Source organism: Strix aluco, chromosome Z (genome assembly GCF_031877795.1).
Source record: "Strix aluco isolate bStrAlu1 chromosome Z, bStrAlu1.hap1, whole genome shotgun sequence".
NCBI classification, from domain to species: Eukaryota; Metazoa; Chordata; class Aves; order Strigiformes; family Strigidae; genus Strix; species Strix aluco.
In genome coordinates this window covers 23297239-23369327 of record NC_133971.1, presented here as the reverse complement: position 1 = coordinate 23369327, position 72089 = coordinate 23297239, and the positions used below count along the sequence as shown (strand labels likewise).

At 41.1% G+C, this 72089-nt stretch overlaps 1 protein-coding gene across 1 annotated transcript; it reads left to right on the top strand.

Annotated features, from left to right (window-relative positions):
* The first annotated feature begins 26286 nt into the window (after positions 1-26286).
* PTBP3 (polypyrimidine tract binding protein 3) lies at positions 26287-54179 on the top strand. The gene is made up of 13 exons (XM_074812174.1): positions 26287-26326; positions 29793-29953; positions 31952-32098; positions 36658-36822; positions 39633-39743; positions 43063-43228; positions 46373-46450; positions 47031-47125; positions 50714-50747; positions 51383-51475; positions 52010-52226; positions 53292-53369; positions 54047-54179. Exons 1-13 carry the CDS (start codon positions 26302-26304, stop codon positions 54177-54179), a joined length of 1503 nt encoding a protein of 500 aa, XP_074668275.1. The 5' UTR covers positions 26287-26301.
* Positions 54180-72089: the final 17910 nt, after the last annotated feature.

Sequence of the window (72089 nt, the reverse complement as noted above, 5' to 3'; positions counted from 1 at the left end):
AAAAATACAGTAGGTATTAGTTTATTTAAACCTGATATGAACAACCTCGAAGACAAGTAATTTTCAATAAAATGTTGTGTTGCTGAAAACAGATAAACGTCATCTGTTTAGAATAGATCACACTGACTGACTCTGTCTGTCTAATCATATTTGTACGCCGAGTAGGCTAATTATTGTGCACCCAGGCCCTGATGCTATAATTGGATCTGTGCATACAGACCTCTGTTCTTGCTTGAAGTTCTACTGAATTAAATTACACCATATACCTCTTTGAGGTAAGTAAAACTATCACTCAGTTTATGTGTCCTTATAAAAGAGGCAGCTGAAACACAACACATCTGTTCAACACAATCACTCACACCTAGTTTATAGACAGCACAACTGCACTGACTTCCCTAAAGTTACAGGAATCATGGATTTGACATGGACCAAGAAGAATGCAATTTAAAAAAACTGGAAAAGGAGAAAAAGAGACATAACCAACCAGGGAAGAAAGCAGAAAAGAAAAAAAATGAGTAAAATCAGTGGTCCAATTAAAAAAAAAACCCCAAACAAGACACTAAAACAGCCACAGGGTAAGTAGGAATATAACTCCTAAACACCAAGTTTGCTTTCTAGAAGTGTTTTCTCTCACATTATCTTTATAACTTTCTCTCCCTTTCACTCCTTCCCTCCCAGGAAGGCAATGTTTAAATTTTTCTTCCTTTCCACAGTTTCCTGCATGTGTTAACAACCAACTCGCAGGTCCTATCACAAAGGACTTATTTTCTTTTTCTATCATAACAATCTATCAAAATTTCTATTGGCTTTGTGAATTGCAGTTGGAAATGAATTTAAAAGCATTCTTCAAGAGAAGCACGGTCTAGATTATTGGTGAAACACACTTATTCCTGTTTTTATAGTGGACAGACCAACTACAGGAGAACCCTCATAGTATTTTTAAATTATATCGTATATTTAACTTCTAGCAAGAAACATGTGTCAAGGGATGAAACTGTAATTTATTTTTTTTCTACAATCTGACCTCTAAAGAAAAGATCTTTCAAAGGATTAAAAAATTCTTCATTTTATATTTATATTAAAATATATATAAATTCACTAACATATATAATATATTTTAATACATTGAAAATATTGAATATATTAGTATATTCTCATAGGTGTGTGTATATTAGAATATATTAGCCTATATGTTAGAATATATATAATATAAAGTTTTATATACATATATATATATAAAACATATTCTCCCTTCCTTTTATCCTCAAAAATGATTCAAATAACATTGATTTTGAGTGTGGTATTATGACTAAAACTCATTTTTTTCAAATGAATACTCATCAGAGTACTTCTAATCTTACCTCAGCTGTCAATATGCTGGCTGGGGTTTTTTGACCATGGTAATTTGTCTTGCTCCTGATTTTCATGGGGGAACAGAAAAGCAAACTTTTAAACACTTCTATATGCTTAACAGAATCTACAGTTTTCAGGAACTTACTCTTGGAAATTGACTGATTAAATCAAGCAACACACTCATAACCTCATTTCTTTCACGAGTGATGATAACCTTTAAACCAAAACCTGGTCTAAGCTGAAAACCTTATGAAACCACAACTTTCTCACATTTCCACTTGAGACTGCAACTTTTCTCAGTTTAGAAAATTCAGGCTGAGTTTAAAGGACATACGAGATTATGCTATCAAACCACAAAAACTTGGAGTACACAGGGAAAATGAAATTCCCTCTCTATAAGATGATTTTCTTACCTTCGCCCTAACAGTCTTAAACTAGAAACACACACACTGACACACTTTTTGACTTGGATTAAGTGACCAGCCTGACTGACAAATTACCTAGTTTAAGATAAGGTTAATTCCCCAATACGGTGTATGGGCTGGCCACATCGGCAGCTGTGATAGCAAAGACAGATTGGCATGCAACCATGTTTGGGAGAAAAAAAAGGAGAAAAAGGATGAGAAACAGGAGTGTCTTACCATCGTAGACTTCACAACCTTCAGCTGAAAAAGTTTAATTTCATTTTTAGATAACAGGACTCTCAACCTACAGCCTTTGATCAAACCCAGTCCCCCATTTTGGTGTGTATGTTCTATGAACTCCAAAGCACTCATTTTACTAGGCACTCCTTGATGCAGGCAGGGATTGGGCCAAGTACCTGGTGAACTTGCTACCTACCAGCTTCTTCTCCAGTCATTCCACTTACTCTCCCTATGGCAGGACTCAGAAGATGTTCTGTCACATTCAATGCAAATACCCTTTGGCAGGTAATAAGACACAGGTGATAGGAAATCTGTTAGGAAGTGCCTGCAGTTCACTCGCCAAACATATTTTCATTACCTGAAGAGGGAGAGGATTGGGAATTTTAATCATCAAAAGCCTGTGTGCCAGGCTAAGTCTTGCACCAGGTGAACTCCAGGAGATGCAAATATATAACAGATCCTGTTGTTTCTTGTAAAGGGCACTGTCATGTACTGTGACTGTGTTAGGTACCGAACAAATAAAAATGAAAGCCTTTTCCCACTTTGTGTCAAAGATTTCACATTATAAGGGCATCAGCCTACAAATGACTGCATATGTGAAATGAAAGCATATGTATTTGTCCCTCTTCTAATATTATCATGCTTTACTACCTTTTACTTTTTATTTTCAGGTGATTTTGTGCATCAGTCAAATAAGCAACTGTCACAATCTGCCACACTTAAAATGAAGACACCTCTTGTGCATGTTAATTCTTCCTGTTCCAGTCAGGGGTTTAGCAGAGAGACCAATGGCACCTCTCTCTATCCACTGTCCTCTAACCCTCACACGTACATATTTCCTATCATTATCATACTTGTAACTTCCACATCATGTGAAGCACTGGCATCTCACACAGAATTTTCAACCCTTCTGCACTGAAGCTGCCTCTTCTCCCATATTCTTACATGACTTATCTCAAGAGTGATAAGAGAAATGTCCATACCTCATATTTCTACAGAGACACAACACAAAAAGAGCTTTATCCCAAACACTGTGTCAGGTCTGTATTTCTCACTGAAGCCTATCAGAGTCACAGGACTTAGATAATGCCAAGAATTGTCTTGTGATTCTCACTCATTTCATTAAGGCTACACATTTCTTTAATGCCACAGCCCAGAAAAGGAGTCAGTTCAGGGAAGTCCTTGAAATCTGCACTACACGGGACACAAACTAGAGTAACACATTTCCTCCCAGTTTCTTGACACGCAGGTGCCTCATCTGGTAGCTGCCTGGTCTCTCCACAGTACCTCCCATCCCTTGAGCTCCTACTCTGAGGAAACAGGATGCAGAAGCAACTCATTTGACCCTGCATGCAGCCACCTCAGATACATGTCTCTCATCTGAGAGCAAAGGCTGCAGCTTCAGCTGGGGGGTCTGCACCATTTACCCAGCAGTGGACGATGCCTCCACCCAGCTGGAGCTGCTGAAAGGAGAGGTTGCAGCGCAGACCTCGTGCCACAGGAAGTGTCCAGACCTTTGTCTTGGGCCAGGGACAGGCAGCAGACCTGCCTGAAAAAGCTGTGCCTGGGTGGAGAAACTCCTGCAGCAGGTGGCTGAGCTGCAGGGGGCAGTGAGAAGGCTGCCGAGCATCAGGGAGGCTGAGGCGGAGTTAGATAGCTGGTTCCAAGCAGCCTGCAGAGGACCCACAGCCCATGGTCATGCAGCCAAAAACTCCCTCACCAGCACACATGGAAGGGAGAGGGGCCAATATTGCAGAAGAATGGAAGCTTGCAATGGCAAAGACCTGCAGGAGGAAGAGACTTCTCCCAAAACCCGAGGTGCCCTGGCAGAACCGCTTCACCGTGCTGCAGACTGAAGAGCAGCGGCCCGTCACGTCGGGAGAGACGCTGGAGCTGAGGGAGGCACCCGGCCTGCTCCCCTGCAACAACCAGCGCCGCTACCAACAGGCGACGGGCCGGTGGTGGGCGACTGTCTTCTGAGAGGGGCGGAGGCACCGTCTGCTGACCTGACGCACCCTCTAGAGAGGTGTGCTATGTACCGGGGGCTTGTATCAGGGGTGTCACCGAGAGACTGCCGAGCCTTGTACCTCCACTGGCTGTTACCCACTGCTGTTGTTTCACGTGGGCACCAAGGACACAGCCCGGAGCAGAGTGAGGAGGATCAAGAAGGACTCCGGAGCCCTGGGAGCGGCAGGAAGGGACTCTGGAGCACAGGGAGTTTCTTCATCGATCCTCCCGGTCGAAGGGAAGGGGTTTGAAAGGGCCACTAGAATCTGGCGAATCAACAGTTGGTTACGGGACTGGTGCCACAGCCAGGGGTTCGGCTGCTTAGACCGTGGGACTTGCTGTGAGAAACCTGGTCTGCTGGGGGCTGATGGGGTCCACCTGTCACAGAAGGGGAAGAGCATCTTCGGTCATAGGCTTGCCCAGCTGGTGAAGGGAGATTTAAACTAAAGCTGCCAGGGAAGGGGAACATCAATCCATCCCACTCCTACCAGTCTGATGCCAGTGCCAGCAGTAGATGCCCAGAGCCTGGAGAGGGGTCACAGGTCAGCAGGAGAGCACCTGAAGAGCAGCACAGAGGAGTTCCAGCCAGCAAGTCAGCTTCATTGGGGACACAACTTAAACACCTCCATGCAAACACACATAGCATGGCGAATAAACAAGAGCAGCTAGAGACGTGAACACACCTGAAGAGCTGTGATTTTATTGGTATCACAGAGTCTCCTGGGATGGATGGGATGACTCCTATGGAATGGGATGGTTCCTATCACTAGAGAGTTGGAATGGGAGGATACAGGCTCTTTAGGAAGGACAGGCAGGGAAGACAAGTAGGGGAGGTCACCCTCTATGTCAGTGACCATCTGGAGTGCCTGGAGCTCTGCCTGGGGATGGATGAGGAGCTGACCAAGAGCTTATGGGTCAGGATTAAAGGGAGGGCAGGGACAGGTGACTTTATAGTGGGGGTCTGCTACAGGCCACCCAACCAAGAAGACAGAGTGTATGAGGCCCTCAATAGGTAGATAGGAGCAGCCTCAAGTTCTGGTCCTCATGGGGGACTTCAACCACACGGATCCCTGTTGGAGGGAACACACAGCAGGCCATAAGCAACTCTGGAGGTTCCTGGAATGCATTGATGATAACCTCCTTCTCCAAGTGATAGAGGAGCCAACAAAGAGAGGTGCTCTGCTGGACCTTGATCTCGCCAACAAGGAGGGGCTGGTGGGGAATGTGAAGTTCAAGGGCAGCCTTGACTGCAGTGACCATGAGATGGTGGAGTTCAAGATCCTGAGGGCAGTGAGGAGGGCACACAGCAAGCTCATTACCCTGGACTTTAGGAGAGCAAACTTTGGCCTCTTCAGGGATGTGCTTGGCAGAGTAGCATGGGAGAAAGCCCTGGAGGGAAGAGGGGCCCAAGAAAGCTGGTTGATATCCAAGCATCACCTCCTCCAAGCTCAGGAGCGATGCATACTGACAAAGAGGAAGTCAGGTAAGAATGCCAGGAGTCCTGCATGGAAGAACAAGGAGTTCCTGGACAAGCTGAAACACAAAAAGGAAGCCTACAGAGGGTGGAAGCAATGACAGGTAGCCCAGGAGGAATACAGAGAAATTGTCTGAGCAGCCAGGGATCAGGTTAGGAAGGCCAAAGCCCTGATAGAATTAAATCTGGCCAGGGATATCAAAGGCAACAAAAAGGTTGCTTTTACAGATACGTTGGTAATAAAAGGAAGACTAGGGGAAATGTGGACCCTCTCTGGAAGGAAAAGGGAGACCTGGTCACCCAGGATATGGAGAAAGCTGAGGTACTCAACAACATTTTGCCTCAGTCTTCACCAGCAAGGGCTCCAGCCACACCGACCAGGTCACAGAAAGTTAAGGCACTGGGAGAATGAAGAACCGCATATTGTAGAAGATCAGGTTTGAGACCGTCTAAGGAACCTGAAGGTGCACAAGTCCATGAGACCTGATGAGATGCATCCCTGGGTCCTGAGGAAACTGGAGGATGAAGTGGCTAAGCCACCATCATCATATTTCAGAAGTTGTGGCTGCCGGATGAAGTTCCCACTGACTGGAAAAGAGGAAACATAACCCCGTTTCCAAAAAGGGAAAATAGGAAGACCTGGAGAACTACAGGCCAGTCAGACTCACCTCTGTGATCAGCAAGATCATGGAGCAGACCTTTTTGGAAACTATGTGAGGCCTTCTATGATGAGGCGACATCACTGGTGGATAAGGGAAGAGCAACTGACATCATACCTGGACTTGTGCAAAGCTTTTGGCACTGTCCTGCATGACATTGTTGTCTCTAAATTTAGAGAGACATGGATTTGATGGATCACTCAGTGGATAAGAAATTGGCTGGATGGTTGCACTCAAAGAGTTGCAGTCAATGGCTTGATGTCCAAGTGGAGAGCAGTGATGAGTGATGTTCCTCAGGGGTTGGTGTTGGGACAAGCGCTGTTTAACATATTTGTTGGCGACATAGACAGTGGGACAGAGGGCACCCTCAGCAGGTTTGCTGATGACACCAAGCTGTGTGTGTGTGATGTGGTTGACACATTGCAGGGAAGGGATGTGCCATCCAGAGGGACCTTGACAGGCTGGAGAGGCGGGCCTGTGGAAACCTCACTGAGTTCAACAAGGTCAAGTGCAAGGTCCTGCCCATGGGTCAGGCCAATCCCAAGCACAAATCCAGGCTGAGCAATGAGTGGATTGAGAGCAGCCCTGCGGAGAAGGACTTGGGGGTAGTAGTGGATGGAAAACTGACTATGAGCCAGCAATGTGTGCTCAGCACAGAAAGCCAACCGTGTCCTGGGCTGCATCAAGGGAACTGTGACCAGCAGGTCGAGGGAGGGGAATTCTTCCCCCTCTTGTGAGACCCCACCTGCAGTGGTGTCCAGCTCTGGGGCCCCCAACATAAGAAGACTATGGATCTGTTGCAGTAGGCCCAGAGGAGGCCACAAAGATGCTCAGGGGGCTGGAGCACCTCCCCTGTGAGGACAGGCTGAGAGAGTTGGGGTTGTTCAGCCTGGAGAAGAGAAAGCTCCGAGGAGACCTTATAGCAGCCTTCCAGTACTTAAAGGGGGCTACAGGAAAGATGGGGAGGGACTCTTTATCAGGGGCTGTAGGGATAGGATGAGGGGTAACATTTTTAAACTGAAAGAGGGTAAATTCAGACTAGATAAAAGGAATAATTTCTTCACTGTGAGGGTGGTGAGACACTGACACAGGTTGCCCAGAGAGACTGTGGCTGCCCCCTCCCTGGCAGTATTCAAGGCCAGGTTGGACGGGGCTTTGAGCAACCTGGGCTAGTGGAAGGTGTCCCTGCCCGTGGCAGGAGGGTGGAATTAGATGATCTTTAAGGTCCCTCCCAACCCAAACCTGGTTCTATGGTTCTATGCCAGTTTCCCGGCAGGGCTGTGCATTACTCCAGTCTTGCATCCCAGGCCTGTGGGGCCGGAGGGCACCGGGGCCCCCGAGGGCCGGCAGGTGCCGGGTCCCCGCCCTCAGCGCCGCCCCACCGGGACGGGCGGACGGGGCCGCCGCTCCCCGCAGCCTCGTGCGGCTCCGCGGGGCCGGGACGCGGCGCGGGGACGCGGATGGGGGAGCGCGCACCGCACCGCTCGCGCGCTCCCTCCCGGCGCGCGGACCCCTCCGCTCCTCACTGCGCCTGCGCCGCAGCCAGCGGAGGGAAAGCGCGGGGAGGCGCCGTGGAGGTGGGGCCGTGGCGGGGGACCCGCCCCACGGCCGCTCCCCGTTATCCGCGCCCGCTTCCCCGCCCCCGGCCCGCCCGCCGCCGCCCCTGGTTGGCCCATGGGCGGGTTAGTACCTGCCGCCGCGGCTCCCAACCTGGTGCTGGAGTCGCGCTGAGGGGTGGGCGGCGGCTGTTTGCCGGTAATCTCCTGACGGCTTCACCTGCTGCCGTGGAGGTGGGTAGAGGGGGGCCGGGGGAGGGATCCGCTGACCGGGACGGCGGGTGTCGGCGGGACGGCGCGTGTCGGCGGGACCGCGCTCGGACTGGGGATGTTGCCGCGGGCCGCTCCGCCAGGTACTCTTGGAAGGAGGAAACCGGCAGCCGTCGCTGCCTCGGACCTGAGGGACCCACCGGGCTCTTTCGCGGGAAACTTTGTGGTATCCGGGGCAGGCGCATCTCTTCTGCTCTCTTTTTATTTTATTTTCTTTTTCTCTTTTTCTGTCTTCCCCCCCTTATCATCTTATCTCTCTTCTCTCTCCTCCTCCTCCTCTCTCCTTCTCTCTTTTTCCCCCTCTCCTTCTCCTTTTTAAACTTTTCCTCCTCTTTTTCTTCGTGCCCCCCTCCTTCCTTCTCCTTTTTAAATTTTTTCTCTCTTTGACTTTTTCTCCTGCTCCCTCTTCTCCCTTCTCTTTCTCCTTCCCCCTTCTCCTCCTTCCCCTGCCTCTTGGTCCCCCCCTTCTCTTTCTCCTTCTCCTGCCTCTTGTTCACCCCTTCTGCTTCGTGTTCCCTTCTCCCTTTTCCACCTGCTTTGTGTTCACTTCTAATTCTCATGCTTCTTATTCCCCTCAATCACCTGCTTCTTGGTTCTCCCCCACCCCCACTTCTCCTTTGCTGCTTCTCCTGCTTCTTGGTCCCCCCCTCTCCCTTTTTATGCTTTCTCTTCTCCCCTTTCTCCTTTTTGTTCCCTTCTTCTCATTCTCCTGCTTCATGTTACCCCTTTCTTCTTCTCATTCTCCTCTTTCCGTACCTTCTCCTACTTCTTGTTCCCTTCTTCTTCACCTTCTTCTTATTCACCCCCGCTCCCTTCCTTCCCGCTCCCTTCCTTCCCGCTCCCTTCCTTCCCGCTCCCTTCCTTCCCGCTCCCTTCCTTCCCGCTCCCTTCCTTCCCGCTCCCTTCCTTCCCGCTCCCTTCCCCCCCTTCTTCTCCTGCTTTTGGTTGCCTTCTCCTTTTTTTCTCCTTCTTGATTCCTTCTTCTTCTCCTCCTGCTTCACGTTTTCCTCCCATGTTCCTACTTCTGTTCCCTTCTTCTCCTAATTCTCGTTCCCCACCTTCTCCTAATTCTGTTCCCTTCTTCTTCTCCTTCTTATTGACCCTGGTTCTCATGCTTCATGTTCCCCTCTTCTCCTCCTTTTTGTTCCCTTCTTTTTTCTCCTGCTTGTGTTATCCCCCTTCTCCTTCTCCATCTTCTTGTTCCTTTCTAGTTCTCATGTTTCTTGTTTCCCCCTATTTTCCTCATTCTCTTCTTGTTCCCCCCTTCTCCTTTTTTTCTCCTGCCTCGTGTTCTCCCACATTGTCCTGCTTCTGGTTCCCTTCTTTTTTTTCCTTCTGCTTCATGTTCCCCCCCAACCTCCTTCATGGTCCCTTCTCCTCCTTATTCATGCCCCACTCCTGATTCTTGGTTTCCCCCCCCCCACCCCTTCTCTTGCACCTTTCTTTGCCTGTTTCTTGGTCTGGCCCCTTTCTCTTTTGCCTGCTTTTCCTGCTTCTTGGTCACCCCCTCCTTCTCATGCTTCATGTTCCCCCCCCTTCTCCTCCTTTTTGTTCCCTTCTCCTTTTTTCTCCTGCTTCGTGTTACTCCCCTTCTTCTCGTTCTCCTGCTTCTTCTTATTCACCCCTGCTCTCCTGTTTCATGTTCTCTTGGCTCCTTCTCCTTTTTTCTTCTGCTTCATGTTAGCCCCTTCTCCAGCATCTTGTTCCTTCTCTTTTTTTCTCCTGCTTCTTCTTCCCTTATTTTTCTCCTGCTCTGGCTCCTTTGCTTGCTCCTTCACATTCCTCCAGTGCCTACTTCTCCTGCTTTTGGTTGTCTTCTCCTCTTGTTTTCTTTTTCTTGATCTCTTCTTCCTATTCCCCCGCTCCACATTCCCCCCTTCTTGTCCTTCTCCTGTGTCACATTCCCCACCCTTTTTTCTCTGCTTCACATTCCCCCCTAGCTGTCATGCTTCTTGTTTCCACGTTTCCCCCCCCCGCCCCCCACCTTCTCCTTCTCCTTTTTTCTCCTCCTTCTTATTCCTCCCCATTCTCCTGCTCCTGGTTCCCTTCTCCTTTTTTCTCCTCCTGCTCTTTTATTCTCCTGCTTCTCGGTTCTGCCCCCTTCTCCTTTCTTCATACTGCTTCGTGTTCCCTTGTAGTTCTTATGCTTCGTGTTTCCCTCTCAATCTCCTCCTTCGTGTTCCCTTCTTCTTAATCACTTCCCTTCCTGGTTTTTTGGTCCTTCCTTTCTTCCCCTTTTCTACTCCTGTGTGTTGTGCCCTATTTTCCACTCCTTTTTATCCTGCTCCTTCTCCTTTTTGTTCCCTTCTCCTTCTCCTGCTTGGTGTTCTCCACTTCTTCTCCTGCTTCGTGTTTCCCCCCTTCTTCTCGTTCCCTTCTCCTTCTCCTGCTTTTAGTTGCCTTCACCTTTTTTTTTTCCTTGATTCTCTTCTTCTTCTTCCCTTCTTGTTTTTTCCCCCCTTCTCATTCTCCTGCTTCACGTTCCCTGCTCCTTTTTCCTCCTGCTTTGCGTTCCCCCCACTTCTCGTTCTCTTGCTTCACGTTCCCCACCGTGTTCCTCTTGTTTATGTTCCATTCTTTTTCTCCTGCTCCTTCTTGTTCCCCACCTTCTCCTTTTTGCTCTTTTCCTTTTTTCCCCTGCTTCTTGTTCCCTTCTACTTCTCATGCTTCTTGTTCCCCCCCATTCGTTTCTCCTTTTTTCTCTTCCTTCTCATTCTCCCCCATTCTCCTGCTTCTGGTTCCCTTCTCCTTTTTGATCCCTCCTCCTTTGTCCTTCTGCTTCTCCCTTTCTCCCCCTTCTCCTTTTTTTCATGTTGCTTTGTGCTCTCCCCCAGTCTCCTACTTCGTGTTCCCTTCTAGTTCTCAAGTTTTGTGTTTTCCCCTCCAATCTCCTCTGTGTTATCTTCTCCTTCTTATTATTCACCCTCTCCTTCTCCTCCTCCTCCTCAGTCCCTTCTCCTTTGCCTGTTTCTTGGTTCCTGCTCCACGTTCCCTGCTCCGTGGTTCCCCCCCCACCCCTTTTCATGCTTCTCGTTCCCTTCTTCTCATTCTCCACCTTCTCTTCCTTTTTGTTCTCTTGGCTTCTCCTTTTTGTTCCCTTCTTTTTTCTCCTGCTTCATGTTACCCTCTTCTCCTCCTGCATCTTGTTCCATCTCTTTTTTTTTTTTCCTGCTTCACATTATCCCCTTCTCCTTCTCTTCCTCGTTCCCTGCTCCTCCTGCTCCTCCTGCTCCTGTTCCCTTCTTATTCACCCTGGCTGTCCTCCTTTGCCTTCCCCTGGCTTCTTCTTGTTATACACTTCTCCTTTTTTTCTCCTGCTTTGAGTTACCCTCTTCTTCTCCTGCTTCTTGTTCCCTTCTAGTTCTTATGCTCCTTGTTCCTCCCCCCCTCCCCTTTCTCCTCGTTCCCTTCTCCTTTTTTCTCCTCCTTCACATTACCCCCCCCATTCTTCTGTTTCTGGTTCTCTTCTTTTTTTTCTCCTCCTTCATGTTCTTTTCTCCTTCTTATTCATGCCCCGCTCCTGATTCTCGGTGTGTCCCCCCCACTTCTGCACCTTTCTTTGCCTGCTGCTTGGTACATCCCCTTTCTCCTTTGCCTGCTTCTCCTGCCTCTTGGTCCCCCCCTCCTTCTCATGCTTTGTGTTCCCCCCTTCTCCTCCTTTTTGTTCACTTCTTGTTCTCCTGCTTCATGTTACCCCCCCTTCTTGTTCTCTTGCTTCGTGTTACCCCCCCTTCTTCTCATTCTCCTGCTTCTCATTCCCCACCTTCTCCTGCTTTGTGTTCTCTTGGCTCCTCCTTCTTTTTGTTCCCTTCTCCTTTTTTCTCCTGCTTCATGTTACCCCCTTCTCCTGCATCATGTTCCCTTCTATTAGTGTCTTCTGCTTCTTGTTACACCCTTCTCCTGCTTCTTGTTCTCCCTCATTCTTCTCTTTCCCTTCCTCTGCCACCTACCCATGGTCCCTGTCTTCCCTGTCATCTCTTCCTCCGGCTCCGTGGCTCCCCTCTTCTTGCTCCTGGCTCCATGGTCCCCCTCTTCTCCTTTTTTCTCATCCATGTTCCCTTCTACTTCTGCTTCTTGTTTTACCCCCCCTATTCTTCTCCTTCTTAGTCCCTTCTCCCGCTTCTTGGTTTCCCCTCTCCCGCTTCTCCTGCATCTTATTCCCTTCTGCTTCGCCTTTTCCCTCCCCTCTGTTTCTTCACCTTCTCCCGCTACTTGGTCCCTTCTTCTGCTTCTTGTTCTCCTCCTGCTTCGTGTTCCCTTTGCGTTCTTCCCTGCTTCTTGTTCCTCCCTTTATTGTGCTCCTGTTGCAGCTATAACTTCATGTACACTGTCTTTTGTCACATATCTTGATAAAGTTTCTTAACTTGAAACTAAGTAATAAAACCAAGGTCATTATGTGTACTGCCAACTTCCCTCACTACTTTTAAAGTGCAGCTATGATTGCTGGTATTTTTTCTGTTGTCTATTGTTATTCCAGCATCCAAAGGCTGAGAAGCTTGCCCATGGTGGGAATTCAACTGTCTCAGGAAACTAACTACACCTAATGTCAGTAAAGTACTTAAGCATTTCTTTTATTTATCATAACAGTAGCATACATGAAAATGGAAATGATCACTAAAGACAGTGCTTCTAACTTCATGCAAAGATGCAGATATTAACATTAAATGCATCCTCTTAACTCCATGACCTGTAAAAACTTAGCTGTTCTTGAAATCCAGGAACTCTGAAACAGAAGTTAGGAAGACTTTTTTTGACTATGTTTTTTTTTCTTCCTGATGTCTCAAAGCAGTGCAGCCCAAACTTTTCTGACTTCCTAATACTATCTGCTTTTTGGTTAATCAGCATTTATACAAAAGTGTTCTTGTCCACCTGCCTCCCTATCGAGGCTTCTACTGCAACACTACTAAAAGTTGTTAGAAATTTATATTTGCAGGTTAAATTCAGCCCCACCAGTACCAGATTAAGTCTTCACATTTAACAAGGCTTCTAAACTTTGAAAGATGATGTTCAAGCTCTTAAAGAGACATCAACCACTTGGACATTATTATCCTTAAGTTTCTGGCTCACAACCTTTTTTCAGATTTATATTCTTCACAGAGTAGAATTACACAGCTTACTTTTTCCTGTAGTTCCTTCTTCAGTATCTGTTTCTAACCCACTTTAAGTTATGTGCTTGTGAAAAATATCTAATGTAGGCCCAGTATGATTGAAGTTATCCCTCTTTATGAGCTTACTGTTCATTGAACAAAGTTATTTACTGTTCATATCTGGTATAATCAGAAATGGGAATCATCTGCCACAATCAGAAACATGAAAATAGCAAAACATAAATCAATCTCATAGTTTCCTTATCAGTTGTCAAATTACTTTTATTTGATTTGGTTTGTAGTTAAGAAATCACTCTGCTTAGGTACCCTGTGGGGGTAGATAAGCAGAAAAGTATGCTGGGTCCTACCAGGGAGTATTTATGAAGTTTTCTGCTGAACTAATCCTGTACTAGCTGAAGCACCTCTGGAAGAGAGATAAGCACAAATGTGTTTACGTCGACTTTCTTTTAAAGCATATCCTGATGAAACACAGTATTGTGTCAAAACGTGAGGATGAGAGTTAGTTATGTAATAAAACTATGCTTACGGCTGCTCTTTCAAGGTGCAGTTCTTAATTCTTTTGCACTTATTAACTGTTGTACAGAATTGCACTCTTGCTTTTTGTTGTGTTTTTTTTTTTTTTATTCTTTTGACCATTGTATATCATTTGTACTTTTAATTTCATTTTGTGCTGCTTAATCTGTATGGAAGATTACATTTGAGTGGTCTTGGTATTTTTCTCCTCATTTCAGCATGTGGAAATAGAGCCTATCTTTTCAGGTCTGTGGATGTAGGAGGCAGCATTTCTGACACTGCTGCAGAGTGAGTAGATGAAAAAAAAGTATTTTGACTGTTCCTGTTGATATCACTCTTCCTTGCTCTTGCTATTTCCCTGTTAGCTGAAGTTGTTCGAACTCAGGCGTGTTGCCAAAAGTGCAGCACCATCTTCAGCAGCACAATTCTGCACCTCCCTCGTGGTGTAGCAATTGTGTGTGAATGGTTTAGTAAATTATTCTGGTACCATGCTGCCTTGCAGTTGTTAGTCACTGCAGGGGGAGCTGTGAAAACACAAGAGTGGGGAATGACATGATTGCCTCTGGTCACTGCAGCCTTTAGATCAATTTAAACTGACTAAGGAACCACACTCTAAATTTCCTGTGAAAGCTAATGGAATTAATGCTCATATGATTCAATAATCCATTATCTTTGCAATTAACTTTTAAAATCACACTGTACTACAAGAAATTTAACTTGCTGCCATTCCATTCATTAAAAGACATGGTGGTTTACAGGGGCATTTAAAGACAAGGAGAAGACAAATCATTCTTTCTCAATAGTGAATACCAGAAACAAAGGAATCAAAATAACGTTCGCATTCTTACACTCTGTGCAAGTGTGCATACTTCACAAAAGTGTAAAAGTGTATGGTGGGGTCAGTACTCCCTACTTGGATCTTACCATTTAAACAAAACATTGCTATCTCTTGGTAGGTAGGTTGCATTAGTCATGGGAATAAAGATGATCCAAAACCAGTTTGGTTATAGGTTGAAACCAAATTTTACCATGACTTCTGATTTGGGCTCAGATCATGTGGAGAAATCAGGGACTGCTAACCTTTTTCTTGTCTTTAGGTGGCATGGTAGCTGCATGTGCAGTGGTACATGAGAAGGATGTGAAATAACTTCCATATGTAATGAAGAGCAGGACACTGCAGATCGGTTCTACTGCACCTTGCAGTGATTCAGTTAAGAGTTATCACTCCAACTTTTTATTCTTTCTTACTAGGTAATTCCTGGACTGCAATACTTTGGGAACGGTTATAGACATTTCTAAAGGGAAGATTCAGAGCACGTTTTTGCACTTGTCCAGAGTGACAACATACTTGAAGGCCTGCATTTAAGTATGCAAACTGTGCTTCAACCTTTTATGAGATAGACCCCCATGTCTTAAAGGTCTTTTCCAACCTAAATGATTCTACTCTTCCATATACCTTCAGCCTTTTAACCATAACATTTTCTAGACTAGAAACACTTACAGTATTGTCTGGCAGTCAGCATGAAATGCATGTTGCCACAGTGATTCCAAGAATCGCTGCAAATTAAGTGAATGTAATATCTGAGTATTTTACTGACTTGTAACATTGCCAGGTCACTAAGTTTAATTCATAAATTACACATAATCCTTCTTGGTTTTGTTAGGTTGTCTTTTTCTACATATCTTTGCTCAGCTTGATTAGGATTTTCTTTCTGGTTCCACTTCTGTAGGTATTTTGGTTGTTCATTTTTTCATTTTACTACCCACTATAGTGCATTCATTTCCTTACTCTTTTTTAATTTGTCAAGTCACCTGTTTCTATTTTCTAGTCTCTAATTCCTTGCTCCATGTATACAGACAAGCTTTTTGTTCTGACCTTGTGTTACCAGGAAAATTACTCTAGCTTCATGTCTGTTCCTTCCCCTTGTTTCAGTTACCTGTCCTTTCCCAAAACACAGTAACTTTGAAATCTGTAATGATTTTCTGTTAAGTTATTCAGTGCACAGTACAATACCATGGGTGTGGTGGAGGCTATAGTGCAAAACTTAACGTCTGTGGAGAAAACTTCTTGGACTGAAGTGATCTGTTCACTTTTCATTTGGTTTCTGTCAGTGCTAGCAAACTTGTTTCTGTATAATAAAACTTGGTAAAGGTATAGAAAAGCCTGCTCTCGTTATAAAACAGGTCAGTTTCAGAAGATGAGTACAAACTGCAGACATCAATCTCTTGCGCTGTTTAGGTGTTTTAACTTTTTTTAATTTATAAATTTTTTTTCCTTGGTCTTTCTCCTCCAGACAAGCAAGTATTTATAGGGATGGGGTACAAAAGTGTGAGGGAAGGTGTAGGTGGCAAAACTACATATAATGTCTGCTCTTATAGGTCAGCTTAATACATGAGCTAAAGTAGTGTTTAAAGGAAAAGTCAATGAGTATAGACATCACTTCCTGATAAACAAATTAGTGTCTATAATTCTATGCACTTCTAGATTTTTTTTTTTCCAGATTAAAAGCAGCTATCTGTTGCTTCAGAAACTGAGTTGTCTTAGTTGTCATTAGTTTGGAATTGTTACTTAGGTCTGTCACTGAAGAAGGCTGTGTTTATAGATATAATTTCCTTTTATTCTGTACAGTCCTGCTTTATCCACTAATACATGCCTTTCAATTTATTGAAATAAAGCTTATGTATGTACAATGACTTTGTTTTCTAAAATAGAAAGCAAATGTATGGAAGTGAAATTAAGTGTTTTAAAAATGTAAAAGTAACTTGAAAATAACTCTCCGTTGCTAAGTCTTATCTGTAGGATCCCATAGCATACTTTCTGTAGGGAAATTGGTTTGCTAACGGTACTGCTAATGGCAATTTTTGTCTTATCACATAAAATAAATCTCAAGTGTATGTGTGTGTATTTATATGTATATACACTAATGGGACTTCTATGTAAATGCAAAGATCATTCAGTCTGTGTTGTGCTCCCCTATTGCCTCTGCTTTCTGTTGCTTGTCTTTGCTGTGCTATGGTTACTCTCTGTAGGGCTGAGGACTAGACAGTAATAATATAAATACTGTCCTTGATGTAGAATCATCAAGGAACAAGATTGTGATTCATTAGGAGCTTTTTATTTTTGTGAACTTTATTTTGGAGCCATAGGATTCATCTGTTTCTTGTACAAAATTGACATTTTTAGTGCATGTTTGTGACAAGCATAGCCTTGTGTGTTGTGCTCTTGGAGGAGCTTTTTATTATGGTACTAGTTGTTGTTTCAGTGTGTACCTTAAAAGATAGGGAGGGGGGCTCACAACACATGACAAGAAAAGCCAGGTCTCAGCAGGATCCAGGGTTCTCAAAACATGCAATCCAAAATCTAGATTAAAACTGTGTTTAGACTAGTGAGTGTAAATAACTTGACGTTTAACCAAAGCAATCTTATTTAAAGCTGTAGACTGCCCAAAGGTGGTAACTCATTTAGTTACCAGTATTTTAAAAAACACAGGATGCATGGATTTAAATATTAATAAAATACATGAGTTGTATTTGCTTCATAGGTTTTCTTCTCTGAATCATGTTTCTCACCTAGTTGGTTGTATGTTTGTGAGCAAAAGAGCAACATTAAATCTAAAGTCATGCTTAACAGTAAAATGATTTTAGTGTTACTGTCAAATCACTTCACAGTGTACTTTGATCAGGGAAGATGATTACTTTGCCAACTAACTTGTGCTTCCTGTTAAGAGTTAGAAGAAATTAAAACTTAGAGGATATATTATTGTGAATTAAAGCTGAAGGAAAAAGTTCATTTTATCTGACTGGTGATATTTAGGAGAAGGAATAAGCGTGGAGAAGAACTTGTTCATATATACTGAAAAGATGGAGCATTCATTTAAACAAAAGATGTAGACTTTCTGGATGCAGGGGAGAATGTAAGCAAAAATAGGGATATATTAATGTTGTGCTGTCTCCTGAGTCTCCAGTCAGTCAGAGATTATGTCTTTGCCCTCATTTATATAATTAGTGTATTAATACTGAAGCTTTAATATAAAGGATGATTCTTACAGTGACTAATTGTTGTAACAGATGAAGCAGAATTGGACTGAGGAACAGAGACCATTGCATGAGAAAGTGTCATGCAGTAAGAAACTGGTAAGAAACTCTGCTGAGGAATTGGAGAGGAAACAAAACACAGATGAGGCACAAAGAACAAGAACTGTAGGTATCATAGGTGGGACCATGTTTTTCTTGCATACAGCACTACTCTCCTAGAAAGTCTAAGTAGTAATTGAAACTTCAGCTTGTGAATAGAATTGTTATACTCTATTGTTGATCTTGATGCAAATCTTTCATCAATTAGGATAAGAGCTTATTCAAGTAATAATTTGTGATGCAGACTTTTGTGCAATTCTTACAGCTTTTAGTCCTAGAGTTATGTGATTGAGAACATCGATCTTCCTTTTGAAAAATAAACAACTTCTGGCTTTCATTGTGGTGGAGAAAAGCCTCAAATGTGAAACTGAAAATTAAATACTCAAAAGGCAAACAAGTCAAAACATGACACATGTTTTAGAGTCTTATGGTTAAGTTAGAATGGGAATTTAAAATTTTTTTAGACAATTTGAAAGGCTCTGAAAATTTGTAAGTTCAAAAAAGTAGTTTCATGTTTTTAATTGAATTATTGATCAGTTGAGACAGATCTTCTGGGGTCCAAAATCTTTTAGGGTCAGTTTATTTTTAATACAAATACATGACTTGATCTGCACTGAAGAATTTGTGAGTAGCAAGGAAGAGAGGAAGAACATACTGCAGTTGGAAGTTGGGGAAAAAAAGGTGGTTTTGTTTACCTACAGCCTTTTTTAAAAATTAAAAGGCTGTTTATATGATTCATCGATTCCAAAAGTAATGTTGAATGGATACCTGCCATAGTTTTGACAAATGGATGTGTTCTAAAGAAGTGGAGTACCTGACTTACCTCCCTGTTTCCAACTCTGTGACTCACAAAGACTTAGGAAACCTAGAGCTGTTGACTTTCAGACATACCTCTTTGCTATGAGTGCAGCATTTTTTATATCTGAATTGCAGGTTCATTAAAATATATCACTATCTGAAACTTAAAAATCACAGAACAGCTTAAGTAATTTCAGGAAAAACATCTGTTGCTGTAGTCTGAAGTTGTATAACATGCCTTATTTAGTCAGGGAAGTGGACCATGAAGAGTAATTTGTTTCATTAACCTATCATTGAGTGCTACACTTTGTAGAGGCTCCTTCTGGACTGGTTACTTGGCACTATTTACACACATTTTACCTGTTTTTAAAGAAATGTCTAAAATCAAACTATGCTTCCCAAGCAACTGCTTTCTAATTCCTACTCAATAAATAAAGAATAAACTTGAACTAGCTGTAAAGTGCTCTGTTGCTCTTACCTTACATATCATCACTTAATCACAAATAAATGCAAAAGTGTTGTTATGTAATAGGAGAGGTGGGAAGTCTTATGGTTTAAGATCATTAGGAGATCATTAATGTGTTAGGAATGATGGAATGAGTAAAGGAACAGAGGAGGATGTTCCAGCCCTGGACTGGTAGCTGTCCTTGTGTTGAACAACTGCACTTATCTACATTTCCACAGGTCTGAAAGAAGGAATATTCACCATGTAATTGGTACAGTACTTCTGACACTCAAACAGAACTATGGTGCTGCTTTCTGTAAGCATAGCTTTGTGCTAGAAGTGCTTATCAGTGAAAGGTTAGGCAGCTGTGCTGACTTCTGCCTCCCTGTGTCTTCATCTTTGCCTGTGAGACCTCACAGTCAACTGGTGCAAGCATCTCACTTAAGTAACTGTGAGTAAGGACACTTACTAAGTAACTGTCTCATCTCAGACAGTTGTGCTGTGAAAACTGAAGCAATACTGATGGCGTAAAGGCAGTGAAGCTGACATCCCTGCTGACACAAGTGCTTGTCAAGTGTCTACAAACTGCAGACAAGAAGGGATGTCAAGGTAGAAACTGTAGGCAGGATTTGACTGCTCTGACTGTTTCTGAGCTGGACTTAAACAGTGAATAACTAAGAAGTAGCCAACTGAAAAATGAATACAGAGAGAGATTAGGGGCATGGTAGGACTCTCTAGCCTCTGTAGGAAGATTGAGTAAGAATTTTATAACACATTAATTAGGCCACCCTAACTTGTGGACTTTTTCAGCACACAAGGCCTTGCTAGCCCTTTTACCGTAGCAGTCTTTGTCACCACATTAAATGCTTCACGTTACAAAGGATTTCAAAAATATCTCTTTCATCTCTATCTGGGAAGGAAGAAGATTGGACAAACAGGCTTCATGAACTTGAATTCTGTCATTTCTTTGTGCATTCTTTATGAATAGGGATGGGAGGACACTGATGAAGTAAATGTCATCTCCTTTACTAATCCAGAATATCCCCAAGCATATACACATTGAACTTCAGCTTGCAGGAAAACTGTCATGGTGTCAATTTATCTTTGCATTCTTCTAGAATATTTTCATATTGGGTTTGTTTTTGATTATGAAATAGTAGAGTTCTCTATTCTTAGAGAGGCCAGGAGAGGGCTAAGCAGAACTGACATCCTGGACTTCAAAAGGGCTGACTTTGTCTGGTTTAGGCACCTGCTTGACAGGATCCCTTGGGAGATGGTCCTGAGGGGTATAGGGTCCAGGAAGGCTGGGCACTCTTTAAGAAGGAAGAGTTAATGGCTCAGGAACAGGCAGTTCCCAGGTGCTGTAAGAGAAGCCTGTGACAGAGAAGACCACCCTGGCTGAACAGGGAGCTTTGGTTGGAACTCAGGGAGAAAAGGAAAGTTTACAGCCTTTGGAAGAAGGGGCTAGCCACTCACAGTGATTACAAAGAGCTGTGAGGCTATGCAGGGTGGAAATCAGGAGGTCTAAAGCCCAGCTGGAAATTACCCTGGCTTCAGCAATCAAGGACAACAAGAAATGTTTCTATGTCAGTAGCAAAAGAAAGACTAGGGAGAGTATCCATCCCTGCTAGATGCAGGAGGAAACATGGTAACAAGTGATGAGGAGAAGGCTGAGTGCTTAATGCCTTCTTTGCCTCAGTCTTTAATAACAAGACTAGTTGTATTGAGGGAATCCAGCCTGCTCAGCCAGAGGACAGAGACTGGGAGAACGACCCCCTGCAATCCAGGAGACAGTCAGTGACCTACTGCATCACATAGACACACACAAGTCTGTGGGACCTGAAGGGATACACCCGAGGGTGCTGAAGGAGCTGGCTGGGGTGCTCGCCAAGCTGCTTTCCATCATTTACCAGCAGTCCTGGCTGACCAGGGAGGTCCCCACAGATTGGAAATTGTCCAGTGTGACGCCCATCTATAAGAAGGTTTGGAGGGATGATCCGGGAAATTACAGGCGTGTCAGCTTGACGTTGGTGCCCGGGAAGCTGATGGAGCAGCTCATCCTGAGTACCAACACACAACACATGCAGGACAACCAGATGATCAGGCCCAGTCAGCAGGGGTTTATGAAAGGCAGGTCCTGCTTGACAAACCTGATCTCCTTCTACGACAGGGTGACCTGCTTATTGGATGAGGGAAAGGCTGTGGATGTAGTTTACCTTGACTTTAGTAAGGCCTTTGACACCGTTTCCCACAGCATTCTCCTGTCAAAACTGGCTGCTCGAGGCTTGGATGATCACATGCTTTGCTGGGTAAAAAACTGTCTGGATGGCCGGGCCCAAAGAGTTGTGGTGAACGGAGTTAAATCCAGTTGGTGTCCGGTCACAAGTGATGTCGCCCAGGGCTCGGTTTTGCAGCCACTCCTGTTTAACATCTTTATTGATGATCTAGATGAGGGGATCGAGTGCACCCTCAGTAAGTTTGCAGATGACACCAAGTTGGGTGGGAGTGTTGATCTGCTCGAGGGTAGGGAGGCTCTGCAGAGAGACCTGGACAGGCTGGAGCGATGGGCTGAGGCCAACTGGAGGAGTTTCAATAAGGCCAAATGCCGGGTGCTGCACTTGGGCCACAACAACCCCCAGCAGCGCTACAGGCTTGGGGAGGAGTGGCTGGAGAGCTGCCAGTCAGAGAGGGACCTGGGGGTGTTGATTGACAGCTGGCTGAACAGGAGCCAGCAGTGTGCCCAGGTGGCCAAGAAGGCCAATGGCATCCTGGCTTGTATCAGAAATAGCGTGGCCAGCAGGGACAGGGAAGGGATCTTGTCCCTGGACTTGGCACTGGTGAGGCTGCACCTCGATTACTGTTTTGGGCCCCTCACTACAAAAAGGACATTGAATGACTTGAGTGTGTCCAGAGAAGGGCAACGAAGCTGGTGCAGGGTCTGGAGCACATGTCGTACGAGGAGCGGCTGAGGGAACTGGGGGTGTTTAGTCTGGAGAAGAGGAGGCTGAGGGGAGACCTCATCGCCCTCTACAGCTACCTGAAAGGAGGTTGCAGAGAGCTGGGGATGAGTCTCTTTAACCAAGTAATAAGTGATAGGACAAGAGGGAATGGCCTCATGTTGCGCCAGGGAAGCTTTAGACTAGATATTAGGAAGTATTTCTTTCCAGAACAGGTAGTTAGGTGTTGGAATGGGCTGCCCAGGGAGGTGGTGGAGTCCCCATCCCTGGAGGTGTTCAAGAGGCAGGTTGACATAGCACTTAGGGATATGGTGTAGTTGGGAACTGTCAGTGCTAGGTTAATGGTTGGACTGGATGATCTTCAAGGTCTTTTCCAACCTAGATGATTCTGTGTGATTCTGTGCTTTCATTCAATGACTGAGAAGGCTTATCAGTTATATGGCTGGATAAATGATGAGATGCTGAAAAGCATCTTTATAGTGTTCTTGTGCTTCAGAAATAACTTAGTCATCCATCTGCAAAAACAGTGGAGTTTCTAGCAGTTCTCTTATGTCACATCCTTCCAGGGGACATGTTATAATTAATAAATACGCTGTGATTGTATAAGTAGGTGTGTAACTTAGTATTGGTATCAAAAGTTATAAATTGGAATAGTGTTTCAGTGGAGCATTCAAATAATAACAAAAAGTATAATCAAAATCTTGTGGTTGTAAGAAACTAAGTTTTGTAATAAGGGCTCTAGACAGCATGGCTGTGGCAGGTCAATTATTCTATGATGCCTTGATTTAATGTTTTATTGTGTGGGTTTTTTAAAAAAGTACATAAACACAGTAAAAAGTACATTCTTTTAAAAATCCTGCTGCTATCAAATTGAAGATATGAAGGCAGTTGAATGTTTCTAATGATGATGGTTCCCTGTATTGTAAGACACGCAAACCCTTGCTAGTCTTTTATTAGACCAAGTAAAACAGTTGACTAGGTGATGAGCTTGGGGTTTAAAAGAGCTTTCATTGTGTTTTGGCTGCTATATTACCAGGTTAATGTCTGTCAGTGCAAAGGCAAAATCTGGGGAGCTGTCTTAGGAGATGATGATTGAATGATGTATCGGGTGTAGGTACAGGCATGTGTCATGAGTGAAGGTTGTAATTCTGTGGCATCATTTTTCAGCTGCTGAAGCTGGTTTAGTCCCCTGTCCCAGCACAGTTCATTTTGTGCTGCAGTGAACTACAGGTTCGGTTGTATGGGTACAGGGCAGTTCTACAGAGGGTTGTAATACAGATCACTGCGGCCATCTGAACTGTGTTTCTGTGTGTGTGTGTGTGTGTGTGTCTTTTTAACCTGAAATTGCTACATTGGTTTACAGCTCAATCCCACAAGCAATATTATTACTGGATGAAACTGTAGTGATAGTGTCATGTAGAAAGGATGAATGTTTCTTGAGAAGGTCACATACATGTTTTTTTTTTTTTTTTAATATGCTAGAATTTGGTCTGAGAGCGCTGAATTATCTTTCAGGTTATGGTTGATTTATATATTTTCTGTATTATCTTTGATAGAAAATTCTGGTCTTTGCAGTCTGTCTTTAAGATCTGTCCACGCATCATGGTGCTGTTGTAAATCCTCACAATTAGTTAATATTTTCTGTGGTACCCTCTAAGAATTTTGCCTGGAAATCAGTATCAAACTTACCAGTTGCATTTCCATGTGCCAAACTTACAAACTATCTAATGCTGTAAGTTATTGATGCAGGCAGTAAAATTTAAGTTGAAGGCAAATAATTTTTGTTGTAAATCATAAATTCCATTAAATATGTATGTCTAAGTTCATAATTTACAGCTTTTTCTCATTTGTAGACTAATACTTAGACAACTTACACTAATTTGTAAAATCTTGCCATTATACATTTTCCTAACTTCTGCAAAAACTATTAGTACATAGCTTGTCAAAATAGTAGACTCTAGTTTCTGCACTAAGATGCATATTTGGATCCTGAGTTGAATCAACTAGGACAGCTTCTGAAAACAGAAGAGATTGGAAAATTATTTTTTTTCTGAAAAAGTCAGTTGTGGGTTTTTTATATCAGTGCATATAAACTTAAATATGGAATAGTGAGAATGTGTTAAGTCCTTGAAGTTAACTTATCTGTCAAAATACTAATTAAATGTATTTGGGACCAGGGTTTATAATGAAACCATAAAACAGCTACAAGTTGCCAAAAAAGACACCTGCTGCCAGAGTTGGATATTCTAAAACACCAATTTTTTTCACAGCCTTCTTGAAAAATGCAGAGATTTCTTCTGTTGAATAAATGCTAAGTTAAAAAACAAGCTAAAAGCCTCCACAACTGGAGTTACAGCAGTAGCGGGGTTTTTTTCTGCTGTCCTGTAAATAAAAGGAAGGATTGGCTTAATAAAAGACCATCCTTAATACTTTCTACCACTTCGTAGCTGCACATATTGCTGCTTTTGTTTAATTACCAGGGTATGCATTTTGGAATCAAAATGTGCTCTTTAGACATTCAATACCTGGATGCTGGCGTATTCAAGGTACTTCTAGTAACAAAAAATTAATACTGATTTTGGATGTTAGTTACATTCCAGTATCTGTTGAAATAGTGTCATATATATTAGACATCTAGTAACCATTTAATTGGCAAAGTTTAATGAGATTAGTTTAAAATGTGACCATCTAAATAAGCATGATTTGGAATATATAATATCTGGTGTACTCTATTTCTCAGCTGAATAAGCTGCTCTTTATATTAACCTATATTTTTATTGCAAATTAATTGGTAGCAATTGAAAACAATTAGACTTGAAATTTCTTTAAAATATGTTTTTAAATGTTTTATTTTTAATGTAAAAAATAATTTTGTAGTGTGTGCCACAATTAGATGTTGCACTTAAATATACTGTTAAGATGCAGTTTTTTGGGTAACCATAATACATCTGTACTGCTGCCAGAGAGGAATGAGCACAGGCATGTTTCCTTCCATCCTACACTAACACCTGTGCTACTTCATGAGCAACTAAATTGGCTGAAAAGGTTTTTCAGCATCCTAACCTGGTCGCAGCCTTCTGTTGTGAATGACCTTTCCAACATTGGGGAAGCAGCAGGAACACATAGTTAATTGCAAGGATGAAAAGAACCAAACTGCTCCTTTAAACACAGGCAGTTTATAAAGAGTCTGGTGCTTTCACAACCAGCACAAGCCAGCATGATGACTTGCTGCTGTCAAAAGGATGCTTTCTTAGTCCTGTCTCCTCTTCAAGGAGGTTCCTGTTTCTTTGCACTGGATCCTGGCACTTTTCAATCCCTCTTTCAGCTGATTGATTTAACTCAGCATAGAGTGCTGGCAGGTTGGAGGATTGAGACATCACATGGAAAATCTCATGGGCACCAGAGCTGGTGCAAGATAAGCAACTCATGACCGTGACAGGTGGAAATACTGAGACAAGGGCAATGGGAACCTCTCCTTCCACCAAAGTGGTGAGGAGCTGTTTGGATCAGCTCATTCCATCTTGTAGAACCACTCCCTTAGTCTGAACTTTTTAATGAAAATGCTTTCATGGAAGAGTGTGATGCAAGTTTCAGGAACATTAACTGACTTTCAGAGGTGTTGTGATAGCTGGTTTCTTGTTGGCATTTTGAAGCTGATGCTTGGCTGGCATACTAGAACAGTCTCAAAGAATAAAGAAGCTTAACTGGCAGGTAGGTGCTGATTTTTTTTGCATGAAGAACCTGTAGTGCTCAAACTCTTTTCTGTTAGTAGTTAGAGCCTCAAATTGTCAGTATTCTTAAAGCATATGCTTTGATCTTCAGTATTTTTTCTAAATGTGATCCACCATCAAATTCTTAGGACAAGAATTAGCTTTGGAAAAAAGTGCCATAGGTTTATTTAAATACGTCTTGAGTTAATTTTTGCTCAAGGTCCACTGTATCCAGTCACAAATGCTGCCCTTATCTATGTTGCTGTGTGTTTACTCATATCTGGAAACAATGTTGTATGGCAGACCCAGTGCCAGCAGTCAGCTCACTTCTTTTCATAAGCATTTGTTGTTATTGATCTTTTAGAATGTAAACCATAGTAGGATAAATAATAAGAGAATTAAGAAGTATAACACAGCTGAACTTGCTAACATCTGGAGACAGAAGGAAAAGTTGTGTGGTTGGCATTTTTTTTCCTGAAAAATAAGTTAACGGCAATAGTGGGTAATGTATATAGAAGGGGGTTGTTCTTGGGAAGAATGAATTACAGGAATTGTTGTGCTTTTATATCAAGCTCTTTCTCTGTAACAGTGTTTACTAGTAATCTTGTCTTATTTTTTTAGAGTGAACCTGACAATCTTCTTTTTTCTGGTGTCAGTAAACAGGCCTTTTACCATGGACAATTCTACTCCATCGACAGGTATACATAAAAAAAGATTTTTATCACAGTTCTTCAACAGTGTGTTTCCTCTGTAAATTTTTTTTTTTTTTGTATTCTCTATTGCACCACGAGCAGCCTCACCAAGCTTTCTTGATCTGGTTCAGTACATGTGTGCACAGATTGTTCTTCAACAGAATGGTTTTTTGGGAGATGGTGGGAAATTGAATAGACAGATGCAAGGTAAGGAAACTGGGTCTATTTAAGCAATGTGATGACTCGGTGTGAAATCACAGCCACATGTTTCTTCAAATGTGTTAAATGAGTACTACCATCCAAACAAAATTATGCTCTGCCCCACTCCATGTATTAAGAATCATAGAATGGTTTGGGTTGGAAGGGACCATGAAAGATCATCTAGTTCCAACCCCCCTGCCATGGGCAGGGACACCTTCCACTAGACCAGGTTGGTGCATGTGTAGTTTATACCTTTAGATTCTTCTAGATGTGGGTTGGTGGGCTTGGGGGTTGTTGGGGAGTTATTCCTGCCCCCCCCTCCCTGGCCAGGTATGACCATTGTCTGACCTTTCTTTTTGGTGCATGCATTGTGACATCTTTACAGAGTCGGTCAAGATAGGGAGGTTCAGCCCCAGAAAAGCATGATCCCACCTCTGTGGGACCCCTTCCTCTCACCACATCTTTCTGCTGTTGCCTGCACAATGCCAGCATGTCCAGAGACCCTGTCCTTTACCAAAGTCCCCCATTGGATGTTTGAGACATTAACTATGGTTTCATCAGACTATCACAGATGTCCAGAGGCTTCTCCTTGGCTTAAAATGGCATTAGCTTATAACTGAGTAATTTAATAGCTGACATATATTTCAGGCCTGTGTAGATGGTATTTTTGTGAGAAGAAACCAGCTGGCAAGGAGTATAAATTTGTATTGAGTTCAAGTGGCTTTTATTAATTATCAGTGCAACCACTGATCCTTCATAGTGACATCCAGGATATTAAACTTTAAAATAAGATAGCCATGTTTTTCTCCTCATAAATCCAAAACTCCTCTAATTCTCATTGGTAACTCTATACTTTTAGTGTGGGTTTATATGATCTCTGTTGAGATGCATATCTTTACCTAATACAACTGCTTCACCTGCAGTGTTTTTTCCATCTGGTGGGTCACATATCTAAAAAATGTTTTGGGTTTCTTGATCTGAGGCCACTCACTTGGGAAATATATTTGTACCAGTCATGAATCATGTTTGTAATGAACTTCCTTTTGTAACACCAGCCCCCAAATTTCACTTTGTTCACAAGGTTTCTCTTATCTTTTTCTGAAAGCATCTTTTGCTTTCACCCAATTGAGCATAAAATTCAGAAGAGGTGATTGCCTTGGGCATGCTTTAAAGAACTGTTGAATCAATTTTGAAGTTTAGATGCCAGAAAAAATTATCACTCTGCATCAAAATTGGTATCAAACAATATCTGGAGAAAGAAGGATGGTTTAAAAAAGTGCTGAGGTTGTTTTACTTGGGATGGAACGAGTGCTAGCTTTTATTGCTGATTTAGTGACTTAGCTGAAGTTCCACAAAACTTTATATAATTACAACAGGAAAAGAAGCACTTTAATAGTGTTTTTAGGTCAGGTGTTGGTCTGTGCAGAAGCCAAATGAACTAGAGCTAATATATGATTACCAATGGGTAGATAGTGAAATAGAAGATGCACACTGTATGTACACAGGCTGAAATGGTTCAGGTAAGCACTGTCCTTTTTGGCTGAATGCCCGTCCTGAACACTCAGTGAAGATGTAGAGAGAAAATGCTGTGCTTGCCACTTAGCTCCATCTTGTCACCTCTGATAATGAGTCAGAACCCAGAAGGTACTGCTTCTGTGAGAGTCTCTCATCTTAAACTAAAGGCAAAATTCCTGTTAGATTTAATTTCCTGCTTTCTTTAGTCAAGCTTAGTAAACTCAAGGACATCTTGTCCACTTTGATCCTGAAAAGTAGATTTAACAAATTAGGATGAGTTTTTAGGCTTTAACAATAATATATCCTGTTGTGGCTTGGTACTGATATGCATTTAATATATTTCTGTTTGTCTTGAAGTCTCATCCCCAACACGTCTACCACATGTTCACATTTTTCAGAATGCACACAGAGCACATGATGCTATTGAAAACTTTTTGATGGAAAAATCAAGGCGTAACAGACTTTTTGGGTTTGCAGGTGGGGGAGTCAGTTAACTTGGCTTATGAGTGTACCATGGTTGGGGCTTAGATCATCTAACTTTGAGTTTTACAGTCTTACACTAGTAAAAAAAACCCTCTGTGAAGATCCTTATACAGAGTGACTTATGTGAACCACTTCTCAGCCTTAGACTGTACTCAAAACCTAAAGCAAAATCTGAAATAACTTACTAAGCTCATACAGATATTTTTTCCTAATCTTTTGTGATTTTCTTTGGAAGACTAAATGCAACACATGAGGTGTTAAGGCTATCCCTCTTGTGGGAGTGAAGCTGTTTGTGGCACATAAGTAAAAAATGAATGCTGTTTCTTCCTCTAACTGCATACCACTTAAGGTAAACTTCAACACAATTTCCATCAAATATGCTCTCTTTCCTCTCAGTTTAGGATATTTTTTTCAAAAAGTCTCATACATCTCTGTAGCTTGCTTTAGGAGAATCTCTTACTGGGATCTGTGGCTTGGCTAATGAATTTAATTTTTAGTACTTTAAGTTATTACTTCATTGTGATAGCTTCTACAAAAATATGCCTGTTCCAGGTATGATGTTCTGCTTAAAAGTGCTCTCAATGTCTCAGAGTCATATTCTTGAAATGTAATCATTGGTCACTTACCTGTTTACAGCATTCAAAGAGGCATGTGTTTAAAAAAAAAAAGTGGTTTGCCAAAGTGGAAGACTTTAGAATCTGTAGGGATCTTGTGCCTCACTGCTGTCTATCATTTTCAAGGACTTTTAAAAACTTAAAATCATGTGGGACACCAGGCTTTCTTTAATAAAATTAAAGAACCTATTCGAGGTAGCAACTGAATCTAAGAAACATACCGTGCAGGAAGATAAGTTAGTAATAAAAAAATGAACGTATTACCTCCCGATTGCTACTTGCCCTTCTTCTGTGTAATTAACATTTGGTAAATGTTACATGGGCAGCTGTGAAGAAGTTATTGGCCTCTCTGTCTGTAAAACTTAAAAAACCACGAACAAACAAAACCCCAAAAAATCCCCAAGGAAATAAACAAACCAACCAACCCAAACTAAAACAAACCAAACACACCTCACACTCCCCTTGCAATGGAGATTTGAAATACCTGAAGGGTCTTTAACTGTCCTTTGGTTATATATGAACTGTTCTTTCCTAGGATTCAAATAGCTATAGATAAGTCAAGGTCAGTGAGTGGTTTATCTCTTTTAGGTTTTGGTATCTATACTGTGCAATAAGTTTGTCTTGTTTGTTTGTTCATCCCTCTCCCTAAAATATTTTAGATAATGGGGATGAAAAGAAGAAATCTGAAGGAGACAGACCCCCTTCACGTGTCCTTCATCTTTATCAAGTTCCAGCTGATGCTACAGCAGAAGAAATCATTTCATTAGGCCTTCCTTTTGGTAAAGTAACCAATATCTTGATGCTAAAAGAAAGAAGTCAGGTATGTAATTTTCAGTGTTTCAATTATAAGACCAAGGCTGTTGATGTGGTTCATATTATGACCCTATTGGTGTTGGATTTGAATGAAATGATTGCAACAGTGTGTAAATATTTCATTGATAGCTCAATATTTTCATATTTTCAAATGTGAGGGGATGTTTTGATGTTTATTTTAAGTTTTTAATATACTTCTGGATTAAATAATTATCTATAACTTTTTAATAATATTGCTAAACATGAAATATACCTTATGTAAGAATATATAGATAGTAAAGAACTACATTGTCACTAACAATGTCAACATATGTCTTGAAATAACTTGATTGATTAAATCAACAACCTGCATGTTAATCCTTTAATGTGAAATAAATTATTTAGTTTTTTTTAAATCTTTTTAGATGTGACACAGTAGTTCACATCATGAATAAACACTAAAATCCTAAAAATAATAGGCATTCATTTAAAAATTGTCTAGAGTACTGAGCTAGGCTGGAAGGGACCTTAAAGATCATCTAGTCCCAACCCCACTGCCATGGGCAGGGACACCTTCCACTAGACCAGGTTGCTCAAAGCCCCGTCCAACCTGGCCTTGAACACTGCCAGGGAGGGGGCAGCCACAGCCTCTCTGGGCAACCTGTGTCAGTGTCTCACCACCCTCACAGTGAAGAATTTTGTCCTTATATCTAATCTAAATCTACCCTCTTTCAGTTTAAATCTGTTACTCCCCTGTCCTATCGCTAGACTCCCTGATAAAGAGTCCCTCCCCATCTTTCCTGTAGCCCCCTTTAAGTACTGGAAGGCCACTATAAGGTCTCCCCAGAGCCTTCTCTTCTCCAAGCTGAACACACCCAACTCTCTCAGCCTGTCCTCACAGGGGAGGTGCTCCAGCCCCCTGAGCATCTTTGTGATCCTTCTCTGGACTTGCTCCAACAGGTCCATGTCCTTATGTTGGGGGCTCCAGAGCTGGACACAGCACTGCGGGGGGTGGGGGGGGCTCATGAGAGCATAGTAGAGGGGGAGAATCCCCTCCCTTGACCTGCTGGCCACACTTCTCTTGATGCAGCCCAGGACATGGTTGGCTTTCTGGACTGTGAGCACACATTGCTGGCTCATAGTCAGTTTTCCATCCACTACTACCCCTAAGTCCTCTGCAGGGCTGCTCTCAATTCGCTCATCGCCCAGCCTGTGTTTGTGCTTGGGATTGGCCTGACACATGTGCAGGACCTTGTACTTGGCCTTGTTGAACTTCATGAAGTTTGCAGAGGTCCACCTCTCAAGCCTGTCCAGGTCCCTCTGAATGGCACCTCCCTTCTCTCCAGCGTGCTGACCGCACCACACAGCTTGGTGTCGTTGGCAAACTTGCTGAGGGTGCACTCAATCCCGCTGTCCGTGTCACTGATAAATATGTTAAACATCACTGGTCCTAACACCGACCCCTGAGGAACAGCACTTGTCACTGCTCTCCACTTGGACATTGAGCCATCGACCTCAACTCTTTGAGTGTGACCATCCAGCTAATTTCTTATCTACTGAGTGTTCCATCCATCAAATCCATGTCTCTCCAATTTAGAGACAAAGATGTCATGCAGGACAGTGTCAAATACTTTGCACAAACTGTTAGATGTTTAGTGTCCTGTTCCTAGTTTTTCAATCAGTATGTGTATCTGTTACCTAGGTAATACTGCTTGGATTCAGGAATCTAATATATTGATTAGCAATGAGGTATATTTAGCAGCATTGCTTCCCATATGTCATACTTATTCCATCTCTTCTTTAATGAGTTATTCTGCTTCACAATGTAAAACCTTTTAAGAAAACCCACAAATTGAATATCCCCATAAACACACACCCACAAATGCATTTTAATGCTGAGCAGATCAGTGCTGTACTTTCATATATATTTTCTAGTGAGAGTTGAATTGGGAATAAATGGTGCTTCAATGCTTTCTTCTCTCTTGTATACAAAACAACACTGACAATTGTTATGTATTTGTTGCAGGCACTTTTGGAAATGGATTCTGAAGAAGCTGCTGTTAATATGGTGGCCTATTATGGTCCTACTGTACCTCACCTCCGCAGTCATCCTGTTCATATTCAGTTTTCCCATTACAGAGAACTTAAAACTGACCATCTAAGTGATCAGACTGTAAGTACAATATTTCCATTTAACAGAATAGAATTGCACAAGTTGTGTACTCATTTTGGTTAGGATTGAGTTTATTTTCTTCATAGTAGCTTGTTATGCTTACATATTGTCAAGGCATTTTCTGCTTCTCACACTGCCCTGCCAGTGTGAACACAAAAGATGCTGTGAGGGGACACAGCTGGAACAGCTGACACCAACTGAGCAAAGGTATATCCCACCCCATATGAGATTGTGCTCTGTGGTGAAAGCTGGAGGAAAAAAGAGGAAGGTGGGACATTTAGAGTTACAGCTTTTTTTTTCCCAGCTGTTACATGTGATGAAGCCCTACTTTCCTGAAACTGGCTGAACACCTGCCTGCTCATGGGAAGTAGTAAAGGAATTCGTTAATTTGCCTTACTTGCATGTGCAGCTTTTGCTTTACCTATTAAACTGTCTGTATCTCAACCCATGAGTTTTCTCACTTTTACCCTTCTGATTCCCTCCCCCATCCTGCTGGAGGTAAGTGACCAAGCAGCTGTGTGGCATTTAGCTGCCTACCAGGGTTAAACCAGAAGATTAGTAAAAAACCAGACTACTTTCCGCTATACCAACAGTCACATTCTGATAGCTATTATTTCTGTCACTATCTCAGCAGTAACTTCTTTTAGACAGGGACTTCTCAATATCTGTAAAATTACTGTGGAAGAGCTCCAGCTCAAGAACAGTTCATCCTGATGAGCAGGAAATCAAGTGAAGGTGTCAGGAGAACTGCTTAGATGAACAAGGAGCTCCTGGCTGAACTCAGACATAAAAAAGAGGCATAGAAAAGATAGAATCATGGTCAGGTGAACCAGAAGGAATATAGAGCATTATCTGAACATGCAAGGATGTGGTTAGGAAAGTCAAAGACCACATGGACTTGGCTCTGGTGAGGGACATGAACAGCAACAAGAACGGTTCCTCAGAATGTATCAACAGCAGAAGAAAGGTTTAGGGAGTATGTGGGCCTGCTGCTGAATGGGGCAGGGGCCCTTGTGACAGAGGATGTGGAAAAGGCTGAGGTACTGGATGTCTTCTCAGTCTTTAGTGGTTAAGATTTTCCCATGGGAATATCAAGCAACTGAGAACAGTGGGAAAGTCTTGATGAAGCAAGTAGAGAAGAATTTCATTAGGGAACACTTAAACAAACTGGATAAACAGAAGTGTGTCCCTAATGAGATACACTTGTAAGTGCTGAGGGAGCTGGCTGATCATTGCAAGGCCACTCTTACAACCTTGGGAAGGTCGTGGCAGTTGGAGGAGGTTCCTGAGGACTAGGAGAAAGCAAATCTCTCTCCTGTCTTAAAGAAGGATGAGAAGGAAGATTGAGGGAACCACTGGCTGATCAGCCTTACTTCAGTCCCTGAGAAGGTAATGGAGCAACTAATCCTGGAAACCATTTCCAAACATTCTAAGGATGAAAAGATGGTTGGGAAAAGTCAGCATGGGTTTTTGAAAAGGAACTAATGACTCACCAATGTGATAGCCTTTTGCGGTGAGATGAGTGATTTGGTGGATGAGAGGAGAGCACATCATATTGTTTATCTTGACTTTGGTAAGACTTCCAACATTGTTTCCCATAACATCCCAACAGACAAACTGATTAAATAGATAAGTAGACTGTGAAGTGAAATGCAGAAATGATTGTGACCAGTGGCATGAGGTCCAGCTGGGGGCCAGTTGCTAGTGGAGAACCCTAGGGGTTGATACTCTGTCCAACACTATTTAACATCTTCATTAATGTCCTGGATGATGGCATGGAGAATGTCTTCAGCAAGTTTGCTGACAATGCAGAACTGGGAGGAGCAGTTGACAACCCAGATGGCTGTGCTGCCATTCAGAGGGACCTTGAAAAGCTGGAGAAAGGGACTGACAGGAGGAACCTCAATAAGTTCAATAAAAGGCAATGCCAACTCCTGCACCTGAGGAGGAGTAAACCCAGGTACCGTTGTACAGTGGGGCCAACCAGCTGGAAAGCAACTTGTCAGAGAAGGTCCTGGTGGACAACACACATGCCCTTGCAGCAAAGGCCAGCAGCCTTCTGGGCTGCGGAAGGCAGAGTGTTGCCGGCAGATTGAGGGAGGTGACCTTCCTCTCTAATCAACACTGATGAGATGTATCTAGGATGCTGTGTCCAGTCCTGGGCTCCTCAGCATAGGAGACACATGGACATAGTGGAGCAAAAGAAGCAAAAGTCTATGAGGATAGTTAAGGAACTGGAGCATCTGTCATACAAGAAAGGCCAGAGAGAGCTGGGACTGTTTAGCCTGAAGAAGGCTTGGGAAGAGTAATGAAGGTGGAGACAAGACTCTTTTCAGTGGTGCCCAGTGATAGGACAACGGGCAATGGGAATAAATTCAAATACAGAAAAATCCACTCAAACTTAAGAAAAAGCTTTTTTACTGTGAGTGTGGTCAAACATTGAAATGGGTTGTCTGAGAGGTTGTGGAGTCTCCATCCTCAGCTGTATTAGAAACCTGACTGGAAGCAATCCTAAGCAGTCTGCTGTAGCTGATGCTGCTATTACTTTCTAGAAATACTTGCTTACAATGTTTTGAAAGAACTCTTGCTATTCCAAGGTTTTAACATTAGGTAACAGCTTTCAATAACTTCAGAATATGAAGAAAATGTCTTCTCCAGTAAATATTTTCTCTGAATAACTACTCCTGAATTTTTCCCCCTATTAATTGTGTCCATAACATAATAGCAGAAATACTACAAAAACATACCACTTCAATTTTATACATTTGTGTTTTCTTAAATTTAATTGTTAATCATGGGTCTGTAGATGCTATCTGAAGAACATATGGAAGACCAAACCCAGCTGATACATGATGAACCACTTTCTGCCCCAAAAGCAGATATTTTGAAGCTTTTTACTTTATCAGATATGGGTGCTATTGTGAGGGGTCTTGTAACCTGCTGTTGCAAGATGTGTGTTGTTGGCACTGTTCCAAGGCCTTGCAAACTCAGGAATAGCAAATAACCATCTTTACGTTGTTCAAGTTTATTCTTAATAGTGTTATCTTAGATAAATATGGAAAATACAGATGTTTTCACTGATAAAACATCAGTTTTATGTGTATCTTCACACCAAACACCAGAATTAATTTCTTCCTTGTATTTTTGAAGTACTGAAAATTGATTTCTTAAGAATCTGATCCGAACATTGCAGATGACTGACTTAAATCCTAATCTCTAAACAAGGAAATACTCTTTGCATAAGATCAAAGTATACAAGCCATTTTATTGTAGTGGAATTCTGTTTAGATTTTTGGATCCTGGCGGAATCACACTGCCACGTAGACATATAAATTATATAATACTATGTGTGTATCATGATTTTGTTTTCTATAAGAATGTTGCAAGTAGTGATTGGGGCAAAAATCAGTGCTTATTTTTAATTTGTGCTGACACAAAAGTCACTGAAATCTTGCCAGTTTGTCAATCTGATAAATGTTATTTGTTTCTTTCCTCATCTGAGATTGGTGGATTGGTTTGTTATGTGGAAAATCAGATAAAATAACAATTTTTTTTGTTAAGGATGTGGTGCATGTAACAGCCTCAGGAATATATTTGCAAATAAGACTCCTTGTATCCATTTCTCAGACTTTTCAACTCAGTGCATGCAGCTTACTTTCTCCTTCTATAAAAACAACATTGTCTACTTAAAAAAATATTTTTCTTGCACTTACATTTGAGTTTTATTATAATTTTAGAGACCCCAGCAGAACAGATAAACGCTATGTTACTGACCTAGTGTCTAGGCTCAGGCCTGAAGTACAGATTATTTTGCATGGTTACATGTTTCTGAAACTGGGTAACATCTTTACCGTGTGCCATGTTTAATCTATCTTCCAATGAAATGGTGTTACCGAGACGTGACTTCAAGTCACACACTGCATTTGGACTGGTGAGAGCACAGTGCTTTCAGCGGTAGTCTGAAGACCTTTTTGAGAAAAGCCGATCAAAAACAAATGTAGAGACTTCCAAAGTCCCAGTGAGGCAGTTTGAGGAGTGAGATTTAAAGATGTTTTTTTGTGGTTGATAGCTTGGCTTAGAAAAAAGAGCAGGGTATGCACCTTTAAGCTTATCCCCAGCAAAACTTAGTTTCTGAAGAGAATGAAATCCTCATAAAGCAGAGCAAATTGGTTTTGGTACACTGACTGGTTTTTAGTCTATTACAATATTGTCGTCATAATGATTTGCTGGAAAATCTCTAGAATGACAAGAGCTTACTGGATCAAAGCAAAACTGTGTCTATATGGCATTACAAAGTAGTAACTGTTTAACTGAAAAAGAAAGTCATAGTCCTGTGAAAGTATGATCTGATTTCTTTTAGGGGAGGGGGAAGGAAGAGGTATGATTTACCTATTAATCTGGGATTTGAATCAATAATCAGATACCGGGAATATGTTATTTCTTAAAGTTGCGTTTTAAATGCAGTTTACGTGCTGTTCGTTGTAAGAGAACTTTGTTTAGAAATGAATAATTTCTACATGTGTAAGTTAATTGTGGTCTCTGCTGTGTCATGATTTCAGAAAGACCAAGCAGAATTGCAAGCTGTGAATGCTGGGGTGTCTGGAAACCTGGCTGATACAAATGTTGTTGATGCTGAAGGTGGGCTTGTTCCAAGTCACAGTTCTGTTCTTCGAATCATAATTGAAAAGCTCTTCTACGCTGTCACTTTAGACATGCTGTATCAGGTAATGAGTATTGCTAAAAAAAAAAAAGTTAAAATCTGTTCCAAGGTTACCATTGTAAATCCATTAACTTTTTTTTTAAAAGTACCTGTGGATCCTAAATCGTTTGAGGACTGTCACTTTAAAGTGATTTGTTGCAATTTAGGGATCTAGGCTTGAATCAATTTTGCCCCCCAAAATCAAAGTAAACAGAGCTTCTGTACTCAGCTTTTCATGTTGTCTTTCATTTCTTTTAGTTCCTTGGTTTCTGTGGAAGCAGTAACAAACTTGAGGTGTTATTTCTAATTTATGTCCACATAATGAGTTAATGAAATACTGATTGTTATGAACTTCCAGACCAATATTTTTAGCAGTCTTTGTACTGAGTAACTTTTGTTGCTTGGATTATATTTTAGGGTTTTCTATTCACTTTTATAATTTCATGCAAGTGATGTAATTACAACTGTAGTTGCTTGGACAGATGTTTTTGGTTGTTCAACAACTGTTAGAAACTGTTAGGAAGCCTGGAATAATGGTGGGCTATAGTTATGAAAGACATTACTGTAATTCCTGCTAGGGGTTGTGCTGTGCTGGTGAAAACCATAAGTTTAAAAACAATAACTTCATGAGACTATTTCTTTGTGCTGGAAGAATTTGTTGATTTTTTTTTTTTTTTCCCCCAGATAGTGCAAAGGGTTTCATACTTTAAGCTTTTGTAATTACTAGTAAATCCTGCAATAATAAATATTCCCCAAATATGAGTTTCTTCAACTAATGCGACTTAAAATAATTGGGATGTTTCTACAAGAATCTGAAGTCCTTGAAGAATATTTTTGCTGTTCTGCTAGTATGTCAAACAACTATTGATTTTTACTAACACTTTATTTTTCCTCTCACTTCTAAATATTTCCTCTTTCTCTGTATTTCATCCCCCCCCTGCCCCGATACTGATTAGCTAATATACTAGTTGTTACTTTGATGTAGCAATTTGCCTTATCTAAACTTTTGTTTTTATCTGAGTATTGTTCACTCATTATTGAGCTTGTGCAAATCTTGTCAACTGTTTAGGATTATTAGTGCACTCAGAATAACCTGAGAACAAACTTCTGTGGTTATAGTTTTATAGTGCAACAGCAATTTCTGGATCAAATCTCGTGTGTGTTTTTTGTTTGGTTTTTTTGCTTTTTTTACTAAGCAGGCAGTGGAAGAGGATATGCATGTTAATTTATTTTAATATGTGTTTACTTCAGTGCAGCAGAACTATATTTTCCCAGTGACCCTCACTCAACTACTTTTGCAATAGGTCTAGAAAATTAAGCAGTATTTGAGAAAGGAATATATTTGAAGTTCTTAACAGGGGACAATCTCCTCTAATTAAAGCAGCACTTTGTGCCTGATGTCCACAATGTAACATTACTTTGTAAGTGTGGTAAGGTTAATGGAAAGGAAAATTTTCACTGATAACTGTAGTATCCTATGGAGCACTAGTAGGCAAACTATCATCGAAAACTTTGAATTTTGTAAGTTATAACTGCTTATCAAGAAACTAACACCTTTTTTTACCACAATTCACCTTAAAATATTTATTCTAAGAAACAGAATATTCAGTGTTATTTTTGCAGAAACAAAATTGATATATACAGTGGGTTTCAGGTTTAAAACCTAATAGGAATACACTGAATTTCATTATCTTAAAAATAATGTGGATAAACATGGAAAAGCACATGTTCAGAAGCGGTACTTAGGCCTTTCTTAAGAGGAAGTGCTTTATGAACAGGAACTCAATAGCTAATTTTAAATTGCTGTGAAAAAGATTTCTGTTCTGTCTTCTACCACAAAACAATGACTGCAGCTTAAAAAACTTGTTTCTGAGAGACTGAAAAGTGGGTACAAAGGGGGGTTAGGACAGTGTCTCTTGTATTCATAATTCTAGGCCTAATAGTCTGGCAAGAGATGCTTGTCCTTATCTCTGGCCTTTCTTTCCATTCCAGGCTTAATACTTGTCTGGGAGGTTCTGCTTTCCTGACTTTGCATCAATTCTAACAATTTGTTCTGAAACTGTTAGTACTTCCCAAACTCACCTTTCCTCTTCCACTGTTAATTTGGACATAGTTTTTCTGCACTTGCATATATGTTCTAGCTATACTTTTGTCCTTATTTTTTGTGGCTTTGCTTTTGTATGGACACCTTCATGTAGTGCACGCTCTCATTTTGAGCATATATATATATATATATTTATTTTCAATCTTTTAATTATTTTCTGCAATGCTTCTATTTGCAATAAATCAAATACCATTCAATTGTAAATTAAAGGGGTAGGTCCCAAACTAGGTCTTTGTCTTGCTTTTTTCCTCCTTTGTCTTCTAGTTTGGACAGTGGATCTGTGTAATTAATTTGTAGTCACATCAACTATTTAAGGTGTATTTTTGGTCACCAAACTTGCAGAATTTGTTTGAAATACAACATGTAAAGGTGGATACCTTGAAAAGCAGTTTGCAGTTCCTATCTCAACTGACTTGTGAAAGTCCATTTGTCAAACCACAGCTTTGATTATTCACAATTTCTCTGCAGACATTGGACAAATGCCCGTTTGGGCTAGCCTTCCCTGCTGTTAGTTGAACAGTCATTCCTAAATCTTCAAGGAAATGTTATCCTTCTTCCCCATCTTTTGTAGCCTCTTTTAATTTATTTAACTGAAACAAAATTCTGAGTTCGCTGTTCAGCTCTTACAAAAGAAATTAATTTTCAGAAATTTATGTGAAGTATTAAATACTAGTTTTTAGTGTACATGAATTATTCATTGTTTCTGAATGTCGACATTTTTTCCTTCTTAGATTTTTTCTAAATTTGGATCTGTCTTGAAGATTATCATCTTCATTAAGAACAATAAATTCCAAGCTTTGCTTGAGTATGATCACCCAAGGAATGCGTATTATGCCAAAATGGTAAGTGTAGAGTATTCAGCTTGATATTTTTTTAAATGTTTTTTTTTCCTCCCAGGTAAATGGGAAACGTTAGGGATAGCTTGGTCATTAACTTTATGACTTCTCATCATTCTAACACTCTTTTTGCACATGAACAACTTTGACATCCCTCATTTGTTAAGAGGATAGCACTCTATCATCAACTGCAAACATAAATGTATAGCACACACCCCAAGACCTGTATGAGTCTATCAAAACAAAAATCAGAGCTGTCAGTAGTGATCAGTGGTGGTAACTGTAGTTGATCAAAAATACTCTTGCCTTTCAAACGAAATGGAAAATTTTCCGTGAGGATCAATACTAAGAGTAGTGTAGTTAAATGCCCAGAGATTGGATGAATGCCAGACATTTTAGTTGTTTGAATTTTGGTAAGAATTTTACAGTAATCACTGTTTTCACCTTAAACTTCTTGATTTCAGATGAGCTGTACCCTGTTTTTTAAAATGCACATTCTCAGTAATGAAGAAAAGCTCACCTACTTTAGGTGTATTTTCTGTGGTGACTTAACCTTGGCTGGCTGCCAGACACCCACCAAGCTGCTCCCACTCCGCTTCCTCAGCAGGACAAGGGGAGAAAATAAGATGAAAAAGCTTGTGGGTCAAGATAAGGACAGGGAGATTGCTCACCAATTACTGTCACAGGCATAACAGACTCAACTTAAGGAGGACTGATTTAATTTATTGCCAATTAAAAATAGAGTATGATAGGAGTATAAAAATAGAGTAGGATAGGCCCAGCCTTGTTCCTGATATCTCTACCTCCACCCCCAGCGGCACAGGGGCAGGGGATGGGGGGTGCAGTCAGTCCATTGCTTCTTCCTCCAAGGCAGGGGTGAAGCACTCCTCTGCATTCTTCCCCCTGCTCCACTGGCATCCCTCTCACAGGAGACAGTCCTCCACAAGCTCACTCCACTGTGAGTCCTCCCCATGGGATGCATTCTTCTCGAGATGCTCCGGTGTGGGTCACCCCCACGTGTTGCAGTCCTCCCAGTGCTGAACTACAACAACGGGGGCTGCTTCTTCCCACACAGTCCTGGTTTTCTTTGGGCACAGCCGCCTGCCCTGCTGTGGGGTCCTCCACAGGCCGCAGGTGCATCTCTGCTCCTGTGGTGACCTCCATGGGTGCAGGGGGACAGCCCTGCTCCAGCACACCTCCCCCACTTCCTCCTCCTTCTTTTCACTGACCTTAGTGTTTGCATAGGTGTGCTTCTTGTAACTCTTCCTCAAAGTTCCCCCCGCCACCATACTTCCCTTCTGAAATACATTATCACAGAGGCGCAGCCACCATCGCTAATTGGCTGGGCCTTGGCCAGAGGTGAGTCTGACTTTGAGCCAGGGGGAGCTTCGAGAAGCTTCTCACGAGCCACTGCTGTAACCCCCTCCCCTGCTACTAAAAACCATGCCACACAAACAGGTAAATTTTTTTCATTTCTAGAAAATACTGTTAATTTCCTTAGTGAGGAATAGTTTGAAAATTAAATACTGAGAGCTGAGACCTCAAAGATTTTTGCAGAAGAGACAGCAGTGTTACAAATCATCACATTATAATACTTGAACTGTGAAGTGAAAAATAAAGACAGAAAATAAAATACTTCATTTACTTGAAATTAAGCCTGATACACTTTGTATTTCTCTTTAACCTATGTGGTCACCTCAGTATTAGTAAATAAATAAAATCAGTTTGAAAGTTCCCATGGAAGGTATACAGAAGAAGAGATTCTGCTAAGTATTAAGTGGTATTTAGCATTCAGTTTTTTCAAAAAATTACTGAAAGACTAGAGTGAATAGAACTTTTATCCCACTTTTGGTATTGAAGGTTATTTTATTCTCAGATTCAAAATTAAAGACACAGAATATTTATCTATTGCTACTTGCACTTTAGTCCAGTAAGTAATTCACTGTGTGTTTTAGGGATTAAGTATATATTGGAAAGTAGTAAAGGTAGTTGGGATTTGTTGTGGTTTAACCCCAGCCAGCAACTAAGCACCACACAGCTGCTCACTCACTCTTCCCCCCTCCCAGTGGAATGGGAAGGAGAATTGAAAAAAAAGTAAAACTTGTAGGTTGAGATTAGAAGGGTTTAATAACTGAATAAAATATAATAATAACAATAATGATGGTAGTGAAAAGGAATACAGTAAAACAGAGAGAGAGAAAATAAACCCCAAGAAAAGACAAGTGATGCACAATGCAATTTCTTACCACCCACTGACTGATGCCTGAGCAGCAATCCCAGTCCTCAGCCAACTCCCCCCAGTTTATATGCTGAGCATGATGTTCTGTGGTATGGAATAGCCCTTTGGCTAGTTCGGGTCAGCTGTCCTGGCCATGCTCCCTCACAGCTTCTTGTGAACCTGCTTGCTGGCAGAGCATGGGAAACTGAAAAATCTTCAACTTTGGATCAGCGCTACTTAGCAACAACTAAAGCATCAGTGTGTTATCAACATTATTCTCACACGAAATCCAAAACCACAGCACTGTACCAGCTACTAGGAAGAGAATTAACTCTAGCCCAACCAAACCCAGGACAGATTATATAGCCTGTTTGTTAGAATAGCATATTTTCTTAGAGATCAGTATTAATAATAAATGATACCTTATTAAAGATATCACAGAAATTTTAATTTCAGTTCAGATTATATTAAATACTTATAACAAACCAGAACCTTTAGAGTGTTTTTTCTGCCTTCATCATGATTATTTTATGACGTATAGGCAGAAAATACTACTTCAGTGATCTTTCTGAGCATAGCTGCTCTAAAAAAGGTGGATTTTATAGAATCATTTAGGTAGGTAATGCATTCAGGTAGTTCTACAGAGTAATAAGGTCTCCCCTGAGCCTCCTTTTCTCTGGGCTGAACAACCTCAGTTCACTCAGCCACTCCTCATAAGACTTGTGCTCTAGACCCTTCACCAGCTTATATAGGGGATAGTTGTATACAATAAAAATCTCCAAATTAGTATCACTACTAGCATCTGATATTGTCTGTTGAGTGTGAGACAAGATTAGAAGCACAGCTAGAAACACAGGTTATGCTTAAAGCTATGTTTTGTCCATTGGCACAAGGCAACATCATACTTACTCATGAGTGGACTACAGTAATACTCTATACAGGATGTTTAGGTAAGGATAGCGGCAGTATAATTCTTTACTTACTGATTAAAAGGAGCACCTTAAAAACAGAAGATGAATTTCTGTTTGGATACAATTGCGTGGTGAAAATAGAGTGGTGGCTGAGAGTATGTGTTTCTTCTCTGAAAATGTAATTATTTTTCTTCAGTATCTAGATGGCCGAAGTATCTATACTGCGTGCTGCACTCTGCATATTGATTTCTCCAGGTTAGCTAGACTTACAGTGAAGTACAACAATAACAAAAGTAGAGATTTCACTCGCTTTGACCTTCCTTTTGGTGATGGCCAATTATTCCTGCAGGCTGCTGCCTTTGGTAAGAAACCTTCACTTTTAGTGATAAATACACAATAAGATCATTATGCTTTTTATGTTGCATTTATGCTCTGGTTTCATATCAGGTTCATAGAAGGGTACATTTTGTGTACATTTCTGTTTGTTAGATAAAGTTATATGGAAAGCAGGAAGTCCTCCTCAAAATAAATGAGTATCTGAAACTATAACATGAGGAATGCTCTTGGGCAAATTCAAAGTGTTGTCAAAAAGCTACATTTGTAAAATGCTGTGAAATAATATAATTGGTACAGGTAGTATAATAAATATTGTATATCAGAATGGTCAGTGGCAGTTACCCAAAATTGACACTGGTTGCCTAATGCTCCTTGAAAATAAGTGTTTTAAGGGTGTTAGCTCTTATTTGTTCATATAGGATAACTGCCTGTTGTAACAAACAAAACCATAAGGATCTTAGAAATACTACACTTATATATGTGTGTTTTGTAGTCACCTTCTAAAAGATAAAATTTCAGATATTTTATTGAATTTTAGAAGTCACTTCTATGACATAGAGGAGACAGTGTCTGCTTGAAGCCACACTGGAAAAGCCTTTTTGACATAAATAATTCAGGCATGCTCATTTAATCAATTTTGGTAATAATGTAAATCACCAAACAGACTAATCTGATGACCTGGCAGAAGTGCTCAATGCAATTTGAGTGATTTTAGCTGTTTTTCTTTCTCTCTAATGACAAACTATTAGCGATAATACAGCTAAGAACTCAGTTGTTGAATAGATATCTAAGTGCCATCCAGTTGGTTAGAACAGTAGCAAGGTCTGGGAAGGAATTCCCTTTTTTCCTTTAGCTTTCTGTGATAGCTCGGGGAGATACTTTTTTTGATAGTTGCAGATGCTTTTTTGGATAGTTGGCTTTGGTAGCTTAGATTAGAGCAAGAAAGTGAGTTGTACTCACTTCTTCCCTGACTGTTTTTGCTAGTCCCCTTAAAGACAGGCCTTGGATCTTTATGTAATGTACAACCATCTTTGTAATTTTTTTGAGGATTTGCCATAGAACATCATGGAAATATGATGTTATAGATCTGATACATTCTGATTAGACGTACACAATTTGAAATGTTAATGAAAGGGGAAAGAACAATTAGAGTAGCTAAGGACAAACTTGCTTGTAGGGCAGAGATAATATTTTACACGTTTTTGGAGGATAACATTTCCTCCCCCCTCTCTCTTCCAAGCTTGTTATTGCTAGTAATCCCATTTTCAGTCTGAACACTTACTGTAATAGTAAGAACAGCAGAGGTGCTCGTGTAAAGAAGAGGCTGATGTCTCTATGAAAATTTGTTTGTAGTGCAGTCACAGTGAAGCAGCTGCAAAAATATTTTTCTTAAAAAAAAAAAAATAGCTGTAGACTGGGAGAAGCATACTTCTAGACTTTCTGTTAGTGGTAAAAACATACATATGTTGCCATAGGCATATTCACAGTCCTCAGTTGCATGACATGAGGAAAAGATGGTGGGACACTTGTCAGCACTTACACTTATGTTATTAGTAGTGGATGTAGTTTTGATGGAGAATTGTAAGATAACACAGATATCTAGCAGAATGATATCTCTGGTTATTCTATAGACTTGAAATTATCTTAATAGCAAAGCTGAACTGCTCTTGAAACGTGTTTGTTTTTTTTTTTTAACTCCCTCCCCCTTTTTCTTTTGTTGTTGTTGGAAAACATACTGCACTATAAACAAGCAGATTTTGTGAATGTTTTGCATTTTAAGAGTTCCCTCACCCAGTGACCATAAGCGGAGATGCATGAATTAACTTGCTTTTGAAATCTAGCTGCTGGTCATGAAGTGAATTATTTTACACATAAAAAAAACTCAACAAAGAATTCCAGATCTTTCTGCATTAGATCTGTGTGACAATTTTTACATGCCTGAGTTTGGTATCAGTGTGCAACATGCAGGTCTTATTTGGCAGAATAAAAGTGCTTTGTCTATTTGTTCATTAAAGTTTCCACTATCATTCTTGGATTGTGAATAAGTTATTAATACCTATATTGCCAGAACTTGTCACTATAATGCACCAGTGTGTATATTTCAAGAACACAATGACTTGCTTTGGTGATAAACGTATTCAGTTTGCGTGAAAGACACTTTGTTGCTACAGATAAGAGGAGGTGTAATGTGATGCAGTATTCATGAATATCTATGGCATCCATTTCATTTGTGTTTTTGTAATTCATAACGGATACTTCCAGTATTGCATCATCCCTGTCAATAACCATCTGTCAGTGAATGTAGCTATTTTAGTCAATGGTTGAGGTTTGAGTAGTAAAACAGATATATTGCCAGGCTTGCAGGATGTATTTGCTGACTGTGCATACCACATTTAAAAAAATCTAGTGTGCCAACATGAAAGAATCCACAACTCAAGCTTGTATCTATCTGCATCTTAGAACACAAGTTTGTTGCCCCACGTAGCACTTAACTCCACATACTAATGTGAAAATCACTGAGCTATCTTTGAGGCTCTTATGTTGATATTCCAAATCTGTGTAAGGGTTGTGATCACCAGGAGAACCACAAAAACCGCTGGTTATTTATGAAGTAATACAAGCTGAGAAAGTGCATCTCCTTAAAAGCAAAATATGTATACTTCTATATCTCAATAGACAGTAAAATTCAGAACCTCAGATTCACTGTAGTTTGTATTATTTAGCCCATACTGGTTTTAGAAATATATAGGAAATAGTTGTATCTTATCATTGCAAAATGTCTTTGGGTGTATTTCTTTCCATAAAATTCCTAGAATGCATTTCTGTTGTGTGAAGAAAAACTGTTGAACATTGCACCACAGGTGTCTTAACATTAATGGATGCTAATCTATGCTGTGCTTTCCTGTTCAAACATGTCTAAATTACATTTTGCCCTGACTTCATTTTAGAGAGGGACATTAGAATATTTGCTTTCAGAAGTGGCTGAAAGCTCTCTTTGTAAAACATAGAATCTTGGATTTCAATAAGAGTTTTTAACCCAAATGTTTTATAAAAGATGTAATCACGGACTGATGTCAGAATACCAACACTGGAAGCTGACTCTCCTTGCTGAAGTCTCTTCTGTTTTCTAAAGATTAAAAAATCTCTTTTAATGTGTGTGCTTTCTCTAGGGACCCAAAATATCACCTTCCCACCATATGCAGGAGCTGCTGTGTTTACCCCAGCCATGGGATATCCTCAAGGTGCTGGTAAGTTTCTATTTTCTAAAAATGTGATGTTTGCATCTGAGGCTAGTGGTCTATCTGAGTACCCCTGAGTTCAGAGCAAACTGTTTTCAAATATAGCAGTCAGAACACAATGTTCATCTGAGTCACTCTGATTCTCTTTCTCATATTATTCAGTAAAATTACTTTCTGTAATAAAAACCACATGTAGTTTATAATTTAATAAGTGCAGAAATTAAATGCCATGATAAAGATTACCTGCAAGAGAAGAAAACCTACATCTGTTTTTCTAAGAATCATAAGACTTAAGTAACTTTCAAAGCCAAAGCAGGAAGTGTCCCCTTCTGTCTTCTAGACTCAGTGATCTTTTTCTTTCTAGCACACGATAAACTTCTGTGGTAAATTATTTTTCTTCTTTCTTGAGCTGCCATTTATGTCCCCTTTTGGGCCTGTTGGTGCAGCTGAGTATTTCCTCACTTCTGGAGAGGAGGTGCTTCCTGCTTTACTGGTCAGCTACTAGGAATAACTAAATACCTTAAAAGCATTTTTAATTGAATATTGATGTTTTTGCCAAATGTAACCTGCTTTTGTCTTCTAAACGCAGTCATCGCATCTCCAATGTCTGGACAGATGATTATTCCTGATGTTACTGGTGTTTTAGGAACTTCTGTTTTACTAGTCAGCAACCTCAACCCTGAAGTAAGTTTGATTGGTGGAAGGGCTACAAGTATCAATTAGTCCCAGCTGCCAGAATCCTCCTTGCAAATTGACATTAGCTGAAGATATAAAAACCAGGACTGATCTATTCTTGTCTGAGATAGTTTGTGATATTGTTGAAAATCTTCCTAACACAATTTGCTTCAGGAATACGGTGTTAGCAGGGTAGCTGGTAATTAGAGAAGAATCTATGATCAGATATGAGATATTCGAAGAGGTAAACATCATCTTACTGGTATCTCTGTTAATATGACTCCTCTGTGTGCTACTTTATCATTAGAGAAGCCAAAGTATTTTTCATTTGTTACAAAACAAAGAGAAACAGTAGGGAAGACAAAAGGAGATAAAAGCATGCCAAATCAAGTATCTTTCAAAACATTGATAGGATCTTTCTAGTTAGAGGAAGATCTAGTGAAAGATCTAGACAGGATCTAGTCTAGTTAGAGGAAGAACATAGGTGCACTTTGCTATTGACATCACTGTAAATTAATTTTTAAAAGTTAATAAATGCACATGTTCATTGTCCATAGTACCACACAGATTTTTTTCATATGTTGGTAGTTAAATTGCCAAGGACAACTTGGATAGTTATTTTTTATTGTGGAAATTATATAGACAGTTCTGTAAGTTTACTCATGTTACTCAAATATTACACATTGATCTATGCTTAATTAAAAGCAATGTACATCTGTTAAAAAAAAACCCACCAAAAATCAAGCTTTACCAAGGCCCTGACTTAAAAGACAATTCTACTTGACTGTTGATAAGCAGTCCTGTTACAGCACTGTAAAATTCTTGTTTGTTTTACTCGCTAGATTCAATTAACCATAAAACTGATAAAATTAGGAGTTATTGGCAAAATGGAAGATATCTTCATACTACTGCAGTTTAAAAAATCTGTTGATCAATTCCTTTAATTTTTAAGTAATTGCTGTGATTCTGTTTTTGAACTAATAGTTGAATTCCCCAGTAAGCATCAAAAGAAACAGCTGCAGATTAGGACTGTAAGACAAGTCAATTTTTTGATTTGTCAGTATGTCTTATCCGTTAATTTCTGATGATTGCTGTGGAGGTGCTTTCTGCATCTGATTATTCAAGATGATTCTCTGAGTCTTAAAAGAGTGTGTATTTTAAGAATAATCATATGAAGGATAGGACAAAGCTGGTTTAGGACATTGCTGCTTTACTTAATACTAATTATATCAAAGAAGTTGACATGTAGAACTTTGTGCTGCAATGCATGATTCAGCATAAATGCGTTAAATAATGCTCAAGTTCTTAAAGGTAAAATATAAGAACGTACAACAACATTAATTGTTGGAAATATAAATTGTTGTAAATTCATTTCTTGGTGACTTTGTAACACTTGTTCTTCAGCAGTGGTTGTCTGAGCCCTGTCACTTCTTTTTCTGTGTATGGAAAATCTGGCTGCCCTTATTTCAATTTGTATTTCCCCCCTGTCCCCTAGAAACATGTTTAGTAGCAATACTGAAGTCTCGTTTGGTTAAGAAATTTCATTAAATAAACTCTGTACTGAATTAAAATATTTTGGCCAGAAGGATAAACTCTAGAAGCATTTAAAATTTACATTTATAGTAATTGTTCCTTATTATTAAATGCTGACAATAAAAGGCTATGGGCTTACACTTAGACTGCAGTATCTTCTGTTTTTAAATAATTTAGATATGTTTGGTAAACATTTCAAAAGTGAGTTGTGAAGGAATAGGGCTAGAGAGTGTGAGTAGTGCTTCTGATACCCAGGTATTTTTAGTACTCATTACTAGCAAAAACTTTGCCTCAGCTGTATAAAATATCATAGAATCATAGAATGGTTTGGGTTGGAAGGGACCTTAAAGATCATCTAGTTCCAACTCCCCTGCCATGGGCAGGGACACCTTCCACTAGACCAGGTTGCTCAAAGCCCTGTACAACCTGTCTTGAACACTGCCAGGGAGGGGGCAGCCAGAGCCAGAGCCCCTCTGGGCAACCTGTGCCAGTGTCTCACCACCCTCACAGTGAAGAATTTCTTCCTTATATCTAATCTAAATCTACCCTCTTTCAGTTTAAATCTGTTACTCCCCTGTCCTATCGCTAGACTCCCTGACAAAGAGTCCCTCCCCATCTTTCCTGTAGCCCCCTTTAAGTACTGGAAGGCCACTATAAGGTCTCCCCGGAGCCTTCTCTTCTCCAAGCTGAACACACCCAACTCTCTCAGCCTGTCCTCACAGGGGAGGTGCTCCAGCCCCCTGAGCATCTTTGTGGCCTCCTCTGGACCTGCTCCAACAGGTCCATGTCGTCCTTATGTTGGGGTCCTAGAGCTGGACACAACACTGCAGGTGGAGGGGTCACACGAGAGTGAAGTAGAGGGGCAGAATCCCCTCCCTCGACCTGCTGGCCACAGTTCTCTTGATGCAGCCCAAGACACAGTTGGCTTTCTGGACTGTGAGCACACATTGCTGGCTCATAGTCAGTTTTCCATCCACTAGAACCCCCAAGTCTTTCTCTGCAGGGCTGCTCTCAATCCACTCCTCGCCCAGCCTGTGTTTGTGCTTGGGATTGGCCTGACCCATGTGCAGGACTTGCACTTGGCCTTATGGAACTTCATGAGGTTTGCATGGACATGGCCCTCAAGCCTGTCAAGTTCCTTCTGGATGACATCCCTTCTCTCCAGCGTGCTGACCGCACCACACAGCTTGGTGTCGTTGGCAAACTTGCTGAGGGTGCACTCAATCCCACTGTCCATGTCACTGATAAATATGTTAAACATCACTGGTCCCAACACCGACCCCTGAGGAACAGCACTCGTCACTGCTCTCCACTTGGACATTGAGCCATCGACCTCAACTCTTTGAGTGTGACCGTCCAGCCAATTCCTTATCCACTGGCTGCATTAGATTGTAAATTATGTTCTTTGGTGCTTGTGGACCTTGGTACACAAAGATTTAATTAAAAATCACCGAAGAAAAATTATTTCTTTTGATATGTAGCTTTCTGTTCACAGCTTCTAATGAAACACAATTTAAATATCAGTTTTTATATGTTTCATATGTAAACAACTAAATGATATGTGTATAACTTTATCATGTCATGGTCACAGAGACAGGGACAATTGAAGACAAAGCAAACACATTTTGATTCTACTGTTTTTAGTCTTGTAGGTGTTGTCTGATGTTTAAAAAATACAAATGAGTTCTTGAAATCTCTTTCTAGTTCAGCAAATTTCTTTCATTTTTCATGGAATGATCTGTTAGCTTCGAAAGAACAAGTTCAAATAATTAAGCCACTTAAAATATTAATAACTTCTTCATCATGACAGACTGAGTCTTGACTGATGAAAATGCATGAGGTAAAGTGTTAGCTTGTTTAAATATTTTATACGTGGATAGCAAATATATATTAACAAGAATGCTATACACTGTAGTTGTTGCAGGGAATGGCTTTTGAAGAGACAGATTCATGTATTAGTGTGCATTATCTCTTCCATTCTTTTTGTTTACCATGCACTTATACAATAGGTGTCTTCATTCATGTGGCTTTAAGAATAACATACTCATTTTATCATTTAAACAGGCCATCACACCATATGGACTTTTCATCCTGTTTGGTAAGATATGTCAAATACACCTTGAGAAACTACAGGGTTAGCATTCTTTTTATTTGTCTGACACATGCTGGTTAATGCAAGATCTGTTGTTCTGTCCTTGTCCACAAAACACCAGGAGAATGTACTGGTTTTAAAATGACAATACCTTGAGTCACTAGTTGTAGGCCACAGGTATCAAAAAGTCAAAATGGCTATGATGATAGAAGAATTTCAGTGTGTGGTCCAATTTATTTACTACAAAGAATGGGAAAGCAAAGTTAGATGGAAAAACAAAAACTGCATCAGAGAAAATGGAATACAGAACTGTCACGTATATTAGTTGCAGACAACAATGTTTCTTGGCATAGTAATATTTTAATATGCCTCTGTTTAGAGGACTTTAGCATTGTTGCACTATTTAAAAGTTGAACATAAACATGCAGTTTTATGACTAAGATCATGGGATTTTCCCCCCATTTCTGAGCTTCAGAAAACAATACACAAACTTTAACGCTCTCCTGCATACTAGTATTCTAACCAATCTGTTTAATGAGGTGATTATTCTTTGTAACACTAATGTTAGTCAAAAGAAACAGACTTGCCCTTGTGCTGTTTGTAATAATGCTCTGGACAAATTTCTTTTCTGGATTTCCCAGGACTGTATGGTGATGTGCATCGTGTGAAGATCATGTATAGGAACAAAGAAAGCGCTTTGGTTCAGATGGCAGATGCAGTCCAGGCTCTATTAGGTACTGATTTTTAAGGCAGTTATGCTTCAAACTAGCATGAGTGTAATATAGATGAAGAATTTGCCATGTGTCAGTGACAAGCATAAACAAATTAAATCCATCATTGTGATGCTTTACTACACACACATTTTTCCTTGTATGTGTTGATAATGATCTGTTTGCTTTCATGTAAACAAATTATTCTCCTATAGTGGTTTAAAAAAAAAATCCTGTGAATCTCAGTCTAGTAAACATTAGAATTAAATCGTCATATCGTTTTCCTGTAGTTTATTCTATATCTAGCTATTTAAGAATAATCAACTGCTCTTTATCAAAATGCTGTTTTGTACTTTTGTTATATTTAGACTGGAGAATATATTACATCCTTATATTTGTTTTAAATATAGTGATATGACATACACCACCTGGTAGATGTGGAAGTTGCAGTTTAAATTTAGAATGTGAAATCTGACACTATATAGAAGACAATATTAGTTATCAAAGAATCCTTTCTTTCTTCCCCTTCATTCATTCCTATTCATTTCTACTGGTAAGCTATCAACTACTTGAATGGACAGGTGATTTATGGAAGGGCCATCTTTGTTACTTTTTCAAAACACACAATGGTTGAACTTCTTCGTAAGGGACAAGAAGACCATGGTCTGACAAAGGACTATAGCAATAGTCCTTTACATCGCTTTAAGCAGCCGGGCTCTAGGAACTTCCTAAATATCTGTCCTCCATCAGCCACCCTGCATCTCTCCAACCTCCTGTGAGTATCTACATGTGTGGTGATCTTGGAAAGATGTTTTTCACATTATGTTCTTAAGTTATAAAGTCTGACATAAGCTTTAAATTTCCTTGGCCTTTTAGTTTCCTGAGAATTTGGGTCATTCTGCTGAGTTATTAACAAAAAGTGAATCCTTTATTGTTAGCAGAGAGAATTGACTGAATATTCCTCTTTATGAGTGTTACCACAGTTTATATTTTCTTGAGAAAATGCTTTTGGTTTTCACATATTAAGTCCTGTGTTATAAATTTTTGCAAACATTAAAGAGATGGTTTTTGAGATAATGTACTGGACTTACATCAAATTCATCATTGGCATCATTATTTAATGTAGATACAGTTTTTAATCATTCCAACACTTTTTAAAGAACAGTTTCGAAAGAATTCAGACCTTTTCCATAGAGAAAGTTGTTTTAAAAAAATATATTAAGAAATGTGTTCTTTAAAACTGAAACAATCTTTTTTCCTATCTAGAATGTTGTCAGCAATGTGTGGAGTGAAAGCCAAACATAAGTTTTTACAGGCTTCTTTTGTTTGGCAGCTGTGCAGGCAGGGAAAAGGGAAAACCATGGAATCTTGTCCAAATAGGAAAAAAAAATTAAGATACTTAAAATGGCTTTTTGAGGAAGAAAAAAAAACTTACCAACTTGAAAATATGCGAAGCACACTTGCAGTAATTACAGGATGAATGGTATTTCTGAAGGTACTGGTTAAGATCTTAAGTGATTTTTATGCAATCTGAATTGAACTGAGGGAGAAATGTGGGAGGATGAAAAGCAGTAAAGTATATCTGAAATATTTTTGTGGCACACTGTGATGCTAAATCTTTGTGTCAAAGCCAAAATGTTTGGGTTAAAATGTTGACACAGCTTGAGTTGGTGGAGATAGTTTTTGGTGTTCAAATTTAATTTAGAAGCCAGAATTGGCTTGAATTGACACTATTTGCAATTGATACTATTTGACACAATTGGCAGAATTGATACTATTACAGAAATCTGTACTCTTTTACAAGTTGAGGGGGTTTTGTTTTGTTTTGTTTTTTAAATAGGCCTTCTGTTAATGCTGATGAACTGAAGAAACTTTTTGCAGAGACAGGATATACTGTGAAAGCCTTCAAATTCTTTCCGTAAGTTCTCTTGTAAAAATGCTGACCAAGCTCCCATTCTGGAAGATGGCTAATTGTTTTTTTGGGGAATTCCATGTGTGTATAAGTATAAACAAAATTCCATATAGGCAAAAACTAGTTATGACAATTTTAATGATAATTCTAATCTTAAAATTTTAATGGGATACTATGTTAGCATAATTAAATGAAAAATATTGAGCCGTTTGACAAATTCCACATGTGCTCAAAGTAAGATAAGTTTAAGGAAAGTAAATACTTTAAAAAGAAATACAAACTATGGATATGTAAAGTATCATGTAAAAGATGACAATGAATCTGCTCTAGCATTCATTAAAATTGCTTGGCAGCACTATCTTACCATGATCATACCTTCTAGGGTAATGCTATATATATGGACAATACAAGTGCTTCTTAAATGTCTTCAGGTCTTATTTCGACCCTATTTTTGAAGCGCAGTGTAATGGAAGAATGGTGTGGCTGTAGGCCATTGGTCTGCAAAATTCATATTGTTTTGTTATCTCCTCATTTTAGCAGGTGCATAACTAGTTCTGATTCTTTTGCTGTACAAGTGCTCAGTATGTGTGATGTGGCTTAAAAAATACTTGTGTCACTTTTCTATGTTGGCTAGTGCAATGAAAATTTGGTTAGGGTTAATAATGGTTTTTATTGTACTTCAGGAATGATTGCAGGATGGCTCTTATCCAGCTGGACTCTGTGGAAGAAGGAATTCATGCTCTCATGGAGCTTCACAATCATGACCTGGGAGAAAACCATAGCCTCTGGATTTCCTTCTCAAAATTTAGAATCTGACTTGTCTGTGAATTTTCCTTTAAAGAATGCATCACGGTTTTAGTAAAATCTTCAAATAGAGACTGAAACAGCTGTGACCGGCTTTGTCTATTAAAAGAAAAACTTCATTCATACACAAAGAATTAAGTAATTATCTTTTCTGACTTTAGGTGCCAGTATGTGATCAAAGTTTAATATTCATCCATAAAAAGATTATTTGAGAAATTGCTTTAGTAACAATATATATCATCAAATTTCCTACTTAAAATTCTATTTTGAGAACATCGTTTTGGCTTTTGTTCAAAATCAGCCTTACAAAACATTTTACAAAGAGTATTTATTATAAAATGGTAAATCTACTCTACACAGATTAAACACTAATTTGAATGTGAAATAGTGCTTGAGTTTCTTGAAGAAAAGCAAGCATTGACTGTGTCCTCTAAATAGTATTTATGTTACCAGGGTGTATGTTCATACTTTGGCAAATATTTACAAATACTTCTATTAAAAACAAAAGGCTGTGCTTTTCATATGGCTTAAATTATTAGAGAAAAAGCAGTGCCTTCTTTCTGTGGAGAGATATTTGACAAATAAAAGATATTTCATAAGTTTCTTCAAGATGTGGTAACAGAGACTTAGCTTGAATTGACCATGGAATAGAAATTTGATATCTTATTTTCACTCTGAAATGATGTTGTATAATAGTACTTTGGGCAAAATAAGACAAGAAAATAGTCCCGATTTCAAAGAATTTTTCATTTATATTTAAAGAATAAAATGTTTACTACCTTTTGGAGAATATTGAAGTCTATTATGGTTTGGCAAATTTTTAAGAAGTTATATTTGTTAGGGTCATCTAAGGGCAGAAAAACTAGATGTCAAGACCTTTTTGTATCAGCGTAATGTCTTAATACTTAAATTGCTGTGTATTTATTTTTTATTATGTGCCTTACTATGTGCTTATGATACAATAGCTCAGAGTTGTCTGAACTATCTTGAAAAATATATTGTGGGCTTTGAAAATTCTATTCTTGGTCTTTTTGGAAAGCTTTTCCTTGATATTTCAAAATAGATTTATTTTTTTTCATTAAGTAATACTCTGAATTCTAGTCTTGTGCTTTGGTGTAGAGGGGGGAATAAGGTTTAACTCATTGCGTAATTGTGTTGTGATTCTTTGAATTTACCTGGTTGCAGCTGTCTGATACCACTACTTGGCTGAAAAAAAATTCACACCCATAAAAATGCACTAAAAACTATATAGAAAGATCAAATAGCAAATTCACTCCAGTTTCTGGACTTCATCTAACTTTTTGAGAGACATTGACAGTATCAGAATATTCTCTTTTGTGTTCCTGCATTTTTCTTTCACTATTAAACTTCAAGAGCTATCGTTCTTTCCTTTAAGTATGAAAAAATGTTCAATACTGAATGTCCATGTGGAGAATGAGCTGAGATAGTTAGTTTTGTGTTGGAAGTACATATAAACTTTAGTGACTTCTGCTTGTTTTTAAAAAGTTAAATTCCATTTTAAGAGATTCTTCGTTTTTAAAGACATTCCTCTCAAACATAGCATTTATTTACTTCTAACTACTGTGGAATTTGTTTCTGCTGTAATGTTTTGCCACTGTTTCATTTTGTTTTTTCATTAATCTGTATGAATTGTATGACTTTTTTTTCTATCTTTCTAGAAGAAAGGGCATGTTTCTACCATGATCTGAGTATTCTGGAGTAAGCTTTTTCAAATCTCTGAGTTATTTTTGCAAAATCAGCAAGATACTAGCTGGCTTTCCTTTATTGCATGTAAATTAATTAGAAGTGCAGCAGCCAATCATTGTAAAGATGGTGCCAGACCTCTATACTGCAACGAAAGTGTGCTATTTGACAGTAGATAAAATGCTGAGTAAATATAATAAGTGCTATACAACACAAATACTCGGAATGTACTATTTACTGGAAAGTTAAATTGCTTAAGAGTAATAGACAATGTTATCTTTGGGATCTGAGTCTTTCTGTTTTCCCCTTTCTGAAATAGCTAATTCTGTTTGAAGTTTGAAACTCTTTGATTTTGTTTATGCTGCAATGTATTCTGTTTCTTTTAGGTTAGTGTATTTGATGATTACTTGTTACCTCTACGTAACTCTTTTCCTAAATTTAGTTGTTGTAGCATGCCTTTTAATAAATGTAATTCCTGCTGAACTCTTTTACATTTTCCTGTGTTCTTTTCTATAGTTTTGAAGGTTTTTTGTCTCATACCGCTCTTAATGTTTCATTTTCTTGTTTTTCTTTAGCAAACATGGCCATCTAAGTAAAAACTTTTCATATCGGAAGTATTTTAAGAGGACTAATGCACATCTTCAAAAACAGTGGAAGTTTGGTAGTACCTAAACTTTCCCCTAAGTGGGGTGGAAATTCTTATTTACAGTAGGATGGGAATCTATTCTGCAAATCTGAGCCAATACAGCAGTAGAAGACTGCTTCATTCCTCGAGACATAGATGAGAAACTTCAAGACTTGGGGCCTCATCAGTGAGAATTCTTTTGTTTTCTGTTTTACCATGCTGTACTGTTTTCTAGCCTTAGGATTCAAGTTCATATAATTTGCACAGAGATTAAAAAAAATGCAACTAGTACCTGAAAAGATGGTCTGCTTTTAGTTTTCTGTTTCTCATCTTTCTTGCTGATTGCTTTTCTTTCATACTTTTCTGCTTGTCCTTTTGTGTGTTACACAACACTAATTTAGATCCTTTTATTCTTGCATCCAAAATTCAGGATTGATGGTAAACAGGCAGTAGTCTAAAGCAATAGATACAAGTATGGGGGTGATGTGGGGAGTGCAGTGTCTCTTTCTGAGCTAAAATTCTCAGTCAATCTGGCAAGGATTTAAATGTCTGCCACTGAGTCCAAGCCTAGCACATTTTGAAGAATCTGAAGTCTCATATGTGTACATAATGACTGCCTGTGTCTCAAGGCTAGGACTAGAGCACTGAACAAATCTAGAGTAAACTATATTACCAACCTCTGAATGTAGATGCTTTTGTAGGGAGAAAAATCTAAGTCAGTTTAGACTGGATCGCAGCTTTCAGCAAAATACTTATTCTCCAAAGGCTAGATATGTAGTTCCCAAGTATAACTCCTGATTTTGTCCTTGATACTTAAATATTTGATGAACATTCCAGACAAAATGCTAGCTTTTGGTGGCCAAAATCTGGCTTTTTTTATTGCTAAGTCTGCCTGAGGAAGTATGGTGGGAGAGTGGAATTCCCACCTGTCATTTTCTCACCTTCGTCCTTAACCAAAAAATGAATCTCATCTCAAATTTTTGTCTGCTGTTGTTATAGACCTGTAATGTTGTCCTGGTTTAGCTAGGATAGGGTTAAGTTTCCCCAGCAGTCGGGGGAAGCTCTAGCCGGGTTATTCATATACCATGCTGACATCAAATCCTGGCACCATAGCGTGGCAGTGCGAGAGCGCCGGTTAACATGTGTGTTATGCCATCGCTCTGTTCTCACTGCTGTTTTGGTAGATACCTTGCTCTGTTCATTGTTATCACTGTTACTGTTATTGTTGTTGTTTGTTGTGGTGCTGTTGCACTGTTGTATTAAACCTCTCCTTATCTCAGCCCCGGGGATTTGTATGTCACTCCCTTTGTGGAGGAGGGGCAGCGGCCGCGTGGTCTCAGACCCTGGCAGGGACTAAACCACCACAACTTTTGGCGCCCAACGTGGGGCATGAGAGGGCTGAGATAAGGACAAAAGGAGAAGGTGTGTTAGAGCAATCTGTTAGGTGCAATTTTTCTGTTTTTATTTGTATTGTTTGATAAGGAACATTTGCAATGCTGGCCAATTTGCTTGCGTGGTGGGGCTGGATTAATCCTTATATCCACTGTGTGTTTCCAGTGCTGGTGTTTGTTGTCGGTGGAAAATGTGTCAAGGGTTTTATTTTGCTGTACTGGCTACTGTCTGCTTATAATGGGTTTGTGTCACTGCTTGTGGGGGTGAACCGGTATCTGTGTGCTGCCTGGGCTTTTGTTAGGGGTCTCACCCCCTCTATGGGTGAGCCAGGGGAAGAGATCCTCTCGGTTTTTGAGAGTTTCAGCTATCCCTGGAGCACCCAGACCAGTGTGCTTGCGGCACTGTGCTTTCTAAATGTCTGCCAGATCTTGTTTTGGGCCATGCGGTACTTCTCCAACAATAGCACCACCCGGAAACCTGCCCCGAGAGCAGATAGTTATGAGTGGCAAGGTGTGTGGGAAGAGATGGGCAAGTGCCTGGGTCAGTGGTCACCCCCAATGCTTTGGGATTTCACTCCTGAACAAATGCAGAGTCCTGATAAACTGGTGGAGTATTTGGAAAAGGTGTGTGGCCAATCTGACAAACCCCAGGAGCACAACTCACTGCGATGTGCTGGGGGCCTTGTACATGCCTACTGTGTCATCTTTAACACTGTTCACTGCTCTCAAGGGGGAGAAGGGGCTGCAGGATCTGAAAGTGAACTTACTGGTACAGCAGCTGGGCCAGAGGGACAGGCAGTACCAATATCAGTTGCCCCAATATGGAAAATCAAATACACCAACAAATCCCCTCACAGTGTACAGGGTGGTGATGAACCAGGCTCAGTGCAAGAGCAGGAGGAAGAGCCGGAGGTAACCATTCGATCTCTATCCCCGAGTGAGTTGCGAGATATGCGGAAGGATTTCAGCCGCCTTCCAGGCGAGCAGGTTTTCACCTGGCTGCTCCGATGCTGGGATAGTGGAGCTGCTGGTTTGGAATTGGAGGGGAGAGAGGCCAAGCAGCTGGGACCTTTAGCCAAGCAGGCTGGTATTGACAAGGCAATAGGGAAACAGGCTCAAACCCTCAGCCTTTGGAGGCGACTCCTGCTCGGTGTGAGGGAGAGGTACCCCTACAAGGATGATGCTCTATGTCGGTTAGGCAGGTGGACCGACATGGAGAAAGGCATCCAAAACCTCAGGGAAATGGCTGTGTTTGACATGGTCTATGGTGATCTGAATGATGAGCGGTCACCAATGGATCCAGATCAGGCCCCTCGCACACAGCTGATGTGGCGGAAGTTCCTGCAAAGTGGGCCAGAGGCACATTCCAAAGCATTAGCAGTAGCGTCCTGGTAGCGAGACACCCAGACTCAGACAGTGGACGAAGTGATTATCCAGCTCTGGCGATATGAGGGAAATCTCCCTTCCTCCCAACATGCTTTGGTTTCAGCTGTAGAGGAACTGTCTCAGAGGCTCCAAAAATGGAAGAGGACATATCCTACGTTTCACCTGCACGGGCCCATGTCTCAGCCATTAGAAGCAGGCGCTTCCCCACCCAAGAGAAGAGCAGTGGAAGGCACACACCACAGGGCACCCTGTGGTTCTTCCTCCGCGACCATGGGGAAAACTTGAGGAGGTGGCATGGACAGCCCACTTCTGCCCTAGCTGTACGAGTACAGCAGCTGAAAGGGAAGACCACCATGAAAGGGGAGTCTTCCAAGAGAGATGCAGCTCCAGTGTCCAGTCAGAAATCCCCCAGACAGAATAGAATGGCCAACACTATGCTTGACCCTCTTGAGGGGACCGGGAAGTCATTCTTGCAGGAGTCACTCTTAGGACAAGTGAGTGATGGTGAGCAGGATTAGAGGGGCCCTGCCTCCAGCCAGGTTGAGGAAAGGGGTAGTCAGATTTACTGGAAGGTGTGGATCCAATGGCCTGGCACATCAGAACCACAAGAATATAAGGCCTTGGTAGACACTGGCGCACAGTGCACCCTGATGCCATCAAGCCACAGTGGGGTCGAACCCATCTGCATCTCCGGAGTGACAGGAGGATCCCAACAGCTGACCCTATTAGAGGCTGAAGTTAGCTTAACTGGGAAGGACTGGCATAAGCACCCCATTGTGACTGGCCCAGATGCCCCGTGCATCCTAGGTATAGACTACCTCAGGAGAGGGTACTTTAAAGACCCAAAAGGGTACCGGTGGGCCTTTGGTATAGCTGCCCTGGAGGAGATTGAGCAATTGTCCACCTTACCCAGCCTCTCAGAGGACCCCTCGGTGGTGAGGTTGCTTAAGGTTGAAGAGCAGCGAGTGCCAATTGCCACCAAGACGGTGCACCGGCGGCAGTACCGCACTAACCGAGATTCCTTGGTCCCCATCCATCAGCTGATCCATCGACTAGAAAGCCAGAAGGTGATCAGCAAGACTCACTCACCTTTCAACAGCCCTATATGGCCAGTGAGAAAGTCTAATGGCGAATGGAGACTGACCGTGGACTACCGTGGCCTGAATGAAGTTACGCCAGCGATGAGTGCTGCAGTGCCGGACATGCTAGAGCTCCAGTATGAGCTGGAGTCGAAGGCAGCCAAGTGGTACGCCACGACTGGCATCGCTAATGCATTTTTCTCCATCCCAATAGCACCAGAGTGCAGGCCACAGTTTGCATTCACTTGGAGGGGTATCCAGTACACCTGGAATCGATTGCCCCAGGGGTGGAAACACAGCTCCACCATTTGCCATAGACTGGTCCATACTGCACTGGAGAAAGGTGGGGCTCCGGAACACCTGCAGTTCATTGACGATATCATTGTATGGGGGGACACAGCTGAGGAAGTCTTTGAAAAGGGAAAGAAGATAATTGAAATCCTCCTGAAGGCTGGTTTTGCATCAAGCGACAGAAAGTTAAGGGGCCTGGAAAGGAGATTCAGTTCCTAGGAATAAAATGGCAAGATGGGTGTCACCACATCCCAGTGGAGGTGATAAACACGATAACAGCCACGGCCCCACCAACCACTAAAAAGGAGACTCAGTCTTTCCTGGGCGCTGTGGGGTTCTAGAGGATGCACATCCCAAACTACAGCTTGATTGTGAGCCCTCTCTACCACGTAACCCACAAGAAGAACGAGTTTAAATGGGGCCCTGAGCAACAACAAGCCTTTGAACAAATTAAGCAGGAGATTACCCAGGCAGTGGCTCTCGGGCCAGTCCGGGCAGGGCAGGAGATCAAGAACATGCTCTATACCGCAGCCGGGGAGAATGGCCCTTCCTGGAGCCTCTGGCAGAGAGCACATGGGGAATCCCGAGGCCGACCTCTAGGCTTTTGGAGCCGGGGATACAAAGGCTCTGAAGCTAACTATACCCTGACTGAGAAGGAGATACTGGCAGCGTACGAAGGAGTTCAGGCTGCCTCAGAAGTGGTCATCACTGAAACACAGCTCCTCCTGGCACCCCGACTGCCGGTGCTGGGATGGATGTTCAAAGGAAAGGCTTCTTCTACACATCATGCAACAGATGCCACGTGGAGTAAATGGGTTGCGTTGATAACACAAGGGGCTCGAATAGGGAACCTCGATCCCCCAGGATTAGTGGAAATGATCATAAACTGGCCAGAGAGCAAAGATTCTGGGATGTCACCAGAACAAGAGGTGAAACGTGCTGAGGAGGCCCCACCATATAACGAGCTGCCAGATGAGGAGAAGCGATATGCCCTGTTCACTGATGGGTCTTGTCACATTGTGGGGAAACATCGATGATGGAAGGCTGTGGTGTGGTATCCCACACGACGAATCACTGAAGCTGCTGAGGGACAAGGTGAATCGAGCCAGTTCGCACAGGTGAAAGCCACCCAGCTGGCTTTGGATATTGCTGAGTGAGAAAAGTGGCCGAGGCTCTATCTCTACACTGACTTGTGGGGGGTGGCAAGTGCCCTGTGGATGTGGTTGCAGCAATGGAAACAGAGCAACTGGCAACGCAAGGGTAAACCCATCTGGGCTGCTGAAGTATGGCAGGATATTGCAGCCCGGGTGGAGAACCTCATTGTGAAGGTGTGCCATGTGGACGCCCATATACCCAAGAGTCGGAACTCTGCTGAACATCAACACAACCAGCAGGTGGACCAGGCTGCTAAGATCGAAGTGGCTCAGGTGGACTTGGACTGGCAGCATAAAGGTGAACTGTTCATAGCCCGGTGGGCCCATGAGACCTCAGGCCACCAAGGCAGAGATGCAACATACAGGTGGGCTCGAGATCGAGGGGTGGACCTCACCATTGACACCACCACAGAGATCATCCACGGATGTGAGACGTGTGCTGCGATCAAACAAGGCAAACGGGTGAAGCCCCAGCGGAATGAAGATCAATGGATGAAATATAAATATGGAGAGGCCTGGCAGATCGACTGCATCACACTGCCACAGACCCGCCGAGGCAAGCACCACGTGCTCACAATGGTGGAAGCAACCACTTGATGGCTCGAAACTTATCCAGTGTCCCATGCCAATGCCTGGAACACCATCCTGGGCCTTGAAGACCGAGTCCTGTGGCGACACGGCACCCCAGAGAGGATTGAGTCGGACAATGGGACTCACTTCCGAAATAACCTCATAGATGCCTGGGCAGAAGAACACGGCATCGAGTGGGTCTACCACATCCCCTACCACGCACCAGCCTCTGGGAAGATCGAGCGCTACAACGGACTGTTAAAAACTACATTGAGAGCAATGGGGGGTGGAACCTTCAAACACTGGGACACACATCTGACAAAGGCCACTTGGTTAGTGAACACAAGAGGATCTGCCAATCGAGCTGGCCTGGCTCAGTCAAAACTTCCACGTGTTGTAGACGGGGATAAAGTCCCTGTGGTGCGCATGAGGGATCTGCTGGGAAAAATGGTCTGGGTTAATCCTGCGCCGGGCAAAGGCAAACCCATCCACGGGATTGCTTTTGCTCAAGGACCTGGGTGCATCTGGTGGGTGATGCAGAAGGATGGAGAGGTCCGATGTGTACCACAGGGGGACTTGATTGTGGGTGAAAACAGACCATGAATTATACTGTGCTTTTGTCAATTTTTCTTTGTTAATGCTAAATGGCAGCTGGACGTGACGCACATGGTAAAGAATAAAGGGGTGGATTATGTCCTGGTTTAGCTAGGATAGGGTTAAGTTTCCCCAGCAGTGGGGGTAAGCTCTAGCTGAGTTATTCATATACCATGCTGACATCACGTCCTGGCGCAAAAAAGCGCGGCAGCGCGAGAGCGTCGGTTAACATGTGTGTTATGCCATCGCTCTGTTCTCACTGCTGTATTGGTATATATATTCTTGCTCTGTTCACTGTTATTACTGTTACTGTTATTGTTGTTTGTTGTGTTGCTGTTGCTCTGTTGTATTAAACCTCTCCTTATCTCAGCCCTGAGGATTTGTATTTCACTCCCTTTGTGGGGGAGGGGCAGCGGCCGCGTGGTCTCAGACTCCAGCAGGGACTAAACCACCACAAATATAATCACAAGTAATTATTTTTCCCTAAGTAGTTAATATAAGTGTCCATCTTGGAAAATGAACAATCACTTTTAGATAGTGTTGTGGTTTGAACTCAGCCGGTAGCCAGTTGCCATGTGTCCAGTTGTTTACTTCCCCCCCTGCCCCCGTGAAATAGGGGAGGGACAAAAGAAGACATTTGTAGGTTGAATAAAAAAATATTTAGTAATAGTAACAAAAAACCCAACAGTAACAATAGTAGATCCAAAACGGGTAAAAATACAGCAGTGGCTTAACGAGCACGGCAGCAGGTATGCAGCCCACGCTCCCCCCCAGCAGAGATCTGACCACACCAGAAAATCCACACCACACCGACCCGGAAACTGAAATGGGTGTGAGAGAGCACGCTGAGCATGATGTCACATGATATGGAATACTCCAGCGATCGATCGGGGTCCAGCCCTCCAGCTGTGCTCCCTCTCAGCCCAAGGAAAGTTAACTCTATCCTGGCCAAAACCAGGAAAGATAGCATGGATGTAAAATTTCTGATACCAGAATTTGTTCTGTTACTTGCAAGCTGAAACAGAAAGGGCAGTGACTGGTGAATTTGCCAACAGATAAAATCTCATATGGTTTGGATATGTCCCAAAAGATTACTCTACAGACCCAGGGCTCACCTATTTACAGAGCTGGAAGCAAGATAATGTATATTTTAAAAAGAAAATAAAAATCTCCTCTTGCATTTTCTTAAGTGCACTTGGATATTTGGCTTTGAGTTCTTTGAGTGTAGTGGGTGAGTACCAGGATGTCTAAACAAAAGATATGATAGTGGAAGTCATGTGGCAGAATAGATAGGTGAGAGGAAGCATGGGAGGCAAAGGCAGAGAGAAAATGAGACCTCAGGGAAGTGAATCCTCCCAGAGATCATTTCCAGATGAATGCTTTTGCTGTTGACCATAAACTCAGCTCAGATGCTGCAAAAAACAGTAGAAATTGTCCATTGACAATGAGGAAAAACCTCTTTAGGATCGTGTAGGGTAGCAACATGTGTTGCCTGACTCCAAAATTGCTCTTATAAGGAGAGTAATACTTTAGTCTCAAGTTAGTGATCATTCCTGCTCCTTAACATTTGCTGCTTAGTCTAAGTCAGTTTATTAGAGTAATGCTTTTAGGTCCTGGTTTTTATTTCCAATCTGCTTCAAGTACAGCTAGTTAGTGTTCATCTGAGCAAATCTTAGCTTTTAATGCAAACATTAAAAATTATTTTGTTGAAATGCAAAGGCATACCTTCTGTAGTACCTGCATTCAATATACTGTGCAAAAGCTTTTTTCCAGCTATGGTTTAACTGGATCTCTTGTGTGTGCATATCACCTGTATGGTGAAGGGTCTATAATAGTTTTTATTGAGGGTTTTGTGTGGTGGTTTTTTTCCCCTCCAGAGTCCATTTCCATCTGAAAAGCCACATTATTCCATGCTTGGAAACTTTTTAAAAGAGGTCTCCCTGAAGGATATTGCATAATGCTGCAGGGCCTGCAGCTCTGTGGTCGAATACAGTTTCTATTTCCACCCTGCTATGCTGGTTCCTAGCACACACCTAGAGAAAATGTGTTTGCAAACACTGTTCAGTGATCACTGCCTGTAAAAATAAAAACGAAGCTTTTTTAAAAAATATGATCTTAACACAAACAATGACACAAGGCTATCTCAAAAGCTAAAGAAATCAGGATAATTCTTCTGTTCAGGACTATGAATTCTGATGATGATCTGGGAAGAACTGACTGTAGCTCCATAAACTATTTTAGTCACTCCAATGTGGGTGGATGCTTGGACAAAGGGTGTGAACTCTTTTCTAATTAAAAACTTTCAGTTAAGATTTGACAAAAAATTGAAATTTTCAGGTTTAGTTCTTACCAAAGAACATGGCAATGTCACTGACTGATTTTTCATCATTTCTAATCTGTTCTTTCCTTCCCTCCCCTCTTATTCCCAATTCTGTCCCATGGCCAAATTGCCCTAAAACAGTATGAGATTTAATAGTGGCAATACAGTGCGTTCAGCAAAAGGTCACCCCTGATACGCAGAACTTGATTCATTTGCTCAACAGATTTGGAAATATCTTGTGAAATGTGTAACTAAGGTTCCTCATTTTACAGAGCTGTGAAAGTAGTTTTTCTATTTAAGAGCACAGTAAGTTTCTGAAAAGCATTTGCTACCTAAGTAGTGTCTTCTGTTACATCTGTTAACTGACAGTTGTTTCTACACTTTCCTTCATATATAAAGTTTAGCTGTGTTATATACCCTTTTCCTTTTTGCCTGTGTATTCTCAGCGTGACTGGATAGCTTCAAATTCTCTCTTGCTGAGGCTTTAATTATCTTGTCAAAAGCATAAAGGGTTCACAGTGTTCCTGTATATGTTTCAACAAGCTTACCCGCCTTCATTGGTCTATCAGATACTGAACTGGTTGAAGGTTTTGATAGGAGACCTATCCCAATTGGTGAGTGCCTTCTCTTTCTACAGCAAACAACAATGTATTATGCTATTTGAGTTCTTGAGTTTAAGCATCTCTCAGGATAAGATCTTCCAATGTTAATTCAACCACAGGGATAAAAAAGTGCTTTTTGATGTTAAAACTTGTTATGGCATAAATGTCTTTTTCTCTCTTTCTACTCTGGGTTGGCACTGTTGGTTACAGCCTGCCTGCCACAAGATGGCTTGGGCTTATTTCACCTTCAGGGCATGATATATATGGTTGTAAGACTTTATGGAGCCCTTTACACAGCACTCAGTGCAGTACTATGAGTTCCACTTGTGTAAATTGTTTTTCTTTGAGGAAGGTGTTAAATTACTGTGTACCTTTAGCTGTTATACAAGCTGCTTATTCTGTGGGGCTTAGATTCTCCCAGTTTTATGTTATGGGAAGATTATACTTTTCACTTAGTTTCTATTTTGATGCATCAGATTTTAATCAAGGTCTTTGAAAAATATTTTCACAGTCATTATTGCCACTCATCAGCAGGAAAATAGATAAGGAAGTAATGACTTCTGAAGGGTCTGACATAACCATAAGATGTTAGCAAAAACATCCTGTCTTGCCTGGGATGCCTCAGCCACTTACTGTCTCATGTGATCTAACAGGAAAATTGCTGATCGCTTTGCAGATCAATTGCATACAAACAGTAGGTGCTGAATGCAAGTTGAAAAATCCTGTTCACATATCTTAATTTTTTTCCCTTTCAAAGTCTAGGATCCAGTCTAAACAACCACACTGCTAAACTTAAATACATGTATCTTCTCACTCTCCCAGTGATGGGACTATGGCTTCAGCCTAATTTTACAACAATCCCATGTGTTTTAAAGACTGGAAGTAATTGTAAAATCACTTACCTGGATCTTAATGCTATGTCAATGCACAGTGTTATATTATAAAGACAGTTATAAATTGGGAAAGTTGATTTATTTAGCTGTATAATGTCACAGATAAAATAGGTGTACTTCAAATGGGTATGAAATAAAAAAATCCGTAATTGTAATTAGACAGTGAGTTTATGTAGTACATAGCAAGACAAAAATACTCAACCTAGTGGAGGACTAAATAGTCAGTCATCATTTAGTTCCCACAGACTTACACAATTTGAATCTCAAGTTCTTCTGGTGTATAGAATGTTCCCCAAGAAGGCAAAAAGAGGATTAAGTGTGGGAGTAGCTCATTAACTACTCATTAGAGATTAATAGTAGCCATATGTTACCCACTCATCAAGGTTTGATGTGGGGAGAAAGGGGTGTGTGGGGGTGTGTGTGTGTGTGTGTGTGTGTGTGTGTGTGTGTGTGTGTGTGTGTGTCTTTGTTGGTTTTCTATACATTTTACTAGGTAAAGATTATATTTTTGTTTGGACTTTTCCTACAGATTTAAAAGTTATAGCTGACAGTGCATTCTAAGACAAACTTTGATTTCTTGCTCAGATTAATCTATGGGTATGTTGTGGATTTAGGCAACTTTCATTTGTCTCAGTTTTCCTCTTCATAATACTATCACAGGAGTTTTGAGAGGAATATTGCACATGACTTAAAACAATTGCAATGCCTCTTCTGCAACTCTAAAGTGTATTCTAATTACAATGTCAGAAAAGTAGTCTAGGAAAAGCAGTTACTGATGCATTGTATGCTTACTGACTGCCTTGTCCAGGTTTATTGGGGGATAATATTCTAGAATGCAAGTTGGCCATGCGTTCCTCAAGAAGATAAGCTACAAGAAGCTTAAATCATGCCCAAAATTTTGATTCTGGGTCTTAAATATTTACTATAGGTCCCAGTGTTCACTTTATGTATAATTGTCTTTAGAATCATAAGTATAAAAGGATCACTAAGTGAAAGTTGAACATGTTTGAGTAAAAAATTATATTTTTCTTGGTTTTGAGTAAAAAATATGCTCAGAAGTCTGGATTCCCAAGATTTGGAAAAGTTGCTGTTTGAGAAACTCTGTGCTGGACAAGTCTGTCATTCAGACACCATTAGAAAAGCGCGGTTAAAATGCACTATGTTTTAATTTTGTGATAACATACCATGAAATGCTCAGGTTGCCATTAAGGGGTGTTTTTTCTATACAGAAAGGAAAAAAAGAATAACTATAAAGATAGAGCAAGTTATTTTTAAATTTCATGATTTCCAAGGTGTAGCTATTTTTCCTTAGGCACAAGATAAATTAATAATGCCTATAGATGTTTCTACACTTCTAATACACAGATGTCTCTGAGTGTTTTTCTGCCAGCAATGCTTTGTTTTTTCAAACACTGATTACAATTAAGCAATAGCTTAGGTTCAAATACAGTTTCCCTGTTTCCTAGCTGTTGTGCCATCTACAGTGACACTTCTCTGCCTAAATTTTCAGATTAAAGCAGAATGACTAAATGTAAAGAAGAGTTTAATTTTGGAAATAATTTAATTTGGAATTTTTTAGTGTTTGGAAATATTTTAATTTTAGACAGTGCTTTAAAAAAACCTCTGTAATAGCCAACAAATACTTGTATCAAATACTTGTGTTTTTATGGTTTGACAAGCAGTGTCCCAAAGCCAGTACATACGAAAATGCATTTTCACGCACAGACCGTTCATCAGAGATGAACAGTAATCTCCCTAATTTTGGGTCTATATATAATGGAAAAATTGACTATCTAGTTGTGTGAGTGTTTTCCTCCAAATTTTTAGGACCCTTTAGAATGTGAACACCTATCCCAAAATACTTTCTTTTGCTTTTATAGAGAAGTTTCCACCATCTTTAAGCATACCTCTCATCTCAAATTGCTATTTAGGTCCTATTGACTAACACATACTCTGTTCCTAATGGGAAGAAGCAGGTAGTAGACAAAATCCCAGTAAAGGTCAATGATTTTGTCGTTTAGCTACTGTATTTTTGTGGTGCAATAATAAATGTTCAGTACTAGACAGAATTCAACCTTTAATTACTGTAGCAAGTGGTCTCTTATTGTCAAAGAGTTTCTGTATAGCGGCATTACTGATAGACTTGAAGAGTCTTGTGGGAATATTATAAAGTATTTGAAGACAAACAGGGCTCTCAGCTTTGAATTAATATAAAAAAAGACGAGGTGACTTTTTATTTCCCTAGAAATGTTGATCTTATGTCTTTATTACAATTTATGACAACATACGGATGTCATCACCCAGTGTCTCTTTCTCTTCTGAGTGCCAGTAAATGTAGAAATAATAGAGTTATACCTAATTGAATTTTGAAAGACCAAAGAGCAGACCTTGTGCTGTTTTTGTAACCAAACAAAAGCACTCTGTCCTTGTATGCCAAAAATGAATGCATATTGTAATGAATCTGAAATCTAACTCTGGCTGGCTTTGCATTCACAGATTCTGAAAACCCAGTAAGTTTAGGTGCTTTCTAATTGAGATAACAATGGTTTCTTTAAACTTGATAAACAGCATCTGAAAGCTGACTTGCTTACAAAGCAGCACAGGGAATGAACGTCAAGGTATTTACTAAGAAAGGTTTGATTATTAGATTCTTTCCTCTTCTTTCCCACTATAAAGTGTTGATGAAAATAGGAGATTTCCAGGTGACAAAATAGAGTTGGTCTGTAGGGAGAAAAGCTGTAGGTAAAGAATGCCCAGCTGCCTTGCCTGCAGTGACCATGAAATGGTGGAGTTCAAGATCCTTAAGGTGGTGAGGAGGGCATGCAGCAAGCTCTCCGGCTACCTTGGACTTCAGGAGAGCAAACTTTGGCCTCTTCAGGGATCTGCTTGGCAGAGTAGCATGGGATAAAACCCTGGAGGGAAGAGGGGCCCAAGAAAGCTGTCTGATATTCAAAGATCACCTCCTCCAAGCTTAGGAGCGATGCATACTGACGAAGAGGAAGTCAGGTAATGATGCCAGGAGGCTTGCATGGATGAACAAGGAACTCCTGGACAAGCTCAAACACAAAAGGAAGCCTATGGAAGCCTATGGTGGAAGCAAGGACAGGTAGCCTGGGAGGAATACAGAGAAATTGTCTGAGCAGCCAGGAATCAGGTTAAGAAGGCCCAAGCCCTGACAGAATTAAATCTGGCCAGGGATATCAAGGGCAACAAAAAAGGCTTCTACAGGTACATTGGTGATAAAAGGAAGACTAGAGGAAATATAGGCCTTCTCTAGAAGGAAAAGGGAGACTTGGTCACCCGGGATATGGAGAAGGCTGAGGTACTTAATGACTTCTTTTCCCTCAGTCTTCACCAGCAAGGGCTCCAGCCACACCAAGCAAGACGCAGAGGTACAGACAACAACTGGGAGAATTAAGAACCATGCATCACAGGAGAAGATCAGGTTCAAGACCATCTAAGGAACCTGAAGTTGCACAAGTCCATGGGACCTGATGAGGTGCATCCGTGGGTCCTGGGGGAACAGGAGGGTGAAGTGGGTAACCAACTATCCATCAGAAATTGTGTCAGACTGGCCAAGTTCCCACTGACTGGAAGAGGGGAAAAATAACCCCCATTTTTAAAAAGGGAATAAAGGAAGATCCAGGGAACTACAGGCCAGTCAGACTCACCTCTGTGCTCAGCAAGATCATGGAGCAGATCTTCCTGGAAACTATGCTAGGACACATGGAAAATAAGGAAGTGATTAGTGACAACCAACGTGGCTTCACTAAGGGCAAATCATGCCTGACTAATTTGGTGACCTTCTACAATGGGGTTACAGCGTTGGTGGATGAGGGAAGAACAACTGACAACACCTGCCTGGACTTGTGCAAAGCATTTGACAGTCCCACATGACATCCTTGTCTCTGAATTGGAGAGACATGGATCTGACAGATGGACCACTCAGTGGATAAGGAATTGGCTGGATGGTCACACTCAAAGAGTTGTGGTCAAAGGCTCACTGTCCAAGTGGAGAGCAGTGACGAGTGGCGACCCTCAGGGGTCAGTATTGCCACCAATGCTGTTTAACACCTTTGTTGGTGATATGGACAGTGGGATTGAGTGCATCCTCAGCAAGTTTATGGATGACACCAAACGTGTATGTGGTGCGGTCGACACACTGGAGGGAAGGGAGGTGCATGCAGAGGGACCTGGACAGACTTGAGAGGTGGGCTCGTGCTAACCTCATGAAGATCAGCAAGGCCAAGTGCAAGGTCCTGCACATGTGTCAGGCCAATCCCAAGCACAAACACAGGCTGGGCGAGGAGTGGATTGAGAGCAGCCCTGCAGAGAAGGACTTGGGGGTAGTAGTGGATGGAAGACTTACTATGAGCCAGCAATGTGTGCTCACAGTCCAGAAAGCCAACTGTGTCTTGGGCTGCATCAAGGAAAGTGTGGCCAGCAGGTTGAGGGATGGGACTCTCCCCCTCTACTCTGCTCTCATGAGATCCCCCACCTGCAGTGCTGTGTTCAGCTTTGGGGTCCCCAACATAAGAAGGACACGGACCTTTTGGAGCAAGTCCAGAGGAGGCCATGAAGATGCTCAGGGGGCTGGAGCACCTCCCCTGTGAGGACAGGCTGAGAGAGTTGGGATTGTTCAGCCTGGAGAAGAAAAAGCTCCGGGGGGACCTTATAGGGGCCTTCCAGTGCTTAAAGGGGGCTACAGGAAAGATGGGGAGGGACTCTTTGTCAGGGGGTGTAGGGATAGCATGAGGGGTAACAGTTTTAAATTGACAGAGGGTAGATTTAGATTAGATATAAGGAAGAAGTTCTTCACTGGGAGGGTGGTGAAGCACTGGCACAGGTTGCTCAGAGAGGCTGTGGCTGCCCCCTCCCTGGAAGTTTTCAAACCAAGTTGGGCGGGGCTTTGAGCAACGTGGTCTAGTGGAAGGTGTCCCTGCCCATGGCAGGGGGGTTGGAACTAGATGATCTTTAAGGTCCTTTTCAACCCAAACCATTCTATGATTCTACGATTCTATGTTTCTGAACAACTTGAGGACAACCCTTTGGTTTATAGTCTCTAGTCAATATTTGGTTTTCCCTTCTCGTAAGATGTGTGTAGGGAATTTTTTATTTTGATAGACAATATAGTTGGACAAGTTGCCATATTTCCCATCTAATGATTATTGCACTTCTAGACTGATCCTGCCCCAAAATCATGAATAATGGTGAGAGGAGGATAATACAGTTAGTGGGATTTGGTTTTCTTCCTCTACCTATCAAAGAAATTATCATTCATTTTTACCTTTTCTGTAAGTTGTTATTAACATT

Excerpts from the sequence above, each read along its gene's own strand:
- PTBP3 (XM_074812174.1), top strand. The coding sequence starts at position 26,302 with ATGGACAATTCTACTCCATCGACAG. Across the intron at positions 51,476-52,009 it reads TGCAGTCCAGGCTCTATTAG|CTATCAACTACTTGAATGGA; the intron begins GTACTGATTTTT and ends TCTACTGGTAAG. Across the intron at positions 53,370-54,046 it reads AAAGCCTTCAAATTCTTTCC|GAATGATTGCAGGATGGCTC; the intron begins GTAAGTTCTCTT and ends ATTGTACTTCAG.